Source organism: Brachyistius frenatus, unplaced genomic scaffold (assembly GCF_029030835.1).
Source record: "Brachyistius frenatus isolate BFR_SWC_R1_liver_20210118 unplaced genomic scaffold, ASM2903083v1 Contig_96, whole genome shotgun sequence".
In the NCBI taxonomy this organism is placed as follows: domain Eukaryota; kingdom Metazoa; phylum Chordata; class Actinopteri; family Embiotocidae; genus Brachyistius; species Brachyistius frenatus.
This window is the reverse complement of record NW_027210695.1, coordinates 547,133-609,050: the sequence shown is the minus strand read 5'-3', so window position 1 is coordinate 609,050 and position 61,918 is coordinate 547,133. Positions and strand designations below refer to the sequence as shown.

The 61,918-nt window shown below is 43.8% G+C and overlaps 3 protein-coding genes across 4 annotated transcripts in view; 2 read left to right on the top strand and 1 right to left on the bottom strand.

The window, feature by feature from the left end:
- Nucleotides 1–1,281: 1,281 nt before the first annotated feature.
- Nucleotides 1,282–40,564, top strand: sema3c (sema domain, immunoglobulin domain (Ig), short basic domain, secreted, (semaphorin) 3C). 2 transcript variants are annotated; one of them, XM_069711015.1, is made up of 19 exons: nucleotides 1,282–1,487; nucleotides 1,575–1,648; nucleotides 5,218–5,391; nucleotides 18,424–18,584; nucleotides 19,345–19,407; nucleotides 22,909–23,028; nucleotides 25,475–25,565; nucleotides 27,893–28,012; nucleotides 28,151–28,293; nucleotides 28,382–28,496; nucleotides 28,967–29,036; nucleotides 30,673–30,817; nucleotides 31,818–32,040; nucleotides 33,757–33,845; nucleotides 34,760–34,801; nucleotides 35,043–35,200; nucleotides 36,116–36,183; nucleotides 37,272–37,402; nucleotides 38,752–40,564. In XM_069711015.1, exons 3-19 carry the CDS (start codon nucleotides 5,256–5,258, stop codon nucleotides 39,175–39,177), a joined length of 2,301 nt encoding a protein of 766 aa, XP_069567116.1. In that variant the 5' UTR covers nucleotides 1,282–1,487; nucleotides 1,575–1,648; nucleotides 5,218–5,255; the 3' UTR covers nucleotides 39,178–40,564. The 2 variants fall into 2 exon arrangements, with proteins under 2 accessions (XP_069567116.1, XP_069567114.1); XM_069711013.1 differs by lacking the exon at nucleotides 1,575–1,648.
- Nucleotides 40,565–41,808: 1,244 nt separating this feature from the next.
- Nucleotides 41,809–47,055, bottom strand: cd36 (CD36 molecule (CD36 blood group)). The gene is made up of 12 exons (XM_069711059.1): nucleotides 46,933–47,055; nucleotides 46,379–46,539; nucleotides 46,072–46,216; nucleotides 44,215–44,370; nucleotides 44,039–44,130; nucleotides 43,721–43,770; nucleotides 43,542–43,611; nucleotides 43,098–43,285; nucleotides 42,891–43,009; nucleotides 42,720–42,793; nucleotides 42,537–42,591; nucleotides 41,809–42,412 (listed from the first exon to the last, which is right to left on the bottom strand). The coding sequence occupies exons 1-12, from the start codon at nucleotides 47,053–47,055 to the stop codon at nucleotides 42,239–42,241; spliced, it is 1,407 nt and encodes a 468-aa protein (XP_069567160.1). The 3' UTR covers nucleotides 41,809–42,238.
- Nucleotides 47,056–50,453: 3,398 nt separating this feature from the next.
- The window catches only part of gnai1 (guanine nucleotide binding protein (G protein), alpha inhibiting activity polypeptide 1), an 18,579-nt gene continuing 7,114 nt past the window's right edge, over nucleotides 50,454–61,918 (top strand). Inside the window, exons 1-4 of the mRNA XM_069711080.1 lie at nucleotides 50,454–51,023; nucleotides 59,256–59,298; nucleotides 61,189–61,330; nucleotides 61,740–61,897. Coding sequence (XP_069567181.1) covers nucleotides 50,906–51,023; nucleotides 59,256–59,298; nucleotides 61,189–61,330; nucleotides 61,740–61,897 — 461 coding nt within the window. The 5' untranslated portion in view covers nucleotides 50,454–50,905. The remainder of the gene's footprint in view (nucleotides 51,024–59,255; nucleotides 59,299–61,188; nucleotides 61,331–61,739; nucleotides 61,898–61,918) is intronic.

Below are 61,918 nucleotides of genomic sequence, written 5' to 3'. Positions count from 1 at the left end.
AACCTACTGACTTTATCTTTTGTAGGGGTGTAAGGTTGGACAATTTGACAGCAATCAACATGAGTTGACTGTGGTGATCCCCTGAATTCTACTGTTGTGACACCGTGACAACTTTTGGATGGAAAACTATGAAGTTTGCTTTATTTCACCCACTCGTTGGGTGATTTGGGTGTCATGTTATTAGCAACCAAATGTAGCCTCAAGCAGAAATCCGGTAACACACCAAAGCGTACAATACGTCAGTCCGACAGCTTACTGTGTCAGACATGTTTTGTCTCGCCAAGGTGTGAAAAACCATACGGTTAGGTTACAGAAAACGTAGCCACATGATCAGACCAAAACTATTTGGTTAGGGTTAGGACAAGTTTCCTTGAAAGAAATCCACATTGGTTTTTCCGTGGACTCAAATCTCCTCTGTGAAAGTCCTCGGTTTGATCCACCGCAACCTGCCCGCCTACTTGGAGTTGGACTTCGTCAAATGACTTTCTTCTTTGAACCTGGTCATACATGCGTGTACTTTTTCGCTGTTACGATATCCTCTAGTGGACTGATGGGTGTAACACACACTTTGGCGTGCTGCTGTTTTCAAATTTGTCGTCGTCGGTCCGAACCAGTGCTTACTCGAGTGACATCAGAGAGGCGGCAGTTTCTCACTTTATTTCCTCCCTCTGGAGCCACAAAACACCTCGTAGTACTTCCTTTAACATGATCAGTTCTCCTTAACAAAACCTGCAACAGACGTTGATGGAGTTTGTCTCTGAAGTGGTGAACGTGATAAACATTCAAAGCACCACCGCAACAATGACTGTAGTTCCCATTTCAAACATTTTCGGCAAGAATCTATTTAACGGAACTTTAATTTGATTTGATTTCAAAGCTTTATGATGTACTTAAAAGACAATTCGTCATCCTGGAAAACTTCATAGTTGTGTAAGAATATCAAAGAACGTCTGATTCATTCATATCCTGGAAGCCAAACTGAATATCTTTACGCTGACTATTTAATCATCCGCAGATTAAAAGCAGTGCAAGTCGTGATTGTGTCTGACCTTTCTGGGGTTCACCCGCTCACTGTGTGCGGCGGGCGTCCTCCACCTCTCTGATGTTTTGAGCTGTACATGTTAAAGTGATCTGTTTGCTGTCTAGTTAACAGAGGGAGGGAGGACGCTGGTGGAAGGGAAGGGTGAGGAGGAGGAGGAGGAGGAGAAGGCGGGGGGGGGGGGGACTTCATTGGAGAGGGTGTAATAGGACACCGGCTCTCTCTCTGTCTTTTCGTCCTCCTCCCTCTCTCCTCTCCTCTCCTCTCTCTGGTGCTCTCTCTCAGTCCAGCCTGCTCTGTGAGCACTTAGATGGAATAGCAGCGTTTTTTTTTTCCCCTCTGCGGTGTCACCGGAGGAGACTGGAAACACGGGATAATCAGAGCTCCAGGTCTGGTTTGGTGCCTGCCTTCCTATACTGGGACCAGCACTGAAAGAAGCTCCTGAGAGGTGAGTCCTGGAGTCTGATATGATCCAGTCTGTGGAGGTTTTACGAGAGAGGGTTTACCTGCTGCACTGTACTGTACTTCCCTGTAGGGGAGCAGATCTCACGGCGGATGCAGAGAGGAGTTGGTAGGCTGACAGGTGCAGAGTCCCAGCAGTGACAATTGGTGAGAATAGCTGGAAGTGAACTCAGTCGAACTATAAAGGAGTCTGCCAGATTACTTGAAAATCAAGTGTAATATTGCATCGCCCAATTGTGTCATGCTTTGCTTCCCTCTCGCGCTTTGGGTTTTAAATACAGTTTGAATTTTCCAAAAGAGGACTCGTGACTTTTGTGACACTTCAAGAAGCGAATGAAACAGAAAATGTGATTTTTTTTTTTAACCAGTTGTTTGTTTATTATTTTCCTTGTTGATCCTCTTCGGTTTTTGTGTGTGACTTTTAAGGAAGTTGTGTCCGATCACAAGGTTTGAATGCTGCAATCATTTACATGATTCACAAGTTGAAGTAGCTGAAATGTAGACTGTGAGCTCTGCCTGGTAGCTATGTGTGTGAGGGAGCGTGTGGCTGTAATAGAGCTGCTGACAACTGAATGACGGGGTGTGGTATGAACACACACTTTCCTATTAGAGATGGGACACTCGGCAACTTGTTTACCAGCGTGACTTTAATTCTGAAGAATCAGAGGGGAAAAAATATCTAATTATATTTAAATCTAGATGGAAAGACTCTCCTTGTTGTTTTTGTAGCTGAATTGTGTTTGAGGCGTTAAGAGGAGCACATGGGAGCCCAACAATCACAGACCCAGTTTTGGGGGGGAAATCCGATTTGCTTTTACAGCTATGCATTTACTTTCATCAATATTAGTTTTTCAGCCTATGAAATGGTGAGACGGAAAATTAATTAGGCTGCCAGCCAAGGAATGAGCACAATAAACACAATTATCATTACTCCCCACTGGAAATGTAACTCTCCACTCACTCACTCCACTGACCTCCTTTGTGCAGAGACATTTAATTGCTGTTGCAGAGATTCCTGGCAGGCTCGGAGCTGGAATTTCTGGGCTGACGAGCCCAGCAAAATTAATTGGAGTATTTATTATTTTTGTTCATGGCAACAAAAAGAGATTGTACAGCACCTTTTTTTTTTTTTTTTTTTTTCAATGGGTGATCCAGGGGAGCGTTACGGTGCTCCAAGAGTGTGAGGGAGTGTTGGTAATGAGCTCATTTGTGTCCTTAATTTGGCAAAGCAGAGTGTCTCAGCCCGACCTCAGGGGATGTCGCAGAAAAGCTCGGGAGAATAACTCCCCCGACGATGAGTTCAGCAGCTGTGAGACCAATGTTTCCGTGCCAGAGCCTCTCACTGGGAGATCACCATCTCTCCGAGAGCGAGCAGGGAGTGGTGGGTGTGGATGCTCAACAGTTCAAAGGGTAGCCTCACCTAAAACATAAAAAGAAACTCAGAGGTAGCTCAACCCTAATTCCAAAGTTAGGTGAGGGAGAGATCATGATGACTGGTGATGATATAAATAGCCTGCATGGATAAAGTTGGTAAGATTAGACAATAAAAAAAAAAAACGAAGTGAGGATTGTGACTAATATGAACATACTTTATTTGGATCCACAGACCTCAGTAGTTTACACTGAAAGGGATTTGTGCCAAAGAAACGGTGAGTTTCTATACTCACAGAAAGACTCAAGTCAAACTTTAAGGCAAGTTTTGAGTCTTGGCTTTGATTTGACCGCACCTCCAGTCACCTCTACTGTATTGGGATGGACGAGGACGGTCTCAAACCAAAGCTATCGACACACCAAGTCTCTGGGTGGACGGATCTTCTTTTTAAGGACAGAGGCTGCAGCTTTGGCACAGGACTTAAAACTGTGGAGGGTGTGTGTGTGTGTGTGTGTGTGTGTGTGTGTGTGTGTGTGTGTGTGTGTGTGTGTGTGTGTGTGTGTGTGTGAGAGAGAGAGAGAGAGAGAGAGGGCGTGCAGATGATGCAGCAGGAGAGGGGCTGCAGTGCAGCGGCCGGGGCCGTCCGCTTCAACCTCATGCTGTTTTATTTCTCTCGATTGCGGCCAAAAGGGATCTCATTCCTCCGCAGTCCCCCATATGTTAACCTCATGCACCTGAACAGGAGAATTCCACTTCAACTGTATATAACTCATGCTTCACTCCACCACACACACACACACACACACACACACACACACACACACACACACACACACACACACACACACACACACACACACACACACACACACACACACACACACACACACATTTCAACCTATTTGTAAACTACAACCCCAAACTGAAATTTTCATAGCAATCACGCCGCTTTCTTTATCTCTCGGCCATCAATTTTTCATCGCACATCTATAAGCCATGAGATCAGAGATCCAGCCTCGTGTAAAAACGTTATTTTCCTTTGTGCATGTGAACGTTTTTACATCTAGCGCGATGTGTTTTTTGCACGACACAGGTGGTGCAGCAGCCGGTTTGAGTGGTTCGAACGGCACCGAGTCTTCCTCCAGCAGTGGAGTTTTGCAGTGCAGGAGTTGGCGCCCCACAGGCAGTACAGTACCTGCCTCTATCAATTATTGAGCTGCTCTTGTCCTGTTATAGAAAAAGGAACAAGGGGAGTGTTTGTTCAGCAGCTCTTTTGTGCAGATTTAACTCATCCATATTTAAGAGAGGTACATTTGCAGGGATATAGTAAGTGATGGGATTTAACTGACATGTTGTGTTTGCATCTGTGTCTTCATTCAGTGAGACTTGTGCATCGTTTTTTTTCTTTATAAGTCAGCATTTCCGGGCGTCTCAGACTGATGATTTATCTTTAAATACCGATAATGTGTTGCATTCTCCAGATTCTAGTTCTTTCCTTTTGCAAAGTTAAGTATCCTTTTAGCAAATACTTCACCATATTTAAAGTGATAAGATCAAATATGTTTGCAGGCTGAGATTAAAGCTGCAATTTGTGGAACTTTTATGTGTTTAAACCTATTTTAAAGTATTTTAATGATACATTTGTTGTGTTAGTGAGGCAGCAATCAGAAATCTTGAATTGCCAAACATAGTGACATAACCTGATTGAAAAGGGATGACGTTTATGAATGACTAAAACATATAATGATGTCTTCAATGATAACAAGTTTAAAACTGCACAAAAATTCTTATTTTCATATCATTATCAGATGAAATGACCAAGTATAGTGTGAAATTTGTTGTTTGAAATGAGAAACGTGCAGAAAATTGCCCAACATGTCATCCAACAGAAACGACAAAATGATTTTAACGACAAAGTGTTTGCAGCGCCCTCTACTGGACCGACACGTTCTAAGACCCGAACCGAAATCGCTCATTTGACAGGATGACTACACCTTTGTAGTCGTGGTAACAATCATGAACACGTGATTGCTTTTGTGAAAGCTGAGGAAAAGATCAGGGTTTCGGGTTAAAACAACTATGTTTGTAACATAAGTGAAAATAAGCCAACCTTGACTTTAGTTTTTACATGAGACACAAACTGCAGCTTCCTGAGTGACAGTCCTGTTTAATCCGTCCAACTTCCCCGACCTCAGCGATGCATTAAACTACTGTAGAGACAGATATTTCTGTCAGGAATTAATGGAGACTAAACGAAACCAACAAGTAGGGTTTCTATGTGCTGGTCAATTACACACTAATAATGGAAACATTTACTCAGACTCCCTGATTTTCTCTCCACCAGGCAGCGGTGACCGGTCGCGGTTCCTGAGTGGTGCAGCTATGGGCAGGCCGGAGGGGTTGGCCAGGCCACCTCTGGTGTCAGCTATGGCGTTCTCCCTCCTGGCTCTCTGTCTGCTCTGCAGCGGGGTTTCCAGCCTCCCACAGCCTCAGCCCAGAGTCTTCCTCTCCTTTCAAGGTAAGAGAAAAAAGAGAAGAAAAAAAAACCCCGCTTGTAAATCATCAGCGTAATTTTAGTGTTTCTGGAAGATAAGATGGGGCCGCGCTGATGTCATGCAATTAGAGCACTAATGCCAAACAAATGGTTGGTAATCAGGCGTAGCTGGGGGCTACGTCATTATGGAGTTGTATACGGCTTACGTAGACTCTGCAGACCTATGCTGGAGTGTTTTGTTGTTTTATTTGTTTGATTCCGTTAGACACACAAAGGCCTTGAAGCTTCATTCCTGGACAGTCCTGGTCCATCCACTGTCCTGCTGTCTGTGAGCCAGGAGTCAGACCTCTGCAGGAGGTGGCACTGCCTGTCTCGAACAACCCTGAATCTGTTCCCGGTTAAACTTTAATCACACCACTCTGTGCTGCGGCCCTGTGGGTGTTGTTGCTGTTTCTCTTCTATTTTTCAGGTTTTTTTGGCACAGATTATTTTATGAATTTTTGATGCTCCCTTGAAATGAGAGCGTACTGTAAAGGGCAGTTTTCACTTGTGTTTGTGTGAATCGGTGCAGATGGCGCCGGTCGGTCGCTCGGGCCCCTCTGCTGCGAGCGGTGCGGTAACCTTTTAGTGGTGGCTGGATCGCGTGGGAGACGTTTGATCACCTTTCACTACGCCTCGCTGTGGATTAGACAGCAGAAAGCAGCTGAGGCTGTCCGTCAGTAACGTCTCTGCACTCTGTCCGTGAAGCCCTGCAGTCTGAGGCTAAAACTGCTCTTCTGTGTTTTCTTACTTGCGCCATGAATTTTCCTATTTTGGTCTGAATCTAATATTTTTCATTCTCGTCCCTTCTGTTTTTCTTTTCCCTTTCAGGCTTTCATGCTTTTCTGATTATTGTTTCATTCCACATTATATGAAGCGGTCTGTAGTCGAAGTGAAGCCTGTCTCAGCTCTGCAGCCGGACTAATGACTGAATCCAAGGAAAAACCAACACCATCACTATCTTTGGTTTTGACCATTCAACTCACATTATTCACTCACTGGTTGCTCCTCGCTGTTTCCAAATAGCCGTCTTAAAATGTCAAAAAAGAAAAAAAGGTGGCCAGGCTGAAAATGAGTCATAATCTCTGAACCCTCGATTTCCTTTCTGAGTGTGGATTAGATACAATTTCCCTCCCTGTAAGTGTGTTTTGCTACAGGGAGGGCCATAAATGGAGAGTGTGACTTTGGTATCTGAAGCGCGTTAATCCTTCAACACGGTCTGGACTTTATTCTTAATGAGTTTTAATCTTCCCGATGAGGTAAATGTGCGTATTTTACTGCGCTGAAACTGACACGTTTACGAGTTGAAGGGCAGCTGCCAGTTGTGAGAATGATGTTTGTTCGAGGCTGAGCAGCCAACATCAGGTGCGAGTTTATGTTCCAGCTTTGCTTCAGAACATCGGTGAGCTCCGAGTGGATGCAAGTTTTGTTTGTTCGATTTCTAAATCACTTTAAACTCTCGGTTGCAGGAAAACGTTTTGGCATGATTGAGCACCAGATGTAGAGAGACTCTTAAGGACGAAAGGTGGAGGGTCACTCCTTTCATAAACACAGGAGGGCTTCGCCAGGGGAAGAATTCTGGGAGTTTGGGCTCGGTCCAAAGCAGTCAGAGAGATAGATGAAGAGTCGTAGAAGAGGAGAGCGGCGTCCCAGGAGGTGCAGGTAGTGTGACACCTGCTGGGTGTCCAGTCTGGATTCGGTTGCTCCCAGATGTGAAGACCTGTTTGTGAATTGCGAGCTTGAACGAGCTAAACCGAGAAAATAAACCAGTGAGGCAGAAACACACACTGTAGATCACAGAACACTTGGATATCCTCATCCTTTTCCTTAAAGTGTCACGGCTGAAACTTGATCTGGGGGGTAAGGCAGGTTCACGGGACTCCCGGCGTATAGCCTCGCGTCCTGCAGAGAAGTTGCTGCCTCTGACATTCCTCGCTCGCTCGCTTCTGCTCACTCTTGTATTCTGTAGGCGAATGCAGACCAGACCGCAATTAAAACCGCATAATAAACAGTGAAAAATGCAGCTAACCCAAATAATAAACTCTCAAGTGGTGGCTTTCTCTTCCGTGCCTCGGATAATAAACACAGGCCCCCCTGCTCCCCCCTCTCCTCACAGCAAACCTTTTTAGGGAGTGTGATAAAAGGTAATTACTCCCCTTCACTTTCTTTAAATATCATTTGTTCTCTCAACATTTATTTTGGCCCGTTTTTATGATTTGATATATTTGCTGTGTCAGAATGAGGCTGAAATGCAAACAATGTACAGATGTCAAAGAAATCCACTGACTTTAAGATCAGCGTCTGCAGCGTTTTTATAATGGATTTAATCTCATCACACCAAACGTAAAAGTGGAAGCTTTTCTTCCATTAAATGAAATTGCATTCCTTCTCATAAAGAAGAAAATTAAAGATAATGCTTAGTTCATTCTGGGTGTCTCCACTGCCTCACTTCACGATACCTCAAAGCACTTGTACTTCAGTCAGCATGCAGCCTTTACTCACAGCTTTTCCATCTATGGTGATAAATTCAAAACACTTCCACACATTACTTTTCAAACAGTCTGGTGTCTTTTCAGCACAGCAGCTTCCTCTATTTTGTGTTTGTATAGAAAACTGCAACAACAGCCTTTTTTGGTACCAACCAAAAAGCACAGAAATCTCAAATTTTGGATGAGATTTGTAATCTTGTCGTAAATCAAAATTTGCAAATATTAAACAATTTAACTCAGAACTCTTGTGCAGTTTGCATTTGGACTTTTTTTTTTATATATATACATTCAGCTTCTTTTGTAAATTTAAATCCAGAAAAATGTGCTTGCTTTCCTCAACTGTCTTATTTTGATCAATACTAAAAGCACTAAACCATAGACTGTATATAAAAGTGAACGTAGCTTTCGGCTCTCAAAAATGAGGCCGATGCGCGAGTGCCTTAAGTTGCAATACCACCGAAGGCCACTAGAGGTTGACTCCAAAAAGTTAAAATATTAAAATACTCCTGTTTAAAAAATTATGCTGTGATTGTACATATTTAATAACGTTACAGACCTGTAGGCATTACCATGGTGCGTAACACACTGATTTAATTTGCTGTTAACAGTGAGAGCAGTGTAATTGGAAACCAGCTTCTGAGAACAGCGCATTTACTGTATTATGCTGCTTCTCGGTCCTGCTGCTGGATCAGAGGTCGTCGCAGCTGTTGCTAAGACGCCACTCTGAATGCGAACGGTGGGATCAAAGAATCAGCCTCATTTATTGCTCTGATTGGCTGACTGAGGTCTGTGTTTATGATCAGGATCATTTAACCTCATCAACGGTCTCACCCTGGTCTGGCAAACCTCCCCATTCAATACACTTAGAAATATACAGTATACAGTCTGTATGTCAAACTATGAAAGATGTTTATTTGAAAGTGTGGTTAATGTAGATTGTAAGAACACGTGTTTGGCAGAGACGTTGGAGAGGGTTGATTGGGACGATGTCTGCTGTTTAATGAGCGCACCCACCTAACCCCCCCCCCCCCACCTCACACTGCTATAACCCCATGGGCCACAGCATGAACAGAACCAGGCGTAAGAGAGAGCGGATACACCCGCTCCCTTCCATGACTCATTACTACCTCCACTCGCCCCCATTATTCATACGGGAATGATGCTGCTCACACACTATAGATGGATGTCAGTGTGTTGACTTGGTGATCGTTTGCATGCGGGACCGTGTGCACGTCAGTAAGTCTGAGAGTGTGCGTGTGCATTCCTGGATTTGATTGCATTTCGGTGGCAAACTTCGCCGCTGAATCGCCGTTAAAACTTTGCGGTTTTCCAGCTCCGTAATCTACGAGCACCTCAAATACTTGAATCCCAAGACAAGCAGGACTATTTTAAGACTTAAATCGGTCTGAAAAACTCCAGTACTGTCTGTGTTTTCTGAGATCTGCTTCAGTGATGTTTCATTCACCTCTTTTTTTGATGATGTCCTAGATTCAAAACAATTATGTGAATAATTTCATGCACTGGGTCGACTTTTTCCTGAACTCCTTTTTATGAGCACTTCTTTAAACGGACTCTTAATGGCATGTGGGGTCTGTAGGGGTCAACATGAGACCAAAAGGTCAAAGGGCAGCACGTTGAAGCGGCCCGAAGTGTACCAAGGACGTCTTTGTCTGTGCCACCCGGTTAAGTCTTTTTCTAACATGGGGCAGCTTCCTGCCTCTGTTTTACATTAGACCTGCACATCGGCATCTTCGCTCTCCAGCGGTGAACATAATGAAGCCTGTGAAGTGAAATCAGTGATGCTCTGTTATTACGGGGGAGATTTGTGGCGGGGCAAATAATAGGCCTGTCAGAGCCGTCAGCAGAAACATGCTACGAATAGCTATAAGTTTAGCGGTGCGTGTGTGTTCCCCGAGCTTGAATGGTAGCTCGGTGTACGTGAGCATTTTCTATTCACACGCTCATGTCCTAGGATGTTCATCTAACTGTGATTGTTGAGTTGCAGCGTGGGCATTTTCTGCGGGAGGATCAGCGAGTGTGTTGAGCTTCGGCTTCGGGGGCTGCCAGATGTTTGACAGCTCCTCTGTCAGCCTGCCTTGTTTAGCCGTTCCCGTGTCTGACCTCCAAACCCTGTTGAATGTTTTATCAGTCTTCCTCCGCGACATGTTGGAAGGTAATCGTTCGCCATCAATACGAACAAAGACGATGTCTCGTCAAGGAGAGCCAAGGTCACTGGGCGATCTTTGAGTCAGGGGTTGGAATTGCCACAAAGATCGATTCTTGTAAAACTATGATTTTTACTGTCCTGAAAGGTCTCAAATTGTACAATAGCTACTTTCACAATTTGAGTTTTTTTTCATCGGCCGAGCCGTACTTGACACGTAAAAAGGCTTCGCTATCCTTGGATTAAGTCCGAGGAAAGATTCCTTGATCATTATTAGAAATATTTTACATCTTGAATGGGTTTCCTTGAAGCACCTGGATCAAAAGAAGATCTAAACACCGTCTTACCTCGAGTCCATTTCCGACTGCAATCGTTTCAACATCTGCGTGTGTCACGGCAAATCTTTACCTTCACTCAACACCGAAGAAGCAACCTGTTGACCCTCCGTGACAAGCGATGTCAAAGGGAAAACGGAACTTTTTTTTAAACATGGCATATATCGGTCATAAAAGATGAAAGAAAAGAAGAGCTCCACCTGGTAGAGCATTTTTCTTTTTCCTTTTGGTTGTCCACCATGACTAGTAAACACATCATCTCTGAGAGTCCTCTGACCCACATGTCTAGTAAGCCCCTCCTCCCTCGGAGAGTCTCCTCCCTGACAGTAAAATCACGGAGATTTACTGTCTGCTGGAGGTGAGCGGTAACGAGAGGCTCCTGATGTCGGCGGGTGAGAGGTCACGGGCTAAAAGGCCACGGTGGCTGACAGTACGCATCGGTCCTGTGCGAAGGATCGGCTGCCGGTGACGTGTGAAGGGGAGGCCAGGTGCTAACTGGGGCACCAGGGGCGCAAACTAACCGGCCGGCGGTTGCGGCGTGATGGACAGTTTGGCGTCTCGAGTTTCAGCTCTCGCAGGGAATATTAGCCGTCACTTTAGCGGGTCAGACGTGCAGTGAAACCAGCAGGCGACATCGGTGCCGGGTAACATCCCTCTTGTGCAAACACACACATACACGGATAACCGAGGGAGAAAATACACTCCGGTCTTACGTGTCATATTTAGAAGGTGTCTGCTTGAGGAAGCGAGAGGAGGCTCACAGGAGAACTCAGGCAGTCTGTGCAGCCATGTGATTCCCATTACAAACGTCTGGATATAGATAATTGGCGACAGACAACAATCAGGAAATTAATGAGACGAAGCAGATATATAGTCTTCCCTGTCTGAGCCAACGCTGGCCCCCGTCCATGACAAGTAGTTACAGTAGTACGTGTGTGCATGCTGTTTGCATTTGGAGTGCCTGGGAATGCAGACTATGTCTGTTGGACAGACAATCGGACGACTCTGTCAGCCAGCGCCAGACGTCTTGGGTGGTCTTCTCGCGCTGGATCGACACCTTAACCTCCCCCTTAGCTGCCATATTTATACGCTACCTGTCATTAATGTGGCCGATGCGGAGAACGGTCAGCCGTCCAGCAGCAGCCTTTTTTTTTTTTTTTTTTTTTATCTTTTAGAGGGAGATTGTCAGTTGCCAGGACGAAGTTGTTGTTTCATTTTCCTGGCTCAGAATGCGTGAGTGGGTCAGCGACGTGTCAGATAAGTGCAGCCATCCAGAAGTGGACCCGAGAGCTCTTGGCATTGTCCGGACAAAGAGCGATGGTATTTGGCACCGGGTTCGAAGTCAGGCCTCCGTGATGAAACCCACTCCATCTTGTGAGGAAGAGATGAATTGCGAAGGGGGCGGTTTAAGCTCCTGCTTCAATATTTATCAAGACGGGTGACTGGAGTCCTCCCACCAGCTGCCCCTGACAACCACAGAACCGGTTCCTCTGGACCTAAATGGTGAAGGAGCTGCATTAGCATGGAGTTAATGCATTCATGCTGGCCTTTCAGGTAGAAAGCCAATAGATGAGGGTTGGATTTGTATGTGAGACACACTGAGGTTGGTTTGTAATTGTCCAAACCTGAAGTGTTTTTAATTAGACGAGGATCTTTTGGCTTGTGTTCAGACGCTGGTATTAATCAAGAAAACCCAACACTCCAAACACACAGTCAGTTTGATTAACGCCGTTCATCCCGGCTCTACAAAGACCAAACTAATGTTCTGACAAAATAACCCCGTAATGTCGCTTCATGTTGATTTTGTCACCTTTTCATGGGGAAAGAAAAGTATCTGGCAGCGGATTACTTTCTGGTAACTCTGCACCGTGTTTCTCAGCGTTAGCCGCTTTCTTGCCGCCCCATTTGCCCTCAAAATAAACCGTGATACCACACTGATTCCTTGCGTGCTCTGCCACCTCCTCTTGCCATCTCCCTTCAAAACAGAAGAAAACCCTGTAAGGCTGCTGGAGTGACACCAGCTCGGTCTGTTGGCCCCCGCTGCTAAAAAAAAAAACAAGCTCAGACTGTCCAGAACTACAGTCGCCTCTCTCATGAAGATCCCACATAGTTTCCAGCCACTGTGAATCTCTAATTTTTACAGTGCCGCATCACAACAAACAGCTCCTTGTTTGGTCGTCCCAAACCAGAACCATGGAAGCGTTGTTTACAGCTGTAAAACTCAGTTATTTAATCACGCAAACAACTTTGAAAGCCAAGTCTGTCACAATTCTTCTGAATTGGAAAACCTGAGAGAAGCCTCCTTGTGGCTGTTGCATTTCCTCTCCTGGGTATATAATCACAACAGTAAAAAAAAAAAAAAAGCAGAGAAGCGAGCTCCGCAGTCTCCTCCGCGCTTTTAATTGCTGCCATACAAACAGGGGCACAATGATACGTCCCTTCCTGTTGCCCACATTTTTTCATTTTCTTTCTATTTCTACTCGGGTTTTCGCCGCAGTCACATAAAAGAGGATGTTCTTTTTTTACCCTGCGGGATGCCTCCGGATCGTCGCCCTCTCCGAGGTTGTTGCACTGCCCCCACGAACAATCAATTCTCTTTCGGTGTACAGAAGACTGAATTAACCGCTACAACGATCACAGCTTGATGCTGCTTCAGAGATGTTTTCTGTCGAGCTGCAAAAACAAAAACTATGATCTGCTATCATAAACCAAAGTGCTGCGTTTCATTTTGATACTCCAGCAAGGATATCAGTCAGAGATCAGTTGACGTGACCAACCGACATGATGAATGCACATTCAACACAACACCACGCTGCCTCTGACTTTTGAGGGCTGCAACTAGTTTCATTCTTGATTAATCCTTTAATTCAATCCATAAAATGTCAAAAAAATTGTGAAAACATTTTTTTATTTTTGTCTGACCGATAGCCCAAAACTCCATCTGCTTGAGGAAGAAGACGAAAGAAAGGAACAAAGAAGAAAGAATATTTAATTCAGGGTATAAAAGCAGAAACTCCTCAAATGTGTGAAACTGAAAAAAGCTTTGCTGCAATTTTAGAAGCACTCCATCAGTTTTATAGAAAAAGTTCAGTCCAGCCTGTAACAACAGTCATATAATGTCTTTTTTGAAAGCAAATCAAGCAATCTGATTGGTTGTTTGCTGTGTATAATAACTGTATGTAATTATGCCAGAGTGGACTGAGGAGGGCAATATCTCTGGAGGGAAAAAATATCCTGCTCAACCAAAAGAGGACACGCAGAGATATTGAATAATTGTATCCTGGCTTGCAAACTGATAGCTTTACAAACTGGAGGTGAGGCGTGTTTACCACGCAGCCAGGCTCTTACAGAAGACATTATTGAATTGCAGGATCATTGAAATGTAGGATCAAATTTTTTTCAACACGAAATTACCGCTATAAACAATGAATCAACTATTAAAAAATTTTTTAAATCATTAAATTCTTAATCAGAAACCTTTGATCCACTTGCACCCTTTTATTTGAATGCATCACAGCCCCGAACACACTGTATGAAGAATGTTTTATCGCCGATATGATCTAGTCTGCAGAAGAGAAAGCAATCTGCTGTTTAATATTGAATGACCTCTGTCCTTGCTTGGCCCAACAAAGGGCTTTTGTGCCGCTTCCGCTTGGCCACTTCACATAAGAAAAAAAGAAGAAGAAAAAAAAAAGCACATCAAAGAGAGAAAGTCTCGGCTCCCGCGGCCGCCGCCTTAGCCCTTTCCACCAAACCCCACTGTCCATCGCATGGATCAGGGTGGATTGGTTCACAATTGGTCTGCCAGCCGACTGACGGGGCACTATGGGTCAAAGCTCAAAGTCAAAGGCAGGACACAGGGGACTGCTGGGAGATCCACAGGGGAGCTCTAGGCCCACCTGCCCACATTTATAATAGAAAACCCACCAGCTGTCGGGGCTCAAACCCGGCTTCCTCTGTCGTTTTCTCTCCGTCTCCGTCCACCTGCAACGAAGACAACAGCAAGCAAACGCAAAATAACAGGACAAAGCATTTCATCACTCGCGTTACTCCAACATTTGGGCCCCACCTCCTCTGCAAGAAAATATCATCCTTCAAAACTGCAGTTATTCTGTAGTCATCATTATGTCCTGCAGCGTAAACACAATACAACAATGTGTACCTCGAAACCACAACAAGATTCTGAACATAATCATGTGCACACTCGTTGTTGACACTCTTCCCTCCGAGGGGTTGTGCGTGATCTCAACATCGAGGAATGCACATAAACCAACTACTAACAAACCACATGTGGTGCAGAGGATTTCTTCATCGCAGAGTTGGAAACAAAACTGTTGTTTTCTGTTTTCATAAAATAACAGTCGCATTTAGAAAATTTGTGACAGCTGCAAGGTCGTGCGGTCAAAAAGAAAAGAAAAAAAAGCTTAATGAGATGCAACAAGGGGTCGACACCTCTAGCAGCATCAGTTCAGACGTCATGCGAAGGTTATGAGCAGGCATTGATTCTGTAAACACTCGGGTCCCCGTGGATACTGACTGACTCTGAAAAACCTTGATTCACAGCAGCCTCACCCATCCCCCCCCCCCCCGCCCCACCTCCCTTCCCCTCTGATAGAGCAGGTGCACCATCTGGCAGTTTGAACTTTTAATGCTGGTGCACAATGCTGCTGCAGCGCAGGCGTGGCTCATGTGCGATTGAAAGCAGAGTGCCGGGAAGATACCGGATCCAGCGGTATGCGGAGCTCCGGAGGGTTTTCCGTGTTTCTCGCTCCGAGTAAGCCAGATCCGTGTGACACACCCCTGCCGCGTCCGCGGCTCAGGCACCGCGCTCAACCGGCCTTCAACCCTCACCGGGGGGAAACATAAAGGTCTCCCGTTTCCCCCCACTGAGAAAACAATACAGAGTTCACCAAAATATTAAACGGTTATTTCACCCTCACCACACCCCTCCGAACAATTTGTTCCCCTCGTGGAATGTTCTGGAGGGATGCTGGCAGGAAGAATAGGACTTCTTTCCTTCTTCATATTGAAGTGGATTAACAGTGAGGCGATGTCAAAAGTTGATGATTAAACAAACTTGGATTGCAAAAGAAAAAAAAAATACACTTGGGAAATACACGTGAAAGAAAGCTGTCTATAAATTTAAAAGTGGGAATTTTAAGAGGAGACCAGTCAATTCACTTCTATATGAGCAACGTGTTGTTGTTTTGTTTTTTTTTACAGATTTTTACAACTTAAATTGTTGTTTTAAATATATCCTTCAGAGATGTTTGAATATAGATTTTTTTTTTTTTTTTAAAGTACTTAATTTTCCATAAATCAAAGTTCAATTATTTGGTGAGAAAATCTTAAAATCCTCCCCACTGAAAAATCCAGAATCTCTATGCAAATATTTTTCAAAAGTGTACTGCTGAGCCAGTTCAGTTAAATCAATGCTGATGAAGACAATGTGAAAAGTTAAACGCTCCTAAAAAACCACACAAGCAACTCAAACGTACCTCTGCTTGAGGTCTTATATCTAATTGATGATGGGATTATTTTCACAATGAGGCAGAGGTGGGTTTTTTTTTTTTTTTTTTTTTTTTTTTTTTTTTTTTTTTTTTAGACAGCCCCTAGTGGCCCTAAGTGGTACTGCACTTTGAGGAAGTTCTGTATCAGCTTTTACAGAGAATGTCCATTTTGGGCATCTATTTTTGTGACATTAGTTACATTTAACTAATTAATTAACTGGCTTATCCAGTAACTAAAACTTGGTTTCGGTAACTATCGGGCGAACAGAAAAACCCAGCATTGCAGTTAGTAGAAACTGAACTTTGTGGTGTAACTTATTCCTCTTCACTTCTTGTTATTTTTTTCAACGCTGTTTCAGGCTCATGTTATATAATTAACATTTCTGACTCTTTGGCTTCTACCTGCTGAGGTTTAACTCAACCTCTAAAACGAAGGTGTCTCGTTGTCTCGCACAGCAATGCAGGTAACATCTTAAGCCTTTTCAGCGTTTGGATAATATTGCCTCGGCACAGAGCGCTCCGTGATGCTATCTGCACCGCTCTCCTCCCGGCTGCTTTGAAGCATGAGGCTGATGCAATCTCTCCCTTTCCAAGCTTCTCGTTTTATTGAACTCAAATCTTCTTGACAGGACACCTTCGCTTTTAATATCGTTCCCCAGCGAGCCAAGTAGAAAACAGAGTCGTGTTTGTGTAGCATGTTCTTCATTAAGGCACCAGACGAGGCTCAAGATGATACAGTATTCAGAAATAGCCCGCTCTCGCTTCAAAACATGAACCATGTCGGGCAATTTACCTAAACACGGTTAAAGTGGAGAGTGAAGAGTCGTGGGAAACTTGCCTGAGACTGAAGTGGTTAACTTGTCTTTATTTAAAGTTAAATACTTCAGGCTTTACGTGGCGAACGAGCCAAGTGACCGCCTGTGATGGGAGTGAGGGTTTGCCGCAGCAGAGCCACTTTCCTGCAAGATAAAAGGCTCCGACCTCAAAAGCGTATGTCGCACAATAATGAAAATGTGACTTCAGCCAGAGGCATTGAAGCAAAGCATGGGCAACCTGTTTGTTGATTAGAGAAGGGAACACAAAGAGAGCTCAGTAAGGGTCAATACAGGGGAGGAAATGGAGGGTGTACATCTACATTGCCCTCCCCCTCTCCCACTCTCGCCCTGCTCCCAGTGCAGATTGAAAAAGTGATAAATATGCATGAGTTTGGCTTTGACAGTGAAGGCCTTTGATGGTATGGTTGAGAATTCTCTATCTCAGGAGCAAATAGGCTGAAAATAACTGATGTTCACACATACAAAGTAAACAATGTGCGCTTTTAATGAGCAGAAAAGACTCAGTGGGAGGACTTTTTCATACACTCTCTATATACAGTATGCACACATAACGAACATGTGCTCCGTAATCACAGCCTCTCTCTCGCTGAATGGAGGAAAGTTGAGTGAATGCGGATGTATATTTACCAAGAATTTATTCTGAAAACGACTTCAGAAGTGGGTCATTAAGTCTCGGTCTGTAACGTTCAGATTGTGCTGCCGATATCTCACTCGAAACAAAAGTGATTTCCCTTTGGCTCTTCAAATTTAAAACTATTTTTAGGTCATAGAAGGCACCAGGGTTTGACAGTTTTGGGAGTCTCCTGAAAGTCCTGCGTTTGAACCATCCGACCACCAGGACATGTGAGGAGACTCGTGAGTCTACTCTACCTGCTGCAGTGGAAAACAAAATCCGGAAAAAGTACCCAGTACCACGAGCAGAGTCGAGTTAGTACCATCACCATCACTTGACTTCCTGCTTTGCTCCTGTCATAATTACCACATTCGCTTAGAGGTCAAATTATAGAAGCAGTTTGTCTTGTCTGAGGAATAATTAAAGTAGAGATGATCACTGATAACGGTCATTTAATGGACATAAGATGTAAATCAGGTGACACCACGAGTGTTTCTGTTTCCTTTTCCTTGTCTAAATCCTGAGATCTGTACTGAGTGACTAGAAATATAAAATGCGTTGTTCTGTTTCTTTGGTCTTGACTTTAATCTGCAAACTGCTTTCACTTGAACTTTTCTTTGAATCGTCTTCAGTGGTTGTCTTTGGAGAGGTTAAGTTATTTAAACTTGACTGAACGGAAATGTTTATTTTATGTTTCTGGTGTTACTTTGAAATGTTATACTATATATTGTATATGCAGTCTTGCGCTATAGTTGCAAATCGCCTTCCACGCTGTGTAAATATATAATGTCAGCAGCGGTCCTCCCATATGAGAACTGAGGATATTGAATAAACAACCAGCAAATCCTACAAGTTACTGAGTTTTCTTTTCAGAGCTTTTGGGCTCAAGCAGGGACATAATTTAGAGAGTTCGTGTTTTTATCAGAGAGATTCATGTGGGCTTGTATCTATCTGTTTTCCTTGAGTTTAATTTAGTAGACGGAGGAGAAAAAAGGTTTCTTATCTCAGTGTGGAAGCCATCTTATTTGTATATTTTCCTTTGCATTTTGTTTTCTCTGTGCGCCTCTCAGACCTGCAGGCCTCCCAGTCCTTTGAACACTACAGTATATCAGACAAGGCCATGGACTACAGGATCCTGCAGATGGACGAGGACCAGGACAGGATGTATGTGGGCTGCAAGGACCACGTCCTCTCCATGGACATCAACAACATCACCTATGGCACACTGAAGGTCAGCAGATACTCACTGTTTCGGTCCGAGAACGGCGCATGTTCTTTTTTTCTCACGTCAACAAAGAAGAAAAATAAAAACGTTGCGTAAAAGCAGCATGTACGACACATCATAAAACCGCCTCTGTGGATATTATTATAGTCTGTGCAATGATATGCAAAGCACCACACATTTGCCATGATCAGTGCAATTTTAAGGTTGTTCAAAAGAGCCCCAAAAAACGCTCGAGCTCTCTTCTAACCAATTCTGCATGCAGTGAAGGAATTATCTTCTGTGTAATTGACAGGCATGAGGTGCATAAACAGATGGGAAAGCATTTAGGTTCCCCCAGGGAGAGCTGCACCGCATCCATTTTTTTCCCCGAGTAAATTGCTTGATATATGCATTGAAGTGGACCTTTTAAGCACCTCTCCCGGGTTTGAAAACACACACGGATGATAGCGAGCCGTAATCACCGACGCAGGAACATCTAATGGAAACCCAAACCTCCAGCACGTTTGTTGGGTTCATTCTGCACCAACATTTCCCTGTGTGTGTGTGTGTGTGTGTGTGTGTGTGTGTGTGTGTGTGTGTGTGTGTGTGTGTGTGTGTGTGTGTGTGTGTGTGTGTGTGTGTGTGTGTGTGTGTGTGTTGTGTGTGTGTGTGTATAAACAGGATGTGATCAAACCTCATGAGCATATTCATGTCGTGTCTCCCTCAACCTGTTACTGACGGGGGCGCTCAGTCGCTCATTTATATTCTGTGCTGCTTTCACCACCAGGTGTTCTGGCCTGCATCTACCAGCAAAATAGAAGAGTGCCAAATGGCAGGCAAAGACCCCACGGTAAGGACAGTAAACCTTTCAAAACCCTCGTGCTTGGATCTCCTGGGGCCTTTTTTGGCTTCACCTACTGACAGATATCCCCTAAAACAAAAACATCCACGGAGGTCATCAGCGTGTTTCGCTTAATACGACGCATATTAACGTCTATTGCAACATTTTGTGGTTGAAATAGTCATGATGGGAGCAAAGGAGGAAGTCAGGTGACGTAGTATAAAGAGTGAGAAGTCCCCGGAGACCCGTGCTCGCGTCCCGTTCGGTAACAAAAGCCATCGTTGACTTATTTTACTAACAGAACTGACATACTAATTTCAACCCAAACCGTGATCTTTTTCAAAACCTGACCATGTAGATTTGGTACCATTACCTAAATAAATGTGTTTATTATTGTTGACATGGCAACGAAGGTCGAGTATGCCGGCTGCTGGTACTTTTCAAAGATTCGGCAAATGAGCCATTTGACCGTTTTGGGTTGAGAACATATTGAATACATGGCGTTAACAAATAATACAGTTTGCTGATTTTATGGACGTCCTCCACTTGTACAGTAGCTTAAAATGTTTGTTAATGTTAAAGTGCTTTAGCAAAACACTAAATTATCTCTGTCCAACAAAAATTACATAGTTCTGATTTAGAAATCACTAAAAAGACCACATAAGATCATATAACATAAAATCTATCTGTGTCCAGCAATAAGGAGAGTTACTACAGTCCATCTTTTGGCATTGATTAAACCCTGAAAAACTCATCTCTGTTCATCAAAATTACATATTTAGAAGGTTTTTTTCCCATGAAAAAATATCTCAGAATGCCTTAAAATGGCAAAGATGTGACTTTATACTTTGTCTTCATTTAGTAGGTGCAGACCTATGAATATGCACATAGTCCCTGCGTCTTTCTCCACCCACCCGTCCAGCGCTCGCCTGCAGCTGGATGTTATGAAAAGCCCCAGCCGTGCTTTGGACCTATAAATAGTTGCTAATATGTCATTAATTATGGTTAATGGTAAACTAATGAAGTACACAACACTGGTCAGAAAACCCTCAAGCTTTTCTGCCATGATGTTCCAGATCTAGTCTAAAGGTTTTCTCAGCTGGTCCCAGATCTTTTCCTCCAAGTGGGTCTACAGCGGAAGTTGCCTCCCGGGATTTCCCTCTCGCATCTGTGAGCTCACGTCAAGTCCAGCCGTATTCGCATCGAGCAGCAGATGTGTACAGGGTCACCGCCGACCGGCCCAGAGTCCCCCTGGCATCGCCACGGTTAAGACAGTTACAAGAGCAGCGGCGTGGGAGGATGGAAGGCCACGGGCCGCTGTAACAACAACAAGCCAGAGTCAAACGCAGCACAGCTCACCGTCGCACATTTCATAAGCCGTGCTGGTTCTGAGCTAAGGTGGAGAGCTGCAAAGAGATTTAATGAAGACATACAGCAAGACTCAGAGGGCTGATTCCTCCTCCGCCTCTTTCTTCCTCTAATTGGGTTGTTTGGAAACAAGTTGCCTATAGATCCTGCAGTGCAGTGCAGAGGGGAGAGGAGGGGGGGGGGACAAGGGTTTACTTTTTAATGAAGAAAACCTTCTTCAGTAATTTTTTTACATAAATTGATGGCCCAATTTTGAAAGTCAACAGCCCACGTTTTCAATAAAAAGCATCCGGAGCTGCCTGTCGGTCCAACAATATCCGCCATCCACTCCATCCTCCGACAGCAGCTGGGGTAGTACAGCCGGGGGTTTTGTGCAACATGCTGTTGCAGAAATAGAGAGGAGGCTGTTTCCAGTCACTGAGGGATTTGTGCTGCTCTGAGTCATCGCACGCCTGCTGCAGACAGGCTCCCGCAAATATTTGGGTGAACCATCTCTGTGTGGAGCCACTCGATGGCCCCTCCTCTCCTTCAGCCATCCCTTCTCTTATTTGCAGCCCTGCCACTTTCTCCATTTAAAAATTTAAGTTTCTGTTTTTCCTACTTTCCTTGGTCAATTTTTCCAACTCTGTCAACATGTCTCTCCTTTTTTTTTTTTTTTACCGCAGAATATTTCATTTTCTCTCATCCATAGTCTCCTTTCTCCTCAGCTTTTTTTTCTTGAATCACAGGCCCCCCTGTACATCTGTTATGGTTACCCTCTTCATGTGTATATATTCAGTTCCCCTTCTCCGAGAGAATCTGTGGTCAAGAGGGGCTCCAGAAAGCGGCCGCCCATTGTTTGGGCTGAAGGGTGGCTTTGAAGGAGAAATATATAGGATTGCTGCTTCCTCAAAAGCCTCCACTTTAAACTCAGCGTGATCCCCATTTACACTTGAGGCCACGAAGGTGGATGCTGTTTATCTGCTCACAAAGGCTGCATGTGTGTGTGTGTGTGTGGATAGGAAACACGCGAGAGGAAAATAAAACAGCATGGGGCCACACATCTATGTGAGGCTCTTTAAAAGTGACATCGGATATGGGCGCAGGCTCCACGAGGGTGTGATGAAATGAATACGGAGAAGTCAAGACAGAGAGACAAGATATAAAGAAGAGGAAGAGGAATAACAGATGGGCGTGTGACAGTAAAAAATTCAGTTGCTGTTCGTTGATGGCTCTCGGTGGAGCCGTGCGCTCCGACCGTGAGCTGCAGCTGCCATTCCTGCAGCCGTGGCCAAGTTCCTGAAGGCTCCCTGGATAAGGGTTCCTCTCCTCCCTGCTGCTCCCTTCGTCTCTCCTCGTTTCTCCTCTTTTTTCCTGCAAACTCAGGCTTAATTAGCCACAAAGTCCAGCCCTCCCGCTGCTGCCGGGATTTTGGGAAAGTGGAAGCAGAGATGGAGCGAGAACAGAAGTCGGTCTCACCTCGATATATCACACATACCACTGACGCTCTTTTTCCGCTGGCCTTAATACCAGACCAGTGAGCTGTGGGATCGTTGTTGTGCAGCATGTGATTGTATAACCGACATAACAAGTGAGATAAGTTTGAATTACTCCCTCAGACGGAATAGGATACTTTCAGGAGCGACGTGTAGTTCACCCTGGCTGTGTACCAGGAAATAGACCTTTACTCTGTTGTGTCTGTTTTCATTGCAATATCTCACAGCTGGGATTGAAAATTGGAGCATTTTTACCACCTGCTATTCATTTTGTTATTTTATTTCAATAAAGCGAGGGTTAAATAATATTAAAATGGCTCAAGGAAACATTTGCTGAAAGGGAAAAGTGGGACTAGTTTTTGGCTAAAAAGTGAAGCTATTGTAACAGCACAAGTGAAGAAGAGTCATAAAGTTGGCAAACAAACTCACAAATGTGCATTTTCCATCAATATTTACCTTAAGTTTGGTCACTTTAGCTATTACAAGGTAGTGGTCCGACCAAGGGTGTAACACCAAAAAACTCTGATCACATATCATTTGTAAGAGAAAGATTATGCTTTAAAGTGAAGTAATAGAAATAGTGAAGATTCCTCAGAATTGTTTTCTTGTTGTTTCTCACCTTGTTAACTTTTCGCACGTCTCTCTCTGTTTGTTTGTGTTTTTCCAGCACGGCTGCGGGAACTTCATCCGGGTGGTGCAGCCGTACAACAGAACTCATCTGTTCATGTGCGGCAGCGGAGCGTACAGTCCCGTCTGTGTGTACATCAACAGGGGCCGCAGACCGGAGGTGGGTGCACGATGACAGATTAAAGAAACAAAGTCGGTGGGGGGAAATAAACCGTTTTGGCTCGATGGTGAACACCACAGCCACCGCCGTAACTCCACTGTGTTGAGGTAGATTATCCGTTCTGGGTGTCCATTTTAAAATACTTTGGGATACACCAGCAATGGAACAATATCACACCACATGAACATGATCTCAAAACATAGCAACTAGTACTTCTGTACATGTGTAAGCGATTAAGTGAGGATATAGTATAATTAAAATTAGAATAATCTGACGGTGGTTTGTTGAAGACACCCGTTTTACTTCCTTTATGATTATTAAAAAAAAAAAAAAAAAAAAAAAAAACAGGCCTGATTGTATGAGTAATGATGCACTGAGTAAATGTAACTACTCATTAGGGAAAGAAATTCATTCATAATTCCTTCTCCTCTTTGATATTCTGTAAAAACACCTTTAATAGACTGCTCATGTGGACCCTGTGTTGAAATAAAACTAGTGTGAATGCTGTCACCCCGAGCGAGTAAACAAATTTACCGTGTGAGAGATTAAGGAGTCATTAAAAATGGCTCGAGGAGTGTGTGTAAGCAGCATTTTTTTCAGATTAACCAGTTTTTATGTGATTATTTCAAACCAAAAGGTTTGTGATTGATTGCTGCAATACACTGAATTGTCTTCACACCACTCTGCTTGAATGAGAACAACATCATTTATAATCACCGACAACCAATGCATCCCAGCATATTTTCTACTGATCAGCTCAGACTTCAGACGTGACAGCATATGGGGAGAAAAAGTGTTTCATAACTTCATACATTTTTGTATAGTCAGTTTGATGCCACGTAAGAGGAGATGCTGAGGATAAGAGGGGAGGAAAGGGAGGTCTAGTATCAGCCCTCTAGGAGAAAAGTGCTCACCGAGTGAACAGCATGTGGCCACAGACTGCCGACTGCTGCCAAACGCTAATAGGCAGAGCGAGGGAGAGAGCTCCAAACCAGACTCTCTCCTCGCCGCAGTGCCTTTTGTCATTTAGGGGTTTTGTTTGAAAGGCAGACTGCTCTGTTTGCAACTTCTGAACTTACACATGCCTCAAGAAAAGAGATCTGTTACGGATAAGAAGCTGCTGCACCGTGATGCTAACAGGGTTGTTGTGGTGTTTTGAAACTCGATATGATGGATGCGACATGTTATTTGCATGTGTCAATGTTTTCGTGATGTGAATTATAAACTGCAGTAAATGTGTTACTAAGTCCATTGGTCTTTCATTCAGTCTTTAAATCTTCATAACGTGTCATAACTGCTTGTTTTTAGAACATTTATTATTTGTTATTTGTTGAAAGAAAAGCAGAATTTTAACGATTCCCTTAAAGTGTTTTACAAGATATATAAAAATTCTCTGTGCTGAAACCTCTGTTGACATCTTACAAACTGTTAAAAGCATCAATATCTTTTCTCCCTCAAATTGAATCTATGGATATGTTTTGTTTAAAAAGTTTGAAACAAGATGTTTCCTCACTCAAATGATATAGCACAAGATAGGATAGACATGAAATGATTACATTAGCTTTTATTGATGCCCACTAGGGAAAAAGTTATTAAAAAAATATATAAATGCAAATTCCCCAAAAACTTCTCAAATAAACACAAACATAGAATAATGCACAGTGTGTGCATTGCTTTAAAAAAAAAAATACAGTGTTATTGTACAGGGATACATGATAACGATGACAAAAATAGATAATAATGGATAAATATGACGGACACACGAGATATAAAGTAGCTGTGATGTTAACATTGTTACGCAGCAAAAGTCCATTTTGAGCTTCAGTCTGCACTGTGAAGGTCAAACCCCCAGTTGAAGTCACAGTAACTTAAACGGTCTGAGTGGAGACGAGCTTTAACATTAAACGACGGATATTTTTTGCAGTGTAGAGATTGATGGCAACCTGCCAGATGGAGTCGATCCTACTCCAGAACCTCTTGGGCGAACACACACATTTTCCTAGAAAAATTCTGCCGAGGTGACGTCAGTCCCATTCAAAGAAGCTGCCCCACCGTCGTGGGTTAGATCTAAATAGGATGGGACAGGAAGTGCTATAATACACCCAGCTTGCTGTCAGAGGCACTTGGACTATCCAGTCTGCCATAAGGAGGCGGTTGAAACTTGGCAGCGTTTCCACCTGAGATGGAGAAAAGGTTATCTACCACATTAGCAGGGAAAATTCCTCCTTTTTACTGCCCCATGTGGACCAGTTAAGGTGGTCTGGGGCAGGACTGCCTCTGTGCCTCCTTAAAACCAAAAGGAAGGAGAACCTGAGCGGGTCTATGCTGTGGGACGTTTGTTTCGCTCATACATGCAGTTTTATTGTAGCAGAGGCCAGCGGATGGAACAATGTGTCATATAAAACTGTCTCCAGACTGTCTTACGTCTTCTTTGTCTCTTTGACAGGAACAAGTATTTCACCTTGACTCCAGGACCGACTCAGGAAAAGGAAGGTGTTCCTTCAATCCTCGAGTGAATACAGTCTCTGTCATGCTCAGTAGGTGCCTCCATCTCTTCCTACCGTGTTTCTGCATATTTTTTTTTAAACCCCTAAAAAAATCTCCAAAGTTTATTTGCAATAAGGGTTATTTTTGTTTGTTTTTCAGTGAATTTTAGTTTTTTCCTGATAATAAAATATTACATCACTTCTAACAGACATACAGGCAGTAAACCAGCTGGGGGTGGGCGTTGCTAGGCATTGTTAGGAATCGCTTTTGCTGCGCTCACGCCATATGGTATGGATGGGAGAGAGGCTGATCTATGACTCCGGACTTAGTCACATAGGGTTAAAAATACTTTGGATGGTTTTCAGGGACTTCCATAATCGCCAAGATATCAGACGTCAGTGTGAGGATTTGTCTCTTATGGGATTTCAGCAGTTGAGACGTTACTCCATACAGTTCGCTCATGAAAGCTAGAAGGTTAAGACTAGCAAGACCCATAAAAAAAATGGACATAGTCTCCAGGTCGGAAAAATAAAGTCGAAGCAGACGTGCAATACTACTGAGGGCCACTAGGGACTGGCTCCAAAAAACATCTTCCTCCAATAGACTCCTATTAAAAAAGCATCAACTTCTCTCATGAATTACAAAGTCAATATATGTTTTCCTGAAGTCATTGTGGTGTCACTGGCTAAATTCACTCCTTCTGATCAGAGTTCTGGCGGTCCATCTAAAAATAATTCCATCATTAATTAGATATTAGGCCTCAGAGAGACATATGTTCGGGGGCGTGTCTGGTTTGATTGACATGCCTTAGGTGCAGAGAAGTTTCCGGTATATGAGGATGGGCATAGTGTCCTCAGGTTCTCAGTCAGGTCCACCCCTCACTCCTCCCCAGCCCATCCAAATATGGTCACTTCTAGCTCCAAAAAAACAAGATGGTGACGGCCAAAATGCCAATCTGAGGCTTTAAAACGGTTCACAAACCAACTGGTGACATCACGGTGGGTTACCACTCTGCGACACCGCACTATAATGTTGGGCACCCACAACAAAGAGTGAGCAGGATCTACTAACGGCAGATCAGGTATTGAAAATATCGGTCTGTACCTAACTAATGCTATGTGGCCTTTTTTTTAAAGAAGTAAAACAAAAAAAGTGTCATGACACCATTTGTATATACGGGGCTATTACACGCCCGGGTCAGTGGTGCACCATAAAACTTGGCACCGCGCTTCCTAATACGCCGGTCGTCAAATGTCAGTGTGCCATCGAGAACATTCTGAAGGTGTGAGTGTTGGAGACACAATTAGCACAAATACATCTAAGAACACTTCTATCCTCTTATTGTGAATTAGAAAGGTATAAAAACATGCAAAAGCAACAACATTTTCTCACACATAAAGAAAGGAGAATTCAAAATTTCAGTTTAACTTGAACTTTAACCAAACGGAGGTTTATATCTCCTTCGAGCCTCTCCCTCTCCCCAACTCTCTTCCTTTTGATCTCCGATTGGTCGAGGCGTGTTGGGTTGCTGTTGACACGGCTAAAGGCGACACATTGCACCCTCAGCTCTGCTTTCTGACACCTGAGCATCGCTTGTGTCAGCAGCAGCGGCTTTGCCAGCCAGCGGGCTTCGTCAGAGATCCCCTGGAAGGGAGCCCAGAGAGGAGGGTGGAATAACCTGAAGGGATGGGATAGGAAGGGAAGGAAGGGAGGTAGTCTGCCAAATACAGTCGAGGTCAAAGGCAACGCCGTGGAAGCGGTGATGCAGCACTGCGAGCCTCCGAGGACAATCAGAGTGTCTGTGCTCAATAAAATCTGCACTACGTCTCCCGTCCTCGTGTTCTGGACCCCGCGTGGCCGTCTGAGTGCTGTCAACACCCACTCCTTAGCAAGCCGGCCTGGATGTGGGCCACATACCCTCAGTCCTCCCACCGACTTGCCCCTGCATCCTTCAAAACACATGGTCTGGAACTGATAGATGGTGAAGTGAGACAGAGTAAAGGAAGGATATAAAAGCACGAGGCGCCTGTGGAGAGCTCAAGGCTGCTTATTAGCAGCGTGACACGCACAGACTGGAAATCTGTTTTGACTTCTGTAACGGTCATTTTCAATCACATTAACGTGCTTTATCAGTCATGAAATAAAATTGTGCTGTTTTTTTTTCTTTTTTATCCATTCATTTGTGCTGTATCTATTTTCTTGGTATTTTCATTGACTGATATCTATCTTTTCAGGCTTTATAAAAAGAGTATTGTTGGTGTGTGTGTGTGTGTGTGTGTGTGTGTGTGTGTGTGTGTGTGTGTGTGTGTGTGTGTGTGTGTGTGTGTGTGTGTGTGTGTGTGTGTGTGTGTGTGTGTGTGTGTCTTTCCGCTCCCAGATCAGGAGCTGTTCTCAGGGATGTACATTGACTTCATGGGGACAGATGCTGCCATCTTCAGGAGCCTGACCAAGAGGAATGCAGTGCGGACGGATCAGCACAACTCTAAGTGGCTCAGTGGTGAGCACACATATGTAGAATATATATTTATATCTAAATATAAATTCATTTACGGAAAGAAGTTGTTTCTTTATCTTTTATCCAGAGTTGTGGACCGCTAAAAAGCCGCCATTTGTTCCCCTTCTCTGCTTCTTTCAGAGCCAATTTTCATCGACGCCCAACTGATCCCAGACGGAACCGACCCCAACGACGCCAAACTGTATTTCTTCTTCCGCGAGAGGCTGACAGACAACAGTGGAAACACTAAAAATATCCACACCATGGTGGCCAGAGTGTGTCCGGTGAGTGTGCCCTCCGTCTGCGCCCAAATTAATCACTACCGTGTGTTTTGTGGTTTCGAGTTGCTATGCGAAGCTTTGTCGTCTGCAGAATGACATCGGAGGGCAGCGCAGCCTGGTGAACAAATGGACCACGTTCCTCAAAGCCAGGATGGTGTGTTCGGTTCTGGAGGAGGACGGCACCGAAACACACTTTGATGAACTCGGTGAGTAGAACAGAAGAGGACGTGTACACTTTACATACCTTATCCAACTTGTTGCATCACTTCCAAGCTCCATATTTTTAATGGACCATGAAACAAGTTTAAACCAATTTTGTGGTTTAAAAAAAAATATTACCATTTTTTGAAACCTTGCTATTATTGTCCCTATGATTGCTTTTTCCACCAACAATCCTTGAAACTTCCAATGTTTGGTCTGGATCGGGACTGTAGCTTTTCGTCGAGTGTCATAATTCTTCTGTTGCTTTTGGTTCCCTCATATTCATTCATTGTGCGCAACGTTTTCTATTCAGGTCATCAGACTCCCATCTTTCAATGTGAACATTTACTAATTCATGCATCCATCACTCTTTGGCCCTCTCACCTGCCGTATGAAGAGATATGGGGTTTGGGGAATTTGTTGAAGGTACTAAATATGCCTTTGTCTCTGTGTGCACGTGTGTTTTCCCCTACAGAAAGTGTGTTTTTGCTGGAAACCGATCAGCCCAAGGGCCTGTTGGTGTTCGGAGTCTTCACGTCCACAAGGTGAGACGGACGAGGCCAACATTCCTGCAGGCCTCGGCGGTTATGTTAATCACTGACTGGATATCAGCAGGAGGGGTCGTGCTTGTCAAAGGGCCTGCTACATAGAGAAATCATGTGTCGTGTTGCAGAACAGCTCATTCACGTGTTGAACTATCGATTCCAGCGTGGTGGTGGCTTCACCATATGCCCTTCGTTCTGATGTCCTTCCCTTAAGCTCTCTCGCCACGTTGCGCCATTTTGCTGACTGAGTGCAAAGACACATTTATAGTACACGTTGATACAGAATACTCTGTGACATGGGATCTGTTGTTGGAGGTCTTCCTCAAGCATGAAATAAGAGTACTCAGCAGGACTTTAAGTGCAGAGAGATTTATTATTGCATTTTTCAAATAGATGGAGTCCAGCCCAGTTTCTGCACCTACATAAACACTTACGGAGACAAATTTGGGTTAAATATTTGTCAGTTTGAATGTAAATTAAAAAGGTAAGTTTGAAACCAAAAGATGACATATTTATCTTTAAACACTAAGATAAATAAACCTATAAATGGAAGTGTAGGAAAAAATGTGCAATTTTAATGTAATTTTGATTCTATTCTGGATCTTTTTGTTCAACTTTTTTTCATTTTTTTTTCATTTCATGAACAAATATTATAAAACCAGTTGCTAACTGTGTACTATTTTTTTATGTTTAATATTTCAGGCTGCTTACACAGTACTGTATTACTTCAAAAGACCTGCGGTACTAAAATTAATATTTTCGACCCAATTTGAGAAAACTGGTACAAGTGAAAGTTGAAATACAAAGTTAAAGAGAAATTTTTCCAAGACTGCATGAAGTCTAATGAGGACAGTATGTCATAAGTTGTTTTTTTTTGTGTGAGGAAAAGCAGATACAAACTCTTCTGTCCTCTTGAGTGAATCCCAGAGCATTAAAATATGATGACATCATAGAATCTGTACAGTCAGAATATGAAAAACCAAATTTAAATATACAGTAATTATTTGCAAATGAAGGAAAGAAGAGTTGACCACATATTGTAGAAACCTCTGTTTCTGTAAACAAATTAATGAAACTGCTCTCATTCAGCAGAAAGTCCGAGTCAGCCGGGTCGCTGAGGTTTTAAAGGAACAGCCACTTGATCCGTCTCTTCTGATCTTTAATTGAGTTTGTCCATTTAACCCTGAGCGACACTGCAACAGGCCCTCGGCTCACTTGTTACCTCGGGATCATAGAGAGTCGGCAGTAGTGTATCCGGGCTCAAAGAACACAGCCAAACCAAACAGAGAGGTCCTCGAGGTCTCTGAGCTCAATGTTATTCCTATTTTCACACTGTATTTCTTTCTTCATCCCCCACAATGTGCTTCTGTTCCTCACTTCTTAACAAAGCCTCTTTTATGTGGTAAGCAGTGTGGTTTTAAATGACTCAGCCAAACCACATCAGATCATGGCGGAGGAAATAGGTGGCCCGTCCTCAATGGAGTGTGACAGAGGTTCCACCCAGAATTTAACTCGCACATCCTCAGAAATTGTGATCTTAAGAAAGCAGAATGTTTTTGCTGGGTGGGTCTCTCGAGTTGCGAGGAAAGTTTCCCACTGCGGTGTTTCATATAATATATGCATCTCCTTCTCTCAGCTCCGTCTTTAAAGGCTCGGCAGTGTGTTCGTACAACATGGCGGACATCCTCACCGTCTTCAACGGGCCCTTCGCTCACAGAGACGGACCCAACTTTCAGTGGGTGGCGTTCCAGGGCCGCATCCCCTATCCAAGGCCCGGAACTGTGAGTTCATCTCTCGGCCATTCAGTCAATGTTTTTTAGGTTAATTCAATGCTTGATTTAAAAAAAAAAAAAAAAAAAAAAAAAAAAAAAAATACATCAAATATTAATGTTAAACTTACCCACTTACACATTTCAAAGACAAAAGGCAGTGGGGGGAGAAGGGAAATCTTATTACCAGCAGCTTTCTTAAAAAAATTAATAAATTACATCAATGTATAAACAGAGCATGACGGTACAAAGAAAATTGAAAATCTCCTCAAGAATTCCAGTTACGCTCTGAAATAATCTGTTTTTAATTCAGCAATTAACACTAATTTAACACTGAATGAACATTTTGAAGTGCCTCAAGCGGTGTTCTCAAAACTGCAATGTTCTTTGTTTATGTCAATACAAGAAGTCTTGTGCTCTTATTATTATACTTCAAAATTATCATCAGATTCTCTTCTCTCACAGCTAACAATGACTGAGGTCAAGTGGTGGCAGGGAGGAAAATTTGGGGCGATTTCCTACCAGAAAGGAATTAATTATATATGTACACATGATTAATTCAGATTTGTGGACAGAATATATTCAAAAAATTTAAGACGGCAAATAACTAAAAAAAATAACTAAAATACCATTTAGACATTCAAATCTTAAACCGTAAATCTCAAATAATTGTTAAATAAAAAAAAATTGTCATCTGCAAATAAAATAAACTGCAGTATTGTTAACCCTACGAACTGATGTATAAGATAAATGAATACACTTCCCCCAATACTTATCCCTGTGTTTAATCTGAGTATATTTGGATTCATTATCAACAGAATATTGGTTTGTATTGTGTAAATAAGTAACGAAACCATCTAAAAGCTATCTGCACTGTATTTTGTCAGTGATAAGGTTCTCAATACAATTTAATTTTTTTTCATATTGTGAACTAAATGAGAGATTAAAACCTGTGTGAATACATGAATAAGATTTTTTTTTACGCATGCCTTCCCTCCCTCTGTTTCTCCAGTGTCCCGGCGGAGCCTTCACACCTGACATTCAGACAACAAAAGAGTTCCCAGACGACGTGGTGACCTTCGTACGCAACCATCCGGTCATGTTCAACCCCATCTACCCGGTGGGGAGGAGACCCCTGGTGGTTCGGACCAACGCTGACTACAAATACACATCCGTGGCTGTGGACCAGGTCACGGCTGCCGACGGCAACTACCAGGTGCTCTTCCTCGGCACAGGTATGGAGGTGAACAGGTTCTGCAGGTTCTCAGAAAGCAGATTCATACAGGTGTATTTATGGCTTTCAGGTTTATGACGCAACACCACTGCTAACCGGCTTTATCTATTAAAAACATACCAGAGAGGATGATGTGCTTTTCACTATATCATTTTGTCTTTCTTCCAGTGAAAAGATTCACGAGATGTAAATCTTTCCAGGTTTTGAGCCTTTATTGCATCTTAATTTCTACATGATTCGCAAAGATAACTGGTTAGGTCAAAAATTTCAAAAACCTGCACCAGAAAGTCAAAATATTTCACCTGCAAAACATGCCTAATGCTATTCTGAGATGTATGTACTATTTATATATTATTTGAGAGAATTTTTGTCAGTGGGGTCAAAAAATGAATTTGACTCTTCGTGGGTTTGATTTGTCGAAGAGTCTAAAGTCAGATAGATCACACATCAGAGTTACAATATATTGATTTTATCCATTCCTCCAAATACAATAACTGAGCAATACGTGAAATGAACTAACACAACCTGCTTTTTTCAATTCTTGAGGGAAAAATACCAAATGAATACCAGATATATGATGAATGTATACTGTGTCTGCATTGTGGCATAAATATACAAAAATATAACCAGTCTTGTTTCTAGGCAGGTAAACAACATGCAAACTAATGTGCAGGGACATGCAACAACAACAAAAACGTCAGAGGTGGTTCATAAGTTAATTATTGCTTAGCAGGGTTAGGTTGCAACAGCTGGTTATCAGATGAAAAACAGATAACCGAGGCGACAGCGCACCATCGCTGTTGCAGCTAAACTGAAAACATGACAGATTGCAGCATGAATTATGTCTTAAATAGGTCATTAACAAAGAACAGGTCCTTTACAAATTAGCTTTGGCCTTTAATTTTCAGTAATCAGGCGAAAGAAGCTGCAAACAAATTAATAATTAAAAGTATTGCCACAGTCGTTATCTTATCATGTTTCCATAGACTGATTGTGAGATTAAATGTGGGCAAAAACATTTCCCTTTGCACGTGCAAAGTGTATACATCCTGTGCAACATCCTACTTACCTGTCGATTTCTATGCTTATAGTACTGTAGTTAAATGATAAAATAGGGGGGTTTTTTTGCGTCTACGTGTGCACGTTGGCGTTCATCAGACCTCTCTGGGACTCTCTCTCTCTCTCTCTCTCACAGCTGCTTGTGTTTATCAAGCAGAGTCTCCGTTCTGTTTCTCCTGTCTGAATGCTTGAAGAGAAGCCAGTGCCGTCTCACCATATCTGGTCCTGAGCTGGTGTTTTGTCTCGGGGGGACGAGGGAGACGCTCTTATCGGGCATTTCCAGGTGCTCCAACTCCCACGACAAAAAAAACCAGTCCATATTGGAAGATGGTGCGGCTGCGATTGGGCCTCCTTTGTGGTCCTTGACCTCCCCTGTGAGCGGCTTAAGAGCTTCCATTCCCATTCCTGCCGCGGCTGTTTTTGTCGCTGTGGAAACTGGCCATGGCTATCGTGTCTAATTCAAAAGAAAACATGGGCAAAGGAAAACAGACTTGGAGTTTATTTTCCTCCACCATCAGTTGTGTCCCAGTTTCACTGACTGCTCTGCAGTTCTGGGCGTTCGCTGTTCAGAGTGCGTGTAGCCGTTTCTGTTTCACACGGTTGTTAAATGCATGTGTGCTTACAACTCCTGACATGTCGGATTTCTGCCCCCCCCCAGACAAAGGTACAATACAGAAGGTGATTGTGCTGCCGAGCAATCACTCCCTGCATGAAGATCTGATCCTGGAGGAGCTGGAAGTGTTTAAGGTCTGTTTTTTTTTTTTCTGTTTTTTTTCTTTTTGACTTGAACCACTTCTCTTTTCCTAAAATCAAAGGCAGGGAAGAGGAGGAGGAGGAGGAGGAGGAGGAGGAGGAGGAGGAGGAGGGTGCGCTTGGCCACGACACAAAGGCCAGAGGCAGACAGACAAAAGGCAGGGTGGCATTCAAGGAGATGGATGTTCTGCCGCGTAGTGCAGCGTGGAGTCTGGATGTTGCCCCGAGTGAACCTTCACACATGTTGTTTTATCTTATCTCCGATCACTGAAAGTGTGATCAACCTGTGATCAGATGTTAAGACCGTGACCGCTCTGATCCACTTAAAAACTCCACCTGGACCGAAGCCGTCCTGCCCTCAGATTTATTTATCAAAGGATGGAACATATTTCATCTAGAAAGGTTAAAGAAATCTGGCGAAACTTATCCCAGTCTGATTCTCTCTTCTCTGTAATAAAAACATTGTTGGTTTTTTTTGAGGAATAGATCAACATTTTGGGACACCCTGTTGCCAAGAGATAGAAGACGATATATGTACCACTGATAATGTCTGTACAGAAAATGTGAAGCTTAGCTTACAGAACATCCTGTAAAACCACAACGTGACATTTTTACACTTCGGTTTTGTGTGTATGAAACAAAATTCGAACTGATGTGATCATCGCTGAGCTTTAGTGTGCCGTTAGCTAAGCCAGCTTTATAGGCCTGTTTCTTGTTTTTATTCTCAGTTAAAGTTGCTGCTGCAGCCTAAAGAATGACCATAAAGACACGACAGTGGCATCAGTTTTCTCGTATACTTCTCACCAGAACACGAACTTGCACATTTCCCCAAATGTCCCAAACTATTCCTTTACTATATTGTTAGAAATAACTCATTAATCTCTGATCTCGTCTGTGCTATTTTCCAGAACCAAGCTCCTGTTACAAACTTAAGAATTTCCCCTAAAAAAGTAAGTACCCTGAAAATGCTCCCCTCACATGCAAAGTGCAGCTTTATTGTTTTAATACGTTGTTCATTGTCTGTGGCCGCTCTGTAATGCATGAAACAGAACTCACCCGTGCGCCATAAGCCTCCCAAAGGCGAGGAAATAATAAGCCATAATTGTTCCGGCACTGCGTCTCATTTTCCTGTCAGCCGGCCACTTATTAAGACAAACAGGGCGTCTGACATTTGAACTGTTTACTTTGCAGCAACAGCTCTACGTCAGCTCCGAGTTCGGGGTCTCGCAGGTCTCCCTGCACCGCTGTCACGCGTACGGCTCGGCTTGCGCTGACTGTTGCCTCGCCAGAGACCCCTACTGCGCGTGGGACGGCCTGAGCTGCTCCCGCTTCTATCCCAGCGGCAAAAGGTACACAAAGGTTTCCAGTCTTTGTGGATCACGGCTCCAGTTTTGTGCCAACGCTCGGTGTCTTTAGATTTAGTGGTCCACCGAGGACTGCTCTCTCAGCAGTGCAGGGAGCTCTTAAGCCCCCCCCAAAAAAGAAATGTTTGTGTGTTAATAAGTGCTGACAGGTGTTGATTAGTTTAGTCCATTCGTGAAGGCAGCCATTCAAAACTTTCACAAGTGTTAGATAAACATTAGCATAGTGCAGGTTTTTGAATACTATGCAGTATTTCCGTCCACTTCTGTTCAGCTTTTTCCTCAACTCGCAAAGAGAATATAGTGAAGTTTGGACTTCCAATAGACGACCGGTGTCGTATTTTAATCAGTCGCAAAGCAAAGACATCAGTCAGAGGAGCCGAATGTGGGAAACAGCTGATACAATATGTTGAAGAAGAATAGAACGAAGAGTTCACGGCTGGTGAGGGTTAAAAGATCACAGGACTGGAGTCCTTCAGTACACACTTCAGTGGGAGCCACGTCACAATTAGATTGGGCTTTTTGTTGTTGCCCTCTCTGTGTCTAGACATAACACAGACCAGGAGGTATGAGCGACACCTCGCCTCCAAACTCATACCTCCTCATGTCTCCTGACATTCCTGTCAGGTCAAGTTGAGTTTGGTCGCAGAACAAAAAGCCTCGTCTCTTGTTTCTCTGCAGAAAATGTGTCTGAAATGTGTCGAGCTGTTTACATGCTCTTTTCCTCGAGCTGTTATATACGAGCGCGCTCCACCGAGTGGAATAACATGGTCAGATTTTCCTCCTGTTGTTTTGGCAGCGACCGCTCCTTCCATACTTTTAGTGTGACAGGATGAAGGCTGTTATGATTGTGTCTTTTCGTCTGTATTTAGTGCATTTACGGTACATTCTGTTTTATTTCAGGAGGAGCAGGAGGCAGGATATTATGCACGGAAATCCACTCACTCAGTGCAGGGGATTCAATTTAAAAGGTAATTAAAGCTTCTTGGATAAAAACTAATTGAGACTAACAATGGGTCAAATGACTAAAAGAGCTAAAGAGGGAGTGAATATTGGAGTAAGATTCCTCAGGTGGCCGAAGACTCAACTCTCACTAAATATTGTTTTGAGACTGGTATCAAGTCAGAATGTGTAATACAGCCACCGGTCCACAAGAGGGCAGCGTGTCAGTGTCACCGTTTTACTTCGCCAAGACGTTAAAAACAACGTGGTTAGGTTCGGGGAGGGAAACAAAACGGTTACATTTAGGAAAACAAAATCAGGTGGTTTGGGTTTCTTTAAAGAAATTAACATTGATTTGTTACGAACTTGAATCACGGTGTCCCGGGTGAAACTCCGGAGTTGGATCCGTCCACCCATCCCCAACCCGCCGCTCGAGACTTTAGCACTTTTGTACTTCGTCAGATTACCTCGCATCGCATGACCTCTGTCACGTGACCTGTGATATAAGATATACAGTTGTAAAGGAGCACTACTCGCGTCATTTTGCTTACAGCTTTATTAATTATACAACAGACAAATTTGCCAGTCATATTATGTCCACGTTCGATGGCTGTGAATTAATTACAACTATCACAGAGGGTTACACGGAGGCCAAAGCTGTTTCTGTGTGTGTTCTTCGTTGTGAGTCCAGGTACTCCTCACCAAAACGTACCCGGTCGAACTGGCAGGCCGCAGTCTAACGAGCGCAGCGCATTCGCTCCCCAGAGTGTTTCCATTTCCGTGAACAGTTTACATCTCTAAATTAACACGAGCTCTGGGGAACCAACCATATGGTCATTACCACTAATTAGTCGCGAACCGTTTAGATGCAACAAAATCTGACATGAGAGGAACGAGGAGCTGTCGCGAAGCGTCGAAGGCTTTGTTGTTGGGAGAAGCTGGAGTCTGGGTGGGGCTCGGTCGTGCTGCAGTCTGAGCTTTGTGTCAACATCAACAGATTGGAGCCCATCTGTGGGCTTCTTGTCTGTCACCCAGTGACGTCTGACGCGTCCCCCTTGACTCTTGTGCGTGTGCATGTGTGCGTGTGTTTGTGTGTTGGTGTGTTTGTGTACACTAGCCTACAGGAACGCAGTGGAGATGACGCAGTACGGCGTGAAAAACAACACCACCTTCCTGGAGTGCATTCCCAAGTCTCCTCAGGCGTCTATTCGCTGGCTGATTCAGAGGGACAACGACAGGAGGAAAGAGGTCAGTTTGACAGTTAAAGAGGTCGAAGGGCAACGTCGCTGCCCGCTTTAGCTGTTACATATACGACGATCTAATGGGGAGCCGGGGACACGACGAAAATCCCTCAAGATGCAAGTGATTGAATGTCCTTTCTCGGATCCATAGGGGTGTTCGGTGAAACATTACATCAAACACGTCGTAGAGATGCGATGAGCTCACATCAGGACTCGTATCGCCCGAGGAGTGACACAGGGAACGCTTAATGGCAGGGGAGCATCGTAATGAGCAGTGATACGGATCAAACATGATGTGGACCTCGACTAATGACTAGATTCTCAGCGGGGTGGGGTGGGGGGAGGGACACAAATATTTGACAACCTTTAAACGGTGGGAGCACTTTGAAAAGGCAAGGAAAGATTAAATAAAGCATGATAAAGACACATCTTTTACGGATTTAGCTCTCACCTCCGTGGAGAGGCGTTCGGAGGGGTTCGGACCTTTAAAGCGCCGTTTCCTCATGAAAATAGAAGTAGGCCTTGAAATAAATCCCTTTAGTCTCGTGGTGTGTAATCACTGGAGCGTTCTCCAGACTCAGGCCTGGCTGCTTTTTGAGTAGAAAAAAGAGTAAACAGTTTCAATTTAAATTCATGAAGATGAAGGCTTGTTTTTTGTTTTTTTTTAACTTTATCCCACATGTGAATGTGCACTGGCTGCATTGAGCTTACGGGACACCGAAAAGTCAAATCCAGAATACGGCGCACACATTTTCAAATTATACTTCATAAAGACCAGAAGTGAGACATTTCAACTGTGTAAGCATTCACGTTTTACTGCCTGAACTACAGCTGACGCTTCACTCTGAACTTTCCACTTAACACTTCAACTCTTATCCGTTATTTAAAGTCACACCTCGGCTTATTTCAGCACTTTCGCTTTAACTGCCATTTCATTTTTTTTCTGTAGCAAGCAGATGTCAAATTTCTGTATTTAGCCTTTCATGGTTGAGCATATGTAACTTTATCCTACAAGAAAAACCTGAGTAAACAGTCAAGCTTTTAGAAAAGTACACTTTTGGTCATTTCTCATAAAAAATTGACCATCTTAAGTCACTGTAGGATGTACGATTATTCTTTCTAATGTATCATGCAACATACGGTCTGATTCAAAGCCGTATATTTAACAAATTAAAAGAAAAAAGGATGAAGCATCACTATGCTGGAGGGACGGACGCCGTTCTTCAAAAGCATGTTCCCTCATTTAAGTGTTTTGATGTTGGTGGTGGGAGGAAATGGCATAATGCATGATATTTATCAAATCATTGAATAATTCCCTCAATCTGCATTCAGTATCGTATATTTGGATTTGTGCAGGTCAAGCTGAGTGAGCGCGTCCTGTCCACCGAGCACGGCCTCCTCATCCGCACCGTCCAGCTGTCCGACCAGGGCCTCTACTACTGCCTGACCACCGAGAACGGCTTCAAACGCACCGTCGCCAAAATCCGCCTGCGAGTGCTGAGCGAAGCCATGGTGAACGTGCTGACGGACAAGCAGCAGTCGCCGTGGGCCTGGGCCAGCTCTCTGCACCCGAAGGCCCTGTTGTCAGCCTTCAGCCCTGCGGAGAGCCTGGCTGTACAACAGTACTGCAAAGAGAGGAAGGAGCTCCAGCACCTCCAGCAGAGGCAGCAGCGGCAGCATCCGCCGCCGCCCGGACCCCTCAGGGGGGACCTGGCCAAACTGAAGCCCCTGCTGGACCGCAGGAAGAGCCGCAATCGACGCAATCACCTCCCAGAGGACTGACGGGGGAGGACGGGGGGAGGGGGAGGGGAGGCTGGCAGCTGCACAAAATGACACGCACACTTTTCCTCTGATCCTACAAAGCAAACATCATTTTTCCCCCGAGTCTCATCTGAGCTGCAGAGCTGCTCTGCGGACGCACGGTAAAACGAGGAGGTGGGTGCGGGAACGTCGTCGCTCGGCTCTTTTTCTTTTTTTTTTCCCTTGCATGAGGTACTGTGACCAGGTGGCTGTGACATACACACTCTCACACACTCAACCACGAGCCGTCACGGTCGCGACACAAACTGACTGGACTGCCACTCATTTTCTGCGGAAGCAGCCGGAAAGCTGCTCACTGTGGATTTGTTCCTTCTTTTAAAGAAAAAAAAAAAAAAAAAGAAAAGGTGGAGGGTCATTTGAAATCCAGATATTACACAGAGGTGATTGAAATGGGACAAAATGGAGACAGATGCATGTTTGACAGTGAGTGTCCTCACTCTCTACGCTGAGTACTACACTAGTAGTTTATTAGATTCTACTCACATTTGAATGTTTACTTTTGAACTAACCAAAATGTCTCTATTACAGGGCTTCGTGGGTACATGTAGGGTAATAAAAAAAAAAGTTGTCATACTGTCTGCGGCCACACGAGGCGCTGACGGTAAGTGGTCCCGAACTTTACGTCCGCTGCCGACGTCAACCCAAATACAAAACGCTAAAACTGAGTTGAATATGAAATTACACGCGAGTGTTTGCGGACATTTTTACACGACATCTCCTATTTATTCCTATTACTCAAGTGTACCGTAAGAGAATGTGGCTCACTGTAATCCAGCTGCATATTAACTGTATAACACTTCCCCTCGTTTCCAGCACAGAAGCATGTTTATAAAATCTCATCGGTAACGTAGAAGTCTCTTAATCCGTGCCCGGATTAGATTTTAGCAACCAAACTAGCAGATACGCACATTTTTAGTCCGTGACGTCATCATAGATGCTGAAACATGACGGTATCCTTCTTTGGATCCACATCTGCAACGCTCGGCAATGTAAACATGCTTTTTAACTCAGAAGTAGTAACCGTCGGTGAGGTAGTCTGTGAGTATGTGAATAGACTTTGTTTGTTTTTTTTCCCGAAGCGTAGTTAATGGAGATAGAGATGATTTGTTGCTTGTGTACAGAGTATTTTTGTTTCATTCTTTTAATTTAATTTTTGTGACGGTTTTGTGAAAATGTGTTTCCATTGTGTACATAGTGTCGACGTATTTCACCACCTACGACTGTATCTGCAAATTGCAGAGACATACAGGGCAGTATTATTTTTCATTTTGAGAAAAAGACTTTCCAGCGTGTACCTTCCCCTCGTACGGATCTCTGCTCCACGTTTAATAAAACTGTGTGAACAGCGTCATGTCAACTTCATACTTCAAACATACTGTATTTCTATTTATTGATGTCCCGATAGACTGAATAAATTTGTTCAGATGAATCTCAATTTTGCAGAAAGATCATAAGAGTTTATTAATTAATTAGCAAGTTGTATTTGCATAATGCCTGAAAATGTGGACTTTTCCTTTCAATCACAGGCAAAAACATCATCCATCATGTTTGGACATATTATGCTAAGTATACACTAACGGGCTTATTATAGCTCTTTAAAGGAATAGTCTTTTAGTTCAGACATTTAAGTGGTGTCAATCTTTGTCATCGGACTCGTCACGAGAACGAAAATAAGCATATCGTGCAAAATCTCGCATTGCCATTAGCAGCATTCATGAAAATAGAGATTCAATCTCCCTGGTATCACGCCAAAGCGTGTAATACTCACGTTTAGCCTCGACTACACATAAAAAAAAAACTACGTGGATAGGTTTGGGGTGGGAAAAGTTCTGTTTTAAGAAATCAACTTCGCTTTTCTCTCAGACTCAAACCCTGGTCTCCAACAACCTCCAACCTACCTTCCTGTTCGGACTTGTACTTTGTCAAATGATCTACGTCATGATCTCCTTTTATTTTTATTTTATTTTTTTCCCAGCTCCGGTTATACACGCGAGGCAGCAAGGCAAAACGTGACACCGACACGTCTCCCCTAGTGGACCGACACCTGCATTACACCCTTCGGCTCGGCTGCGATGTTATGTCGAAGCTAACCGGATTCAAGTTTTCAAACAAGAACTTGCACCCTAAATTTCTGCTATTTACCAGCACCTGCGAGAAGGTAGCGAATAGCACCTCTTCAGAAAAAAAAGAAAAGTATCTCGAGACTGAATCTTAATGAAACTAACCCCGAACCTGTGCGAGATGTAAAATTCAGAAGAATCAAAGACACTCGGAGGAAGCTGCTCAGGGTCATTTAAAACCCATAAAACCAGAGAGTGGCCTCTTGCTGAGCAGACATTCTGCTTTCTCACCAAACAAACCCAAGCACCGTTCATGACCGCTGTATAATCATCCCCCCAGCTCAGTTTCATTACTCTTTTTGATTTATGGGCCACTCACGGTAAACAGGGAAGTGTGCAAAATGCAGAGATTTGTTTCACCGTGTGAGCTGTGTGTTTGGTCGAAGGGAGGATGTAGACCGGTTCCGATAGCCTCGTGTTCAGTAAGAACAATCCAGTACTATCGGAATAGCGAGGACATACAATGAAAAAGTCACCTTTTCAGCTTTTATTAATTTTGAACAGATTAGTTCAGCAACGGATATGGACATTTTGCGCAATATTAGATTCACGTACATTTCTTTCATAGGACGTCTAACAAAACCAGTTCTCTCTTCCCGGAGAGCCAAAGGATTACCTGACAGTTAAGAGGAGTTTCCACTTGCTCTCCCTCCAGAAATCCCTGATTAAGTTCATGTTACAGTGATTGCAATTAAAATAATAGTTGGCAAAGAAATCCAGCTCTTGAGCTTTTACAAAATCACAGTTTTCCCTCCCTGGTGTCAAAGGACGCATGACTTTATAAATAACACTGAAATTACAAAAAAAAAGTGCAAGTCTATATCAAAAGGTTTCGATGTCCAGCAGCAGCTTGAACGCATTGTGCTCTTATGTACATCAGACACTTTGACTTCACGATTAATTCACACGGTCTTGCTTTGGTTTCTCATCCTCACCACGCAGTAGGAGATGACGCAGAGGCCGAAGATGGCCGAACCGACGCCGAGCAGGCTCATCTGGATGACCTCCAACATCTTGATACGGGAGACGAGCTCCGACTTCAGCTTGTCCGCCGTTTCGTCGTCAAGCATTGCCGTCTGGTTACACAGAGGAGACGGAGAATGAGAGTGACTCATTTACAAGCATCCTGACCTAACCGACTGAGTACACCTCATGACTTCGGGGCTGCTGCTTCTTTTTTTTTTTCCTTTTAAATCTTACCTCATTCATCCAAAGGAGAGGGAATATGGTGTAATCTTTGACTTTCTTGAGCACCCTGCAGGGAAAGAGTTCATTACAAATCCAGTGCATGACTTCTTTTTTTTTTTTCTTTGACTTTTAGAATTTACACGTTTTCTGTAGATACCGCTTTCCTGTACTGTTCGTACGACTTGCACAACTTACGTGATGACGTTTGACGGCCCGTACATCATATTCACTTGAATTCTCTTGGCAAAATTCAGTGTGAACCCGGTGGTCTGGTGGAGGAAAGTACAACAAAAAGTCAAGTTTTAGCGTGTGCTAAACTGCTGTCGCCAGGGAAAAGTAAAAAAAAAAGAAAAGAATCAGTCATACAGGTTCCACATCCATGAAGGTCTTGTGGTGCTCCTCGCTGGGGGAGAGGCCGACCACGGCCTTCAGCAGGGACGGACTGCCGTGGAGGAAGTGGGGCAGAGAGATGTAGATGGGTTTCCCTGTTCAGAGGGCGATTACGCAATTGCAATTCAAAACGGCACAGCAGCTGTGAAGAATGCAAAACACCAGCACAAATGCAAAACTGACCGTCCTGACAGGAGCTGATGTCCAGCACTCCGGCCAAGGTGCAGTTCTTGGTGGTTAGCATATCCCTGCAGAAACAGTGATTGTCCGGGTTGTTCAAAGGGGACGCCAGGGTGGATTGGAGGAGGGAGAAGCGGTACACGTCGATCCCTTTCAGATCCACGGTCCCCTCATAGCTGGCTGACACAGACCTGAAGGCCAAAACAGCCCAGAGGTTAGTTCACTTCTATGTTCCTGGTAATCTTCGGCTTCTTTGTCGTGCAACTTCATTGGGACATGACTCGACTGGAGAGCTCTGACCTCTAGTGGTCACCGAGAGAGGGGGTGGGGGGAGTCAAAAGGTTGCAGCTCTCAAAATAAAGATGTAACACTTGCTGACCCAGTTCACGAATCACAGTCAGACTAGATCAGATGAAACTGCTGATTGTGAATGAAATCCTTTATTACCTGCAGATGTCTGATGAGAAGAAATAGAGAGGCTTCTTCTTGTCCACGAAGGGAGGGAAGGAGGAAGCATCTGAGAGAGAGATTAGGAGCATTAGGAGTTGTGGAGATGTGACACAAGTGGGGTTTAAATTTTTAGTCTTTTGGCTTTTTCATAGTACACATTGCCATATGTGCCGCACCTGTCCCGTTGATCATGTCACAATATGTGTCGTTCCAAAAAGCTACGTTCCTGCGGAACGAAATCAAATTTGTCAGTCAAGCTTTCAGAATTTGATTTAACAGGCAAAAATATTTGATACGAGGAGAAACAGGATTCTCATTTGTCATTTTGTGTACAAACTGATTACCCTGATTTGATTAAACAGCCTGAAATACCACAAACTAAAAAAAATAATAATAATGTTCTCGCTTGTCAAAATCTGTACACCCTGATCAAAAGATAGAGGTTTCAAATCCAGACTCGGTAGCTCCTTCACTTTATTCATTATTGGACTCACCTCTGTCCTCTCCACCTGTCAATTAGTCCCACTTTTGAGATGTTCGTCTTTCCACTGAAGACATTGTAGTAGCCATCGTAAGTACCATTGTACTATTGAAAAGATATTTCAGTTAGTACATTGATGTCATACGTGTCCCTGGGTAGATGCTCTATGTTTATTATGTGGTTACTTACAGGTGAAAAGAGGCCCATAGTTGTTTTCAACATGGGGTCTTTGTAACCCCACAGCAGTTCCTTGACTGTACGGTGCTGGAACAACGAGGAGTTGCTTGATTTTATCATACCCTGTAGAACCTGATGAAGCGGTTTTGGAATCAATGAATAAGCTCCCTGCAAAAAAAAAAAAAAAAAAAAATCATACACCTTTCTTACATTTGGCAAATGTAGTCATCAGTAAAGGTGTCAGTTATGAAAGGCATAAAGATGCACATGGAAAATAAGAAAAAATGCTGTGCACACAAATGCAGTGCTTGCCTCAGAAGATAAGCCAGAAAATCATCTTTTATGACTGTGATACACCATAATTATACAAGCACATTGGTATTGCTTACTCTCATCATTTGAGTATTATAAAAGTCGGGAGAGAAATTATATTAACTGTGCTCATAAAAAAAGAAAAGAAAGGTTGCCATCGTTAAATGTTGACCTCCCAGTTGTTGATCATTTCCAGACTGCCACATAGCAGGAGTTTTTTTGTTGTCAATGTTAATGTCACCATACAGCTTGATACCCAACATAAATTAATATTTGAAGAAGGAGCATATGAGGTCCTCAGGGTCCTAAGTTCCCCAGTTCAGTTCCCAGGAGGCTCCTTTTCAGAGTACTTGCTCAGATTTATACTTCTTTTACTTGCGATCAGACAGTTCCTAATCTAAATCATCATTTTTAAAATTTTACAATTTTACTTGACTCAGTTCCTAATTGAGTTGAGACGGCAAATCAAGGAAAATTCCAAAGTTTTTCAACTTGAGACTTTAAATGATTAAACGACCTTGAACTAACATCATGAACTAACTTGCCAGCTACCAAATAGCTTCATAAAAAAAAAACCTGCTGAAAGGAGCGGTGTGTCGCATTAATGGGGAGATAATGGCAGAAATGGAATATTACATTCATAATTATGTTTAATGACCTGAAACTAAAAATAATTGTTTTTGTTATTTTAGAAGGAGCCCTTCATATCTACACAGAGAGCGGGCTCCCTTCCACCGAGCTCGCCATGTTTCTACAGTGGCCCAGAGGGGACAAACCAAACGCTGGCTCCAGGTTTCCTCACACTTCTCCTTCAACTTTGTCAAGGTCAACACAGAGGTTATCCCGCCACGTTAGCATTTGTAGCTAAAAGAAAGCCGCCTGCAGGGAAACCTGACACCTAACCAAGCCAGCTACTTGAAAATATGCGTGAAAACGTCGGACATCGAAGCTCTGTAACTGCGTGCAAGTTCCAGGGCATCTTTCTGGCTAACCGAGCTCGCTGCCTGTTCATCTGAGAAAGGTATTCAAATAAAACTATTTGTACGAGTACAGACGCTCAGGTTCTGACACCGAGTGACCGCAACGCTTAATTTGTTGTAACCAAATTTTCAGGTTATTTCGAGTCGGCGAAGAAAATAACTGTGGCGGTCTGGACTCTCAGTGGTGTCGCAAAGTAAATAAAGTGTCAATCAACCGAATAAGAACGAGAGAAAAAACACCACATTTCTGCAGCGGCCTGCATCACAGGATTCTTTTTCACTAATCTTTGCTTTTTTTTTTTTTTTTAATAGTTTTTAGCCTTTAAAAGTGTTCAAAAGATCGACCCGGGAGGATAAAATCACTCTAAAACAAAATGTCACAGAAGGTCATCAGCTGAAATGGTCGGATGTCGCCGTTAAATGACAAAAGCAAGCCGGGGGAAACCAGCGCAGCTTGTTTTGGCACTGAACATTTAACATTAAACACATTGCTTATACAGAGGAAATAGTAAATGCAAATACGAGCTGAGTCAACTCAGAAATCACAGCACATTTGGCACCGATCACTGACACTTACAGCCACTGCCAGGTTGAGAGATGTAAGTTTGTCTTCCTCTGGTCCCACCGACATGGACGGCTGGAAGATGGCACCGTAAGGCAGCAGGAAGGAGACCGTTTCATTTGGGTTGAATGTGATGTCCTCCTTGGGGAGATATCTTGTCCTGAAGTGGGAGAGGGTCGTACTCGGGTGTGAAATTTTAACAGAGGAGAGGAGTCGTATGTTACACCGTATGACAGCAGATACAAGTGATAACGGGCTCGTTTATAAAGTGGAAAATAGTGTCCAAACGATGATTTAACGGAGATAAATGAATCCGTCTTACAGGTATGTGTAAGGTCCTTTTTCCACCACGACTGGAGTTGCGCCAGATTGCAACACCTCCTGTGAGTTTTTCAAGTCAAAGAACCAGAACTGCCTGTACACCTGTGCCCCTGCAGACGCCCAGTTTTCATACGCTGTCGTTCCAGGCTCAATGACGGATTCCTGAAACCCCGCAGACACACAGACTGGCTATTTTTAACATGCCTCAAGACTGTCAGCAGGCCATCAGCTCCACTGATACATGAAAAAAAAAAAAAAAAAAGAGGTGGATCCTCTGTTATTACAACAACAAAAAAGAAGCTCTCAATCGTTAAATTCTTCTCCACAGTGTCTGACAAGAATCGCAGATCTTTTAATGGATGAAAGCAAGGCACACTTGACACTTTGCACAGCTTCTTGTTTACCATTTCAAGCAGCTTTTCAAAAAAAACGTACGCCTCTTCCCTCTCGTTTCTCCTGATTCACCTTGATCTCTGCATATGCGCTCATGACACATATTAACGCGCTCTGTCACTCCCTTATCCTCCAACCCAGGGTGAAACTGAGACACCATACCTTCTCCACTGTCCCCTCAATGACGCTGCTCCCCAGCGGGATGAGGATGCCTCCGAGGATGGCCAAAACCGCCCCGGACACGGCTCCGGCTATCAAACAGCGCCTTCTGCTACAGCATCCCATGGTTGGTGTGCGTTTCCCTCCTTTCAAGCCGTGCGTCTGTCTCGTCTGCCGGGCTGCCTGCTCTCCTTCTGGCTCTGTGTGTTTTGTGGCGTGTGCTCGTACATGCAGCTCGTCTGTGTTTGTGGCTCAGTAGCAGCGGCAGCAGCGGCAGCAGGCAGGCTGTACCAGCAGAGGAGCTGACGGAGCTGCAGAGGCCAGGTAAAGGTACACACAAACTCTGGCAGGTGCCCAGGCACCCTCTTATAACTGACGTTATATAATGAGGAGCGGGGTTGAAGGTTCTGCAGAGAGGTATCAGTAAGCTTTCCCTGACTAGGTGATAACAGGCTGAGGAGATTGGTTGAAAGAAAAGGGTGGAGACATGTATAAAGTCAGATTGTTGTGACATTTTGTTTTGTTTAATTTGATTTTTCTAGTGCCTCTCAGCAGTGCAATGAAGCCTTAACGTCTTGAATCCTGCGACGAATAGATTTATGAGGCTGTGGGATATGAGTTTCAGATATCCAATCAGGTGGTTGTTAGGAACCTTTATAGACACTGTCCCTGTTCTGCTCCTTATTTACTCTCATCATCTCATGTCTCCTTGACAACTTCTGCTCATTCAATAACACACAAGCTTAGAAAGACAAGAGAAGGGGCACACAAATGATGACATGTATTCTCATTGTGAAGGCAGAGTTAGAAAGCCTTATCTGTGTTTGTGCTTATATAGGTTCATGGATCAGACTGAAGTGAATTGCTGTTTATCTCTCAGAGACAAAGATCTGCTTATCGTGACTCTTCATATAACTTGATCAGAAGCAATAAAGCAGTTATCATGTGCATGTCTGTGCATGTGTCGCATATCATTTCCAGATTATTTTGGGTGTACCTATTCCTCATTATGGGTCAAACTCCAAAACACAGAATCCTACACTTCCCATAATGGCTAAAAGCGGTGGACTGTCCCTTTAACACGGCCACTTTTTATTTATTTATTTATTTATTTTAAATCTATACAGCACTGTATGGTGCTGTGCTGCAGGGTTGAACTGTCACTGTTTCCAGGTTAAACTCTGTGAAGTTACATATTGTTGCCACAGGGGGGCAGCACCACCATTCCCTCGTCACCTGCTATGTACGGATGGCCCGCTTTATACAGCATCCCTTTAATTTTGTGTGCCAAATAGCGGTCTCTGTCTGTTTAAACAAACATGCTTGTCAAACACTACGAATCTCACCTGACAGACTTCTCTGTTTATCTTGCAGGTGTAACTTCAGGATTTCAGTTTGTGTGGGTACACACAAGGCCTGCAGCCTTTCTCTTTCCCCCGCCAGCTGTTGTGTTAATATCAGTGATTTAAAACTCGTCATCAGAAATGAATCTGTTCTTTCCTAAACATAGCTTGTGCCTCTTCATTTTTTTAATTTTACAATTATCTGAAAGTAACTAAAGTCAAACCTTGTGAGCAGCCTCAGATCAGGGAACAGTCCAGATGGTTGGACTGCATTTCCTAAAAAGTTGCACCTTTCTAAGGGCTGTGCCGACATATCATGCAGTGTTTTTGCCTCTTTTTTTTTTAAGCGTAGACGATGCACCTTTTGTGTGGAACAAAACAGCAAGCAACATTTGAAAAAAAGTGTAATAAATATATCCTCAAACTATTTACATCGCCCAGAGGTCAGCTTTTTCATGACCTTCTCCCATGAATTAAAAGAGACCCGCAGCTTCTTTTACAACAAAATATTTTGTATGTTATGTATGTATTCTTTAGGGTTTTAAAAGCTGTTATTGTCATTTTTAGACTTGTTTTAATTGATCATATTTGACCAAATTCAACCAAGTCCTTTTCTTGCTGCGCCTACATGTGAAGTGTGTGTTTTTCTCATCAATCTGGAACGATCGTGTTCACGAAAGACAGTGTGACGCTGTAAACTACAAAAGAAACACATAACCATCAAGAAATGTGAGCTATTTCTGGGACACACTTAAGAAATACATGCGCGACCTGCAGCTGGAATTAGAAACCTGAAAACAGTAGCAGACACGTAAATAATTCATGACATGAAATATTGTCCTTTTCAAAGAATACGAATGCACTCCGTGTCTGTGGTATTTTTCTGGGGTAGATAAAATGACTTAACCTTTTTTTGTTTCTTGTTATTTCAAACCTGGAGAGGATCTGTATGACAAAAATGGGAAACATCCAGCCCGCATAGTAGAACGGAAAGGTCAACACCGCATACTTGCATTAACTCCTAAAAAAGACACATTTGAAATGGTCAAATTGCAGGGGAAGACAGAGAGATCATATTTACGCCACAGGGATTTGTGTGGAAAATTTTGAAGCAAGCAGCAAACGCCTCAAGCCGGACTGTTGACTTTGAAGACTCACACTTGACTTTGTCTCACAGGCTAAATTATTTAAACCACAAACAATGGCTGTGTACACCTGAACGGGTAGGGGATGGGGCGGACACTGGTTAGAGGTGTGGTTCCCATGGGGACAAAGAAATGTAGGCTACTCGGTTACAGTTTAGCCCAAACAGATGTAAACAGTGGGATGTAAGTATTATGATCAGAGAAACATTACTATACTGTATACACACAGTAGCCTTTAGTAATGTAAAATATATTATATGTGGGCTTACCTTTAATCATTTTCGTCAAACTCCTATATAATGATTGTTGTGAATATGATGATTATTCTGTATCAAAATTACAACATGATGTGGTTTATAATCTGAAAATGATGAGCTGTTATTAGGTCAGTCAGCAAAGCATTAGGTTTGATGGTTTGAAATGCGTCCTGTTTGCAAGATGTTTCCGGTTGGGCGTCTACCTTCAAAATAAAAGCGCGAGAACACTATAATGTAGGGTTTGGTTAATCCTTTTCAACGAGAAAACAGAGGAAAATATACAAATATAGAAATATTACACTCAATACACAAAAAATTGTTTTGTTCTCGAGAACAAATGGGTTCAGCTTTACTGTTCTTTAGTGCTGTGACAATTAGTTAAATAATCTAATACATTTTTTTTATTGCCAACTACCCAATGACGAAATGTTTGAAGTAATTTTTTGATGGAAAAATAAAATTAAAATAAATAAAAAAAATTATGTAATAAATAATGTTAATATTTTCTGGTTCCTGAAGTCCTCCATGATAATGATCTGATTATCTTGTAGCAGTTGACTACACCTCTGGAAAAAAAAACAATAAATTTAAGGCTGCGATTTTTGGGTTTTGGAATAAATTGGTTACCATTGGTTACCACCAATCGGTTTGCGGTTTCTTTTTTTTTTTCATTTTTTTTTTGGGGGGGGGGAGAGGGTTAGTGGAAGTCTCGCCTTTTATTGTGAAGAGTTTGACCGGAAGTGTCTCTGTTGTTGCTGCTATCGGAACACGGCGCAGCTCGGTCTCCAGTCCGGGCTGCACATTCAGTCCTAACAGTCGCTGCTGCAACGAATGGAGGCGAACGGACGGCAGAGACATCACCAAGGAATTCTTTCGCTATTGAAATAGCTTTTCCGTCGGATGAAACGAGGATTTTTAAACCCCCACCCCGCCACCCCTTCGTAGACATCTTCAGCCGGGCGAAGAAACGCCAGAGTTTTATTGAAATAGCTTCCTTTTATTTGTGTGTGTGTGTGTGTGTGTCCTCTCTCCCGCGAACAGATCGATTGCCTGTCATTTAAAAAAAAAAAACAAGAAAAGCAAAAAAAAAAAAAAAAAAAAAAAAGGGCGTGTGTGCGGGGTGACGGCAGTTTTAAACAATTAATGTGGGGATATATGGTGTTTTAGATTTTTTTTTTTTTTTTTTTTTTTTTTTTACACCATCTGGGGGGTTTGAAGGACACAGTCGAGGATGGGATGCACGCTGAGTACCGAGGACAAGGCGGCGGTGGAGCGCAGCAAGATGATCGACAGGAATCTGCGGGACGACGGAGAGAAGGCGGCCAGGGAGGTGAAGCTGCTTCTGCTCGGTAAGGCAATATATGTGTGTGTGTGTGTGTGTGTGTGCTTCGCTATGGGTTTGCCCACAGCAAAGAGGATACGGGAGGAGGAGCGGGGGGGGGGGGGAACACACCCTGCCAGCGAACACCACGCCAGAGTCGGATAGAGTCTGTGTCCGACGTTGAAGTGTTGCCGAGTTCCGATTCTGCATCTTCATCTCTTTCTTCTTCTTACTAGTTTAAGTTAACCGTGAACTCTGGCCACTGAACGCAACACCGCATTTCCAACTGTAAAACAACAACAACAACAACAACAACAACAAAAACACAACACGAGCCCAAACGTGAACTACACAGTGAAAGTTTGTGTTTTTGTTTTTTAAAGCAAATTAGTTAAATTTTCTTGTAGTTTTTTTCTTAATTCCCCCCCCCCCACACACACACACACACTGCTGTTAGTCTGACACCCATTCAGCCATCTCTGCAGACCATTTGTATTCTCTAAATCCTCTCAACAATGGCACATTTCCTCTCGTCTGGTCCGGTGCAGAGCCGTGAAAACAGGCCCGTGGCTCATTAGGGTGGGGGTGGAGGGGGGGCTGACAACCGTATGAGTCCACTCATTTTTGGGGATGGTTAAAGCTCCAAGCCAAAGTTGAACCTCCTGGCACGGGCGGGAATCGCGATACGACGTTATCGCGATACTTGGGTCAACTACGGTATTATTGTAGTTTTAAACTTGCAATACTGTGATTCAAATGGTTTGACTCTTTCTTTTCAATGAGACATTTCAAACAGCTTCTTATACGTGAATGTTTTCTGGTCCCTTTACCACTCCGTGACAATAAATGGATTTTTGTTGTTGTTGTTGTTGTTGTTGTTGTGGACATGTCGGTTGGGACAAAACAAGACTGCAATTTAGGCTTTTGGAAATGCTCGTCAACGTTTTTCAACAAATTCGGGACATTTTAAAGACTGACCAATACATTGGTTTATTGAGAAAACGATCCTCAGATTATTAGCCGTGGCACTTAGTCAACAACTGAACTTAAAGTTAACTTAAAGTCATTTTTGTGGCAGCGGGTGGGGATTGACCAACACTCTCCTGAAAACCTGACAAATGTATTTATTTAATTATAGAATAAAATTTCAACTCTGCGCATCGATAAAATATTCCCACGCCAAATATCACGATACTAAACTTGATCGATTTGTTCTCCCCGCCGCTACCTCCGATGGATAACGTTGTTGTTGTTGTTTTTATATATATATATACCCTCTAGTAGCATTATAATTTCCAGATTTCCTGTGTATAAAGACACATTAAGCCGCAAGTTTCCGTGTTGTTTTGTCATCTCAAGTTCAACGATTCTCCTCACGAAGACAGACTTGAAAACGGCAAGAGTCTTGCGCAACAAAATAAAGGAAATTACAAAAACAAATTGGTCAAAATCAAATCCCGGTTAGTAAAAGGCACGAAGACACGAGTGGACAATAATATCCCATTCAAACTAAATTGTCATTGATAAGCTTAAGCAACTGAGCAGTTGCAGGGCATTAGTTGCTGATGTAGCAATAGCTGCCTCGTGACTCCTTCATTCCTCTCAGCGGTGGCCAGTTGTGACTGACCTTTGTTTACCTAAACAATTTTCAAATCCTCGTGTTTTGAGCAGCCCCCCCCTCTCTCCCATCTCCCTCGGACAGTCCCGTACGCACGCTCGTGTGAAGCGCTCGCGTCCCGGAGCCAGTCGCGTTGTAAACTCGCGGCGTTGCTTTCATGTGGAGAACCGCTGTTGTCCTTGTAAACAAAGACTGTAGGTGACAAACTTTTCCATCAGCCCCCCCACCCCCCCATCCCCCCCCCCGAGGTGGCTAGCTTTGGGAAATGTTGACATGCACACACTCCGTATGTGGGCTACCAGGACACAAAGTCTTGAGGCCAATGGCAGGAGCAGGCAAAAACACCTGACAGAAGGCACATAATAAGAGCTGCATTTGCATCTTTTGTGGGACATGGTTGTGAGCCAGAGCGAGATGAAACAACATCTCCTCGTGGGTTGTTGTTTTTGGACGGCTCTGAAACACACTTTGTACCGACCTGGTGTTCATTGAATCGCACACATCAAACGCACTCAATCTTTTTTTTTTTTTTTTTTGTCTCTTGGGACGAAGACGCCGTTTAATCACGTGTCAGTGGAGTTTTGTTTGAACAGGAATGTGCATACTTTCTCGTTTAAAGGTAGGATACATTCCTCGGCTGCTCGGGAGGCCAGACGGGGCTTGCCGATCGAAGGCGAGCAAGTTGGGTCAAGTTCCTGCTGGGGCGGATTACGGGTTTCCGTCGGTCGGGCCGTTTGCTCTGACACAAACCATGTGGCGTCGCCTTAACCCTTTCCACGTCCGATAGTAACCGTTTTTTTTTTTTTGCCGTGACGGCAAATCCCCCCCCCCACCCCCTTATCCTTTTGATCCGTTCGCCGTGGTAGCCCAGGTAACCCACGCGGCTTCTTCTTCGGGTTACTGCCTGAAGGGACACGCAGGGCAGGCTGGGATGCGAGGAGAAAGGATAAGAGGTGCTGTAAGATGAGAACACGGCTAATGACTAGACGGGAGCATTAAAAATGAAAAAGCTCCGCTGCGGTGAAGCAAAGGGGAGCCCGAGTTCGGCTTTGGAGTTGTTTACCTCGCGGATAAACAGCCTGCTGAAATGATACTTTCTTTTTGAGGTTGTCGAGTCGCAAGCAATTCAAGAGTATACTTTTCTCTAAACGCACCCTGTCGACAGTGTGGTTTGAGAGTAAATAGCTGGCAAGGCTCCGTAGATGTTTTTTAATGCCCTCGGAGAACATAACATCTTTTGTGCGTCTTGCGCTGGTGACCCCGACCAAATGTGTGTAGATGTTTGTGTGTGTGTGTCACCGCAGCAGATTGGTAACGTGGACCACCTGGTTATCCGGCGCTGTCCTAAATGTTCATCACAGGCTAATGTCCTCTCTTTCTCTCTCTCTCTCTCTCTCTCGCTGTCGCTGCCATGATATCAACTCCCTGACGTAAAAAAAAAAAAAAACGACATTTGCATGAAAAAAAATGATGAGTCTTTTGTGAGACGATGCGCACACCGTCGGGTCCAAACCAGCTGGCAGGCTCAGGTTTCCGTTACCGAGAGAGGAAATGTGATCCTCCCCGTTAAAAAAAAAAACGAACATATTTCTCATTAAACTGCGAGTCTTTATTTGGCTCTCCATTTTATTTCCATTATCTCCAGGACCCAATTATCCTACTATTCATATCTGCATGCTAAAATAGATTAAAATCTCCCCAGCCTAATTACTCTTTCTAGAGCCGTCATGCAACAGTGGGAAGATTTTTAATTAATAATCCTTAGGCTTCTTCTGGCTTTCTGTCTTTGGTCTCTTTTTAATTTTTTTTTTTTTTTTTTTTTTACGTTTTCCTATATTTTTGAAATTATGTAACCGGCATCGGCAGATATGTAGCGCAACATGGCTGTGCGACTCCTCCTCGAGACAGAGGACCCCTTCACAGTAAACGACAAAGTAGTTCAATTGTTTCGTGTTCCCTTATTGCTTTAAGCCTCATTAGACAACACAGTGAAGAGTTCAGCGTGTGGCAGCCTGCGCAGGAAGCAATCTGTCAGCTGTCGATTTGCATTTTTGCCGGATCGATCCGTGTGATTTAGCGCGGTCACCTCCCCCACCACCACCACCACCACCACGGTGGGCAGTAGCACTGCTCGGAGGCTCCTGGAATCCTTCATGAGTGACTCATACTTAAATCTCCCCCCTCCTCTTCCTCCTCAGGGGTGCAGCAAGAAAAAAAAGAGGAATTGGATAGTGAGCGAGAGGAACAATAAATCATAACGGGAAAATGACTGCAGGAGACGGGGAGAGTGTAAAAGAGGAAGAGGGATGTGTGCTGCTGAAGAGGAGTGGAAAACCGAGAGAGAGAGAGAGGAGGTCGATGGCGTTTGGGCTCAGGCTCCTAATGTGGCATTACTAATGTGTTTAGCACATTGTGCCAACCTTCATTAGACCCCTCTTGGGCTTTTTGGAGTACTCACCTAAAAGTGGACGTGTTGAACTGGCAGTCTGGCCGCTGTAAACCTCCTGAGCCACACAAATTTAACTTCATGCCAGTGATCCGAACCCAAAAGCAGCATGAATGAAAATAGCTTTTACTAGCTTTAATTCTGGCCGGATTAGTAATTCTCCGAGGCATTTATCAGCCACGGTATGGTTTATCTATAAATGGAGAAGGCCCAGGCACGCACGCCATTGTTATGAAACAGCCCTCGTCCTCGCCGACTTCTTACATAGGGGAAGATCAACCGGGGGGGGGGGGGGGGTCCAAGTGGAACGATGTGTTTGCGGTCGGTAGATAGGAACGTCTCTGTTCTCTGTGGGAGAAGAAGCGGGGAGGGTGGAAGGGACGACCCACCATTTTTACTGCAAGCCTGAATTTTCCCAAAATAGTTTTGAACCACTGGAAGCAGAAACCAGCTGCTCCAGTGGTTGCGAGTCTGAAGCTGTTTAGGGGTGGGCGTATCAAAGCTGTGGGCGTGTAACATGACTCTGCACAAAGAACGAAGGGTCACGCTCCTGGTTCCATGCAACCCTTAAAGACTTGTGTGTGTGTGTGTGTGTGTGTGCGTGCGTGTGTGTGCGTGTGTCAAAATCAGTACGACTTTGGTTTGTGTTGAGGCTTCGACTGCAGCCACACCCTGATGATATCACTGCTTAGCTCCAAATCACTCGTATGAACACATGGCTCACGTCTCATTTAATTAAAACGAAGACGTAGACACAAAATTTATAGGATTTGCCCAATTCTAACCGTCGGAGTCCTTTAATTAGTACACGTACTTGCTACCGTAGAAGTTGTACGCCTGGTTTAAATTTCTGTGGAAACTGACTTGGCATTTAGGGTAGATTCCCATGACGATGTAATCGTCTACTTTGGTTGCATGATGCAAAGTGATAACACGTTTTTCGCAACCCGGGAGGCCCCATTATCATTTCCACAGAATTAAAGCAGCATTTCTCTTAAATGTCATCAGAGTTAGAACAAATGTTTTTTTTTAAGTGAGGACAAAAACCTGAAGCGGTTTGGATTCATTTTATTTATTTTAGTGTGTAAAATGCAAGTTGGTCCCAAAACACTATTGACAAAGGGACACAGCAAGCAAACAAAATAATAAACAACCCCAGTAGAAACCTAACCTAACCATAGCAGTATATATGTCTATTTATGTTTTATACGTTTATTTGTGTCTGTCTGTTTTTGTCTTTTGCACGTTGAGAGAAAAGTGACAAATTCTTTGTATGTGTTCACAAACCAGGCCAATAAAGCTGATTCTGATTCTGATTCTGAGGAGCCTGAAAAGCTAAAAGCTCTACTTCCTATTCTACTTTTGGAAACTCTGGGACTCACTAGTAAGCCTTTACTCTGAGAGCAAATCTTCTGTTAGGATAATATGTTGCGATGAGTTCTTTAAGATATGATGGAGCTCGGTTATTAAGTGTTTTATATTTAAAGAGAGGGACTCAGTCCTAAATCATCAATAGAGTTGCAGCTCTGAATGGGAGGTGTCTGTATTTTGTGCTCGGAGCACCCTGTCAAAAAAAACAAAAACAAATAAAAACTGCAAGCAGTGATGTACGGGCCCTCGCACTCCGGCACCGCTGCCTCCCCGAAGCCGTCCCGCCGAAGCCGTCTCCCCGACGTGCAGCGCACGAGGGGCCGCGTATACCAGCTTAAAGTTGTTATTTTTGTCTCGTTTCCTGTCTCCAGCAAGGGGCAATGACGAGCCGTATGTCCACATCAACTTGCAAAACGCATCAGATGTATCGTCTCACCACGCCGGATGTATGTGCCACGTTTCGTGAGGTTTCAAGCATCAAACTTTGCAGCATCATCACGCCCATTGACAAAGTCGAACAAATGTCTCAATATATCATCAACTACATGTTTAGGTTATTGTGACCCGACTTTACGTTCATGGGATCAACCAGCTCGACGTAGAATGTGAAAGTATGAAAAGTGTAATTTCCAGTGGCCAACAGGGGGCGCTATGACTATGAGCGAATATTACCCCCACAGGGGTATTCAGGGCGGGGCTGTTATCATACCTGTGATGTTTGGAGAAGGTCGGTCCATGTACATAAGATTTAAAGCAACTCGTAGTTTCATGGCGAGACGCTCAAAATGGCCGCCTCTCACGGGCACACACATCGATGAAAACAAATTATTTTGATAACTTTTAATCCCAAACATGTTTTCTATCCATAGAACCTAAATTTAAGTCGGTCCGACAAAAGAAGAACGACCAAGAACAATAATTTTATTTTAACAAAATACAATCGGGCTTTCGCACCGATGCTCGGGCCCTAAAAAAGTACACTTTCTTCGGATGTCACATCCCTAGCAGTTAACTGTCCTTTGTAAGGAGGCCACTTTGAACTCCGGTGTGAACTCGTAGCCTGCCCATAAGTGGATTTTCACGCGCCCCACACTCTGTGTCGGTATGTGAAGTGTCTCTGGCATTGTGAAAATGGCTCTCGGGCACGCCGAGGGCTGCGACTGTGCCAGCTCACCAGCCGGGCCGAGCCCAGTCGAGCGGCGCATGCAGCGTCTGTGTGCGAGTCCCAGAGGGATTCACACAGCCGAGTGTTTGGCCTCCGAGCACAGGGAGCTGCCACTGTACTACACCCCCCCTCCCGCCCCCCTCCTCTCTGGGGCGCCTGTGTGGTGACACGTAATTAAAATAATGTGTCCTCAGGTGAATCTCATCCACTGAATATACTGTGCCGGAGCTGTGCTGTCAGCACACTGTTGTTACCGCGAGGGGAAAGTTTGTAGGAAGTGAAGACACTTTCTACACTGCGTAAATATATACATATATTTTTTCAATTGATTTTTGGGTTTTAAATCTTATGATAAATAATTCTCTGGAGGAGCTGTTGCTACAGCGTGAAGCAGGCTTCACGAGAGGCACGTGTAAGAGATGCATTGTGTCTGGGTTTTTTTTTTTTTTTTTTTTTCTGTTTCTGTTGCAACCACAAGGAAAGTGGAACTAGATGAGTTGGATGATTTATTTTGCAAGAGCACACCATCTCGTCTCTGCTGACATTATCACGAGGTGGCAGATAGCGATAGATTTTGTGACACGATTCCACTTCCCCTTTTTTTTTTTTTTCTTTCCCCGTTTCTCGAGCCGAGAGAGAAGTTGTGGGTGTTTGCTCGGGGAATGGACGCTCTCAAGTGGTTTGGAAATTCCTCCCTAGTGGCAGAGGAGCGTGATGTCCGCTCCAACCGGCTCCAGAGACTCTGCTGCTGTAATGCGAGGACATCGATTGCACATTAGTAGATCTAATGTAGTTTATGGTAATACATTAGAGCATGAGTGGACAGAATGTGGTTTATCAGGATGGCTTTGATTGGTGAAGGAGAAATCTCAATAATAGGGCACTTCCAAGCGGCTGGTGATGGAGCATCAAACACAGTCGGGGGGGGGGGCATGTGTATGGTGCGTAATGGTCAACAGCCACGAAGGTGACTATGGCCACACGCGGCACATTTGGTTGAATGTTAAGAGAACAGTTGCCGTGACGCTGCGACGTTTAAAAGCCCCCGCCCTCCCCCACCCCCCAATCTTTTCACCGTAGTTGCGTAAACCGCCCTCGATCGGATCAGCGGACGGCGCCGAGTGCACTCGCCGTCCTGAAGTAACGCTTTAGATCGCAGGAAGTCACAGCAACTGTCAATAATGATCTACTTTACTGTTGGCCGCGGCGCCAAGAGCCTTCTTGATGTGAAGCCTCAGCTGAGTCTTCAGTCTCACAAACATAGATCACAAAACAGTCATCTGATCGAGCATCGAATAAATAGTGTATTCGGCTCGAACTGCCGTGAGCTGAGGCCAAACCCCAAGTCAAAAGACTCCTTTTAACCTAAACACTCGCTCATACACAGATCTCAAGTCACACACACACACGTACGTTTGTGTTTCTCACTTCTTCTTTGGTTGAGGTTATGTTCAGGTTTCATTCTCATGCCCAATTGGTCACATCGGATTCTTGCATGAAAACCTTGTGAGATTTTGTTTGAAATATCCAGATAAAGAAAGTGGGCCGGTTGACATGAGGGTTAAGCATTGGTGAGGAAAAAGACAGATTGAGGTTCAGATGTCCTCTGGGCCTCGTATATGAACCGAAAAAATAACCCCCCGTTTCTTCTCTTTTTCAGGTGCTGGTGAATCAGGAAAAAGTACAATTGTCAAGCAGATGAAGTGAGTTCCTTTCACCACTGTTTACATCTAACCTGCACACTGCACAATCAAAATCAGCTTTTTTTTTTCTTTTTTTTTTTTTCTTCTTCGACTTCCCTGATCGGATATGCGTAATGGCGCCGCTCTAGATTACACAGCACAGGAGTATTCATTTTCCACAACACAAACAGTGTCAAACACCAATCATGCTTTTATGGCGTCTCTATGGGGTAATGTTACGCTCTGTGAAACGCAGTACAAACAGGTACTGTGCATAATGGATCATGAAGACAACCCAGAAGAATACATCAATATAGACTGTGACTATGCATCATCCGCAAAGCTGCGCGTGTGTCCTGCATGTGAATTACATTTTTCATAAACCTTCATCAGCCCGTAGACGCTCGCGCGTCAGAAGCACGGTACTTTTGAGCAGCTGGTGTGCTGTAATGTTGTTTTATCTATCGGTTCTCGATCTGCATGAGATGTGCAGAACACCCTTCCCGTAGATTTAATTTCCTCCCCGTGGGGAAAGTGGTGCTGAGAGATATGTGTGATTGGAAGAAAAGTGCTAATTGTTAGCACAATACATCTGACAGGTAGGAAGTAAAAGCTGAAAGCTGGTTTTTAATTTGCATTATGCACTCGCTGTCTTTCTAAATATTGGAAGACCGCTGAGGTTCTGTGTGTTCTCATCAAATCCCAGGAAAAAAAATGTACAACAGAGCTGAAACTATTCAAACATTTGTTTTAAGTCGTTTTTCGAGCAAAATGGCTGCTTCCTGCTTCTCGGTTGGGAGGATTTGCTGCATTTCTTTTGTCTGTTGCGGTCGTAAATTTAAGGTTTGAGAGGCTTTAATCTGTCGAGCAAAACAAGCAGTTTGATAATGAGCTTTGGCGAATCATGACTTGCTTTTTAGATTGTTTTCTGCCATTTTTTTTAAGACCAAACAACGAGTTGATAAATGGATAAAATATTGGGCAGATTAATCGATCTGTTATTTGTAAGCCTACTCAGAAGCATTAGCCTGGCTCTGCCTGCCTGGCGCTTACAGCTTCATTGCTTTCTGTGATAGTAGTCTGGAAACCCTGTTCGCATAAAGGGCCAACCAATCAGCAACAAGTGGGCGTGGCTAGGTGACAGGACATGGAAGTCGAGGGGTTTTCTTAAGTCAAATGTCCCCACAAAGGCGACGAGGTAGAATTGGATGAAGCGATACAAACGGATGTAGCAATGCCGGAAAGTATCAAGGAATTAAAGCCGGAGAAAGAACAATCCCCCTTGTGTCCTGTTTGTTGTGGACGCGGCGCGGCACTCTGCTCACATTGGTGGGGTTGATCGATACATTAGCGTTAGCTCGGGGGGCCTGAAAGCCAGAGAGGAAGCTGGAATGGACTGAAAGACAAACACAATGTAGGTTTTTTTTGTGCCTTTCATTGGATTTGTTGACACGGACAGAAGTTTAGAATGACGCCAGCCCTTTGTGTGCACCATAATCATGCCTCAGCTCAAAATTGTTATGGTAAAGTAAACTGCCTGAACTCCCAAGATGATAATTGGACAGCTGCCGCTCTTATCCAGACCGGCGAACACCGAGTGCAACTGCGGAAAAAGCTTCTTTTCCCCGGATGACCGTAATTCCAGCAGCCAGAAATGAGCAGCGAAAGAGATCAGGGCCATCGTGGCCGCGCGGTGTTTGTGCGGACATCACAACGAGCAGGGAAGCAGGGAGTGTTACGAGCTGTGCTGAAGAGAAAAAGAAGTCTTGTGTCTTTTTTTTTAAAATTTTTTTAGGAAGAGTTTGTCAAGTGTAAATGAGTTTTTGCGCCTGTGAAGGTAAACAGCTCGACTGCTCACCAGTTGTTGTCGTTGTTGTCCTCCTCCCTCCTCCCCTCCCTTTCTTTCTGCAGGATCATCCACGAGGCCGGCTACTCAGAAGAAGAATGTAAGCAGTACAAGGCTGTGGTCTACAGCAACACCATCCAGTCCATCATCGCCATCATCAGAGCCATGGGCCGCCTCAAGATCGACTTTGGTGACGCCGCAAGAGCCGTGAGTATAAGAGAGGGGTGTCATCGGGTCGGTTTAGAGTACAAACCTGGGGTACATTTGGTGGCGTTGGAAAACAAGCGGGTTGTAGCCTTAAACGCTCGAAAATGCATTCTGTAATTGTCGCTCTCGGGGAAAGTAATGTCAGGTTTGGATGTGGTCGTGATTTCAGAGGCCGTTTCAGGTTGTTTACACGTAAACCGAAGACGTATTTTACTGATTTTAAAGTGAAATTAGGTGACGGGACATTTTGTATTTGACACTAACGAAGCAGTCTTTCATCGTGAAATCACTCTTATAACCTTGCGAGTAGCATTTCAGCTTGTTAGCAGGTTAATGTCTATCACGACGGTGATGTAATAACTTTAACGGCTGCGTTATGATATTGACACCTCCGCGTCTCCTCTCCCAGGATGATGCACGGCAGCTGTTTGTGCTGGCGGGCTCGGCAGAGGAAGGCTTCATGACCGCCGAGCTGGCCGGTGTCATTAAACGTCTCTGGAAAGACGGAGGCGTTCAAGCCTGCTTCAGCCGCTCCCGCGAATATCAGCTCAACGACTCGGCGGCATAGTGAGTCACACAAACAAACAC

Coding starts and splice junctions, on each gene's coding strand:
- cd36 (XM_069711059.1), bottom strand. CDS start 47,055: ATGGGATGCTGTAGCAGAAGGCGCTGTTTGATAGCCGGAGCCGTGTCC. Junction 46,540..46,932: donor TTGAGGGGACAGTGGAGAAG/GTATGGTGTCTC, acceptor GCGGGGTTTCAG/GAATCCGTCATTGAGCCTGG. Junction 44,131..44,214: donor CTATGGGCCTCTTTTCACCT/GTAAGTAACCAC, acceptor TCTTTTCAATAG/TACAATGGTACTTACGATGG.
- sema3c (XM_069711013.1), top strand. CDS start 5,256: ATGGGCAGGCCGGAGGGGTTGGCCAGGCCACCTCTGGTGTCAGCTATG. Junction 30,818..31,817: donor CCTATCCAAGGCCCGGAACT/GTGAGTTCATCT, acceptor CTGTTTCTCCAG/TGTCCCGGCGGAGCCTTCAC. Junction 37,403..38,751: donor ACAACGACAGGAGGAAAGAG/GTCAGTTTGACA, acceptor GGATTTGTGCAG/GTCAAGCTGAGTGAGCGCGT.